The 66,689-nt window shown below is 58.0% G+C and overlaps 3 protein-coding genes across 4 annotated transcripts; 1 reads left to right on the top strand and 2 right to left on the bottom strand.

Moving 5' to 3' along the window:
* The first annotated feature begins 16,556 nt into the window (after positions 1-16,556).
* CRIP3 (cysteine rich protein 3) lies at positions 16,557-19,755 on the top strand. The gene is made up of 8 exons (XM_062187503.1): positions 16,557-16,774; positions 17,119-17,213; positions 17,533-17,590; positions 17,693-17,824; positions 18,723-18,794; positions 18,897-18,991; positions 19,090-19,147; positions 19,312-19,755. The coding sequence occupies exons 1-8, from the start codon at positions 16,732-16,734 to the stop codon at positions 19,371-19,373; spliced, it is 615 nt and encodes a 204-aa protein (XP_062043487.1). The 5' UTR covers positions 16,557-16,731; the 3' UTR covers positions 19,374-19,755.
* Positions 19,756-20,161: 406 nt separating this feature from the next.
* On the bottom strand, positions 20,162-25,736 carry SLC22A7 (solute carrier family 22 member 7). Of its 2 annotated transcripts, XM_062187501.1 has the most exons (11): positions 25,312-25,736; positions 24,630-24,733; positions 24,349-24,503; positions 24,057-24,225; positions 22,909-23,032; positions 22,503-22,612; positions 21,939-22,153; positions 21,625-21,733; positions 21,477-21,506; positions 20,806-21,012; positions 20,162-20,438 (listed from the first exon to the last, which is right to left on the bottom strand). In XM_062187501.1, exons 1-11 carry the CDS (start codon positions 25,702-25,704, stop codon positions 20,396-20,398), a joined length of 1,659 nt encoding a protein of 552 aa, XP_062043485.1. In that variant the 5' UTR covers positions 25,705-25,736; the 3' UTR covers positions 20,162-20,395. The 2 variants fall into 2 exon arrangements, with proteins under 2 accessions (XP_062043485.1, XP_062043486.1); XM_062187502.1 differs by lacking the exon at positions 21,477-21,506.
* A 7,590-nt stretch (positions 25,737-33,326) lies between these two features.
* Positions 33,327-65,404, bottom strand: TTBK1 (tau tubulin kinase 1). Its single transcript, XM_062187500.1, has 14 exons — positions 65,297-65,404; positions 59,445-59,592; positions 59,088-59,161; positions 58,748-58,888; positions 57,946-58,050; positions 57,546-57,611; positions 57,044-57,136; positions 56,823-56,948; positions 54,605-54,759; positions 52,541-52,772; positions 52,146-52,321; positions 50,397-50,958; positions 34,336-35,903; positions 33,327-33,723 (listed from the first exon to the last, which is right to left on the bottom strand). Exons 1-14 carry the CDS (start codon positions 65,402-65,404, stop codon positions 33,327-33,329), a joined length of 3,951 nt encoding a protein of 1,316 aa, XP_062043484.1.
* Positions 65,405-66,689: the final 1,285 nt, after the last annotated feature.

Here is a 66,689-nt window from a genome sequence, read left to right as displayed (position 1 = left end):
GCCTATTAGCAGACACTCCTGCTCCCAAGCCATCTCAGTTATCAGTCTACTTTCTGTCTTAATCACTGTACTAGTCTGAGTATTTCATGTAAGTGAAGTCATACAGTATGTGATCGTTTGTGTCTGACTTCTTTCACTTAGCATAATGTTCTCAAGGTTCATCTGTGTAGTACATCAGGTATCACTACTTCATTGTATTTTATGGCTAAATAATATACCATTGTGTGGGTGTATCATGTTTCGTTTATTCATTACTCGATAATGCTTGGGTTATTTCCACTTTGGGGGTTTTGTGAGCAATGCTTCTATGAATATTTATATAATATACAAATACATACATACATACACACATATGTGTATATACATGTGTATAAGTTTATATGTGTATGTGTATATATAAATATATAAAATACATATATGCATATAAATATTTACATGGACATGTGTTTTCAGCTGTCTTGGGTGTATACATAGGAATAGAACTGGGTCATATGATAACTGTTTAGCCTTTTAAAAATAAACTTTTATATTAAACTATAATGTTCATATGAAAAAAACACATCATAAATTTGATGTGCTCAGCTATTTTTAAAAAGTAAACACATGTGGGTAACCAGTATCTAAATCCAAAAATAGAATATGACCAACACTCCTAAACTCCCTCTTATGATCTATTATAGTCACTACTTTCCCAAAATGTAACCATTATTCTGACTACTGCATCAGGTACTTTAAAAAAATTGAGATGAAATTCACCATAAAATTTCCATCACTCCAAAATGGAACTGTTTTCCCTTAAGCTTTTAGTCCCAGTTCCCACCTGCCTATAATCCCTTGGACTCGCTAGTCTGCTTTCTGTCTATGGTTTTACTCCTTCCAGATCTTTCATTTAAACAAAATTATATAGTTTGTGACCTTTTGTGTCAATGTATTTTTACTTAACATAATGCTTTTGAGGTTCATCCATGTAGCACTTATCAATATTTAATTCTTTATTATGGTGGAACAGTATTTCATTTTACATATAAAACATATTTATCCATTTGTTAATGGGCATTTGAGTTGTTTCCACCATCTGGCTATTGTAAATAGTGCTGCTATGGAGGCCCATGTTGTGGCATAGGAGGTAAAGCCACTGCCTGTGATGCCGACATCCCTTATGGGCATCAGTTCAAGTCCTGGCTCTCTATTAGCAGAGAGCTGGATCATAAAAGGAGCAGCTTGGACACAAACCAGCACTCATATGGGATGCCAGCGCCACAGGTGAAGCTTGTACTACACCACAGCACTAGCCCCTCCTCCACTTCTTTTATTTTATTTTTTAAGATTTTAATTTATTTATTTGAGAGGTAGAATTATAGACAGTGAGAGAGAGAGGCAGAGATAGAGGTCTTCCTTCCTTTGGTTCACTCTTCAAATGGCTGCAACGACCAGAGCTATGCCGATCTGAAGCCAGGAGCCAGGTACTTCTTCCTGGTCTCCCATGAGGGTGCAGGGGCCCAAGGACTTGGGCCATCTTCCACTGCTTTCTCAGGCCATAGCAGAGAACTGGATTGGAAGAAGAGCAGCCAGGACTAGAACTGGCGCCCATATGGGATGCTGGCACCGCAGGCAGAGGATTAACCTACTGCGCCACAGCACCAGCCGCCCCCCTCCACTTCTTCTTCTTCTTTTTTTTTTTTCTTTTCTTTTTTTTGAAAGGCAGAGTGGACAGTGAGAGAGAGACAGGTCTTCCTTTACCGTTGGTTCACCCTCCAATGGCCACCGCGGCCGGCGCACTGCGCTGATTCAAAGGCAGGAGCCAGGTGCTTCTCCTGGTCTCCCATGGGGTGCAGGGCCCAAGCACTTGGGCCATCCTCCACTGCCTTCCTGGGCCATAGCAGAGAGCTGGCCTGGAAGAGGAGCAACCAGGACAGAATCCGGTGCCCCAACCGGGACTAGAACCCGGTGTGCCAGCGCCGCAAGGCGGAGGATTAGCCTGTTGAGCCACGGCGCTGCCCCCCCCCCCCCCTTCTGATCCAGCTCCCTGTTAATGTGCCTGGATAAGCAGCAGAGGATGGCCCAAGTGCTTATATATACCTGCACCCACGTGGGAGACCTGGAATGAGCTCCAGGCTCCTGGATTCAACCTGGCCATCTCTGGCCATTGCAACCATCTGGGAAGCAAGCCACCAGATGGAAGATATCTCTGTCTCTTCCTGTCTCTGTAACTCTGCCTTTAAGTAAATAAGTCTTTAAAAAAAAAAAAAAATAGTGGGGCCAGCGCTGTGGCGTAATGGATTAAGCTACCACCTGCTCTGCCAGCATCCCATATAGGCACTGGTTTGAGACTCGGCTGCTCCACTTCCGATCCAGCTCTCTGCTATGGCCTGAGAAAGCAGAAAATAGCCCAAGTCTTTAGGCCCCTGCACTCATGTGGGAAGAGGATCCTGGCTCCTGGCTTCCAATCGGCGCAGCTTCTGCCATTGCGGCCAGCTGGGGAGTGAACCATCAAATGGAAGACCTCTTTCTCTCTCTCTCTGCCACTCCTTCTCTCTCTGTGTAACTCTGAATTTCAGATAAATAAATCTTTTTGTTTTGTTTTGTTTTGACAGGCAGAGTGGACAGTGAGAGAGAGAGAGAGAGAGAGAGAGAAAGGTCTTCCTTTGCCGTTGGTTCACCCTCCAATGGCTGCTGCGGCTGGCGTGCTGTGGCCGGCGCACTGCGCTGGTCTGAAGGCAGGAGCCAGGTGCTTCTCCTGGTCTCCCATGGGGTGCAGGGCCCAAGCACTTGGGCCATCCTCCACTGCACTCCCGGGCCACAGCAGAGAGCTGGCCTGGAAGAGGGGCAACCAGGACAGAATCCGGTGCCCCGACCGGGACTAGAACCCAGTGTGCCGGCACCGCAAGGCAGAGGATTAGCCTATTGAGCCACGGTGCCGGCTTCAAATAAATAAATCTTTTTTAAAAAATAGTGCTGTCACACAGTTTTCTACAGCACCTAAATAATTTTACATGCCTACCAGCTATGTATAATGGTTTGATTTTCTACATAACACTTCTTATTTTCCTTTCTTAACATATTAGAGTTATCTCCATATCTCATTGTGGTTTTGATTTGCATCTTTCTAATACCCATGATATTAAACATATTTTCATGTGCTTATTGGCTACTTATGTATCTTCTTTGGAGGAATGTCTACTCAATTTCTTTTTAAAAATTTTTTTTAAAATTTATTTGAAAGGCAGAATTACAGAGAGAGAGAGCTAGCTCTTCCATCTGCTGATTCCCCAAATGGCTGAAACAGCTGGAGTTGTATGAATCCAAAGCCAGGAGCCAGGGTCTTTATCTGGGTCTCCCATGTGGGTGCAGGGGCCCAAGTACTTGGGCCATCTTCTGCTTTCCCAGGCCACAGCAGAGAGCTGGATCGGAAGTGGAGCAGCCGGGACTAGAACCGGTACCCATATGGGATGCCAGCGCTTCAGGCTAGGGTGTTAACCCACTGTGCCACAGAGCTGGCCCCTTATTTGTTTATTTGAAAGAATGATAGAGAGGAGGAGGGAGAGGAGGAAGGAGAGGAAGAAATTCATCTTCCATCTACAGGTCACTCCTCAAATGACCACAATGGTCAGGGCTGGGCAAGGCTGAAACCAATAGCATGAAACTCCATCCAGGTCTCTCACATGGTTAGCAGGGGCCCAAGTAGTTGGGCCATCTTATACTGCTTTTCCCAGGCACATTTTCAGGGAACTAGATCAGAAGCAGAGCAGTATGGACTCAAACTGGCACTCTAATACAGGATGCCAGCTTTGCAAGTGGATACTTAACCACTGTGCCCCATCCACTTTCTTCATAATATTCTTTGATACACAAAATGTTTTCAATTTTGATAAAGTCTAATTTATCCATTTTTTCATGTATCACTCATGGTTTTAGTATCATAAATCTAAGAATCTATTGCCAAATCCAAGATCATGAAGATTTACTTCTATCTTTTCTTCTGTGAGTTTTATAGTTCTAAGAAGCTCTTATATTTAGGTCATTGATTCATTTTGAGTTAATTTTTATATATGGTATGAAGTAGTATTCCAGATTTCTTTTTTTTAAAGATAATCTTTATTTATTAATTTGAAAGGCACAGTTACAGAGAGGCAGTGACAGAGAGAGAGAGACAGAGGTCTTCCATCCCCTGGTTAACTGCCCAAATGGTCACAATGGCTGTAGCTGGGCTGATTCAAAGCCAGGAGCCAGGAGCTTCTTCTGGGTCTTCCCATGTGTGTGCAGGGGCCCAAGGACTTGGGCCATCCTCTACTGCTTTCCCAGGCCATAGCAGAGAGTTGGATTGGAAGTGGAGCAGCCAGGACTCAAACTGGTGCCTATATGGGATGCCAGCACTGCAGGTAGCAGCTTTACCTGCTATGCCACAGTGCCAGCCCCTCAGCTTCTTTCTTTTGCATGTGGAAATCTAGTTGTCCCAGCACCATTTATTGAAGAGGTTGCTTTTTCCCACTTAATGATCTTGGTACCCTTTTCAAAATCAGTTGGCCACAGATATATGGGTTTATTTCTGGACATTCCATTTTTTAAAAAAAGAAATTTATTGTATTTGAAAGGCAGAGTGATAGGAGAGACAAAGGCCTTACATGTGCTAGTTCATCCCAATTATTGTAATGGCCAAGGCAGTGCAAGGCTGGATCCAGGAGCCTGGAACTACATCCAGGTCTCCCACATAGTTGGTGGGGGCCCCAGCACTTTGGGCCATCTTCTGCTGCCTTCCCAGGCTCATCAGCAGGGAGCTGGATTGGAAGCAGAGCAGCTGGGACTGGAATTATTACTCCTATATGGGGTGCTGGTGCCACTCTTACCATGTTGTGCCATAATGCCAGACCCTGAATATTTCATTCCATTCCACTGGTTTATATGCTTGTCCTTATGCCAGACCCATGCTGTTTTAATCACTGTAGCTTTGTAGTAAGTTTTGAAATTCAGAAGTATAAGTCCAACTTTGTTGTTCAAGATGTTTTTGGCTATTTGCGACCCATTGAGATTTCATACGATTTCAGGATTGCCTTTTCCATTTCTGCAAAAATACCTTGAAATTTTTGGCAGATTGCACTGAGTCTGTAGATTAGCTTGAATAATATTGCCATCTTAATATTATTCATATCCATGAATATAAGATGCCTTTCCATTTAATTAGATCTTCTTTGATGACTTATTTGGTAGTATATATGTCTTTCACTTCTTTCATTAAATTTAATTCTAGACATTCTTTTTATGCCATTATAATTTGAATTTTTTTTAGGATTTTATTAATTATTTAAGAGGTAGAGTTACAGAAAGAGAGAAAGAGACAAAAGAAAAAGGTCTTCCATCTCTGGTTCACTCCCCAAATGGCTGCAACAGCAGAGCTGAACTGATCCGGAGCCAGGAGCCAGGAGCCAGGAGCCTCCTCCAGGTCTCCCATGGTGGGTGCAGGGACCCAAGCACACGGGCCATCTTCTACTGCTTTCCCAGGCCATAGCAGAGAGCTGGATCAGAAGAGGAGCAGCTCGGACTTGAATGGGCACTCATATGGGACAACAGCACCACAGGCAGAGGCTTAGTCCACTATGCCACAGTACCAGCCCCTTGAATTGTTTTCTTAATTTCCTTTCAGATTATTTACTACTAACCTTTCAGAAATACAAAGGATTATCTTGTACTTTGCAACTTTGCTGAAGTCAAACAGGAGCTTCATAGGTTTTCAAATGATAGTCTTTTATAATCCTTTGTATTGCACAGGCAGTGATTTAACCCACTGTGCCACAATGCCAGGCCCCAAGTGTTCACATTCTTGTACTCATTGAGATGCTACTGCTTTTCAGGGTGTGTGGTAGGAGGTTAGAGATAGCAAATGAGGACCTTATAGCCTTCCTATTCCAAAAGCTCAAGAAAAGAGAAGAGAAAAAGTAATTATTTTGGAGTTGAGAAGAGACTAGAACTTGACTCCTGACTCTGTGACCCTGAGTTTCACAGAGGAAATTAAGACTCCTCTATGGAAAAGTAAGCATTTGCATTTTTTTTCTTTTTTCTTTGACAGGCAGAATTAGACAGTGAGAGAGGGAGAGACAGAGAAGAAGGTCTTCCTTTTTCCATTGGTTCCCCCCCAAAATGGCTGCTACAGCCAGCGCTGATCCAAAGCCAGGAGCCAGGTGCTTCCTCCTGGTCTCCCATGAGGGTGCAGGGCCCAAGCACTTGGGCCATCCTCCACTGCCTTCCCGGGCCACAACAGAGAGCTGGACTGGAAGACGAATAACCGGGACAGAATCCAGCGCCCCAAATGGGACTAGAACCAAGGGTGCCGGTGCTGCAGGCGGAGGATTAGTCTAGTGAGCCACAGTGCCTGGCCGAGCATTTGCATTTCTAAATTCATAAGATTAAACTGTTTTAGCAGGAAGTAGCTCCCCAAACTCATGCAGATGTTGGAAGTGTTATGCTAATGTTTGATGAGTTTAGGGTGGCCTATAAGAGGTGAGAGCCTGGTGGGAGTTCTTTGGATTATTGGGGGCTTGTCTTCAAAAGGTATTTCTCATGAGAAGGTTGATTATTTAAGCTGACTTTGGCTTTGCACCTCTCTTCTTCCTGGCTCACCATTTTGATCATTCCTCCCTACGCACTCCACCATGGCTTTCTTTCGCAGATGCCTGATCCTGAACTGGGACCCTGCAGACTGTAAGCAGAAGTATGCCTTTTCCTTCCCAAGAAGTTTCTCTTGGATATTTTAGTTAAAGTCATGAAAAGCTAACTAATACAAGACTATTTTTTTTTTTTTTTTTTTTTTTTTTTTTTTTTTTTTATTTATTTATTTATTTATTTTTTTGACAGGCAGAGTGGATAGTGAGAGAGAGACAGAGAGAAAGGTCTTCCTTTTGCCGTTGGTTCACCCTCCAATGGCCGCCGCGGTAGCGCGCTGCGGCCGGCGCACCGCGCTGTTCCGATGGCAGGAGCCAGGTGCTTCTCCTGGTCTCCCATGGGGTGCAGGGCCCAAGCACTTGGGCCATCCTCCACTGCACTCCCTGGCCACAGCAGAGAGCTGGCCTGGAAGAGGGGCAACCGGGACAGGATCGGTGCCCCGACCGGGACTAGAACCCGGTGTGCCGGCGCCGCAAGGCGGAGGATTAGCCTGTTGAGCCACGGCGCCGGCCTAATACAAGACTATTAACATATATTCATGACCTGGAAGGGCTATTCTTGTATATTATAAAAACTTACCTCTCAGAGGTGTGAAGATAAGGAAGTTTCTAGTACTTATGCCAACTCTAAGGAGCATTCCCACCAAGTTCCTCTCCTTTCCTGTTCACCTCAGTTTCCAGTGTATGCGTAAGTTGTCATGCTGTAAATTATTTGGAGGTGGTTATTTTTATATACTCTCAGATGAAACACACATTTCCAAATAATATTTGAGAAACCAAATCTGTCTTTGCATAGGAAAATCATACTTTAAAGCTATTATTGATTTCTTCACAAGCATAGATTCAAGGCAGACATGGCAGTCTTGATTCTGAATTAATCCAGCAGATGCCACTGAATCACGAAATGTAGCCCACTCAGTCCCAAGCATGTAGCCATAAGTAGCTATATAGAGTACTCTCAACAGGTTCAGATAACAGCAAGATGATTCTGGAAAACAAGGAGGAAAAAAAACAGACTTGCAAGGGCCATGAACGCTATATGACTATAGAGCAGCAATTCTCCGTCGGTAGGGGATTGATATCTTTTAAGAGAGAAGATTCAATCATCTTCTTTGTGTATATATTTAATTTTTTAAAAAAGATTTATTTTATTTGAAAGGCAGAGAGCACACTCTCCCAAACATCTACCTCCCTCCGCTCTATTTAAGTGATGTAAACTACAGAAAGTGAAGCTTCCTATTGTACAGACTATGCAGAAGATACAGTGAAAAAGCACAAGAGTTGTGGGTAATAAAGATCTTTAAAAACACAACTATTGGCCGGCGCTGCGGCTCAATAGGCTAATCCTCCGCCTTGCGGCGCCAGCACACAGGGTTCTAATCCCAGTCGGGGCACCGATTCTGTCCCGGTTGCCCCTCTTCCAGGCCAGCTCTCTGCTGTGGCCCGGGAGTGCAGTGGAGGATGGCCCAAGTGCTTGGGCTCTGCACCCCATGGGAGACCAGGAAAAGCACCTGGCTCCTGCCATCAGATCAGCGTGGTGCGCCGGTCGCAGTGCACCGGCCGCGGCGGCCATTGGAGGGTGAACCAATGGCAAAAAGGAAGACCTTTCTCTCTGTTTCTCACTGTCCACTCTGCCTGTCAAAAAAAAAAAAAAAAAAAAAAGCTATAAAGAAATAAGACTGATTTTTCCTCAACTTACCAGAACTGAATGATTTCTCTTTAAAAAAAAAAAAAAAGCCATCTAGGAAAGCATTCTGGATAATACTATAAAAGACACAAGCACATGACCGTGTGCTTGAGCAAGTCTATAAAGATAAATGGGTGGAGTTTATCGTTGTAGTCAAACTCCCTGCAAGGTTGGGGGCCATGTTTACAAAGTGCTTTATAGTTCATATAACACTTTCACACTTTCTCTCATTTGCCACATATTAAATGATAGCCATAATTGTGCTACATGCTAATTAAGCTTAATTAGTTCTTATAAATGACTTCTAATTAATGGGAATGGTTTGCTGCCAAAGCCAAGTTTCATTTCTCTTTTTACTTTATTAGTATTTAAAATCAGAATCAGTTTAAACTATACTCTGTGTTTTGCTTCATATATGTTGATTCTCATGTATGTTAAGAAACAATCTCCTGGGGCCGGCGCTGCAGCTCAGCATGTTAAAGCCCTGGCCTGAAGTGCTTGCATCCCATTTGGGTGCCAGTTCTAGTCCCTGCTGCTCCTCTTCCAATCCAGCTCTCTGCTATGGCCTGGGAAAGCAGGTGGAAGATGGCCCAATTCCTTGGCCCCTTGCACCCACGTGGGAGATGCAGAAGAAGCTCCTGGCTCCTGGCTTTGGATTGGCACAGCTCCAGCCGTTGCAGCCATCTGGGGAGTGAACCAGAGGATGGAAGACCTCTCTCTCTGTCTCTACCTCTCTCTGTGACTCTGTCTTTCAAATAAATAAAGTAAATATTTAAAAAAGTGGGGGGGGGGCGCGGGAGAGAGGAAAAGAATCTCCTGGGGTGGGCATTTAGCCTAGCAGGTAAGTGATCCGTGTCCTACATTGGAGTATCTGGGTGAGTCCCAGCTCTGTCTCCTAACTCTAGCTTCCTGCTAGTGCCAACAGTAGTGCAGACTGATAGCTGATGGCTCTCAAGTAATTGGGTTCCTGCCACCCTCCAGGGAGAGCCAAATTGAGTTCCCAGCTCCCAGCTTTGGCCCTAGCCTAACCCTAGCTTTTGTGGACATCTGGGAAGTGAACCAGAAAATAGTCTCTCTGTCTGTCTGTCTCTCTGCTTCTCAAACTAAAAAGAAAATGAAGAAAATGGGGTGGTGGGCACAGTTGCAGCCTTGTGGTGCAGTGAGTTAAGCTGAGGCCTGCAGTGCAGGCATTCCGTGAATGCCAGTCTGAGTCCTGGCTGCTCCACTTCTGATCCAGCTAATGCACGAGTGAAAGCAGTGGAAGATGGCCAAATTACGCGGGTGCCTGCCACCCACGTGGGTGGAGTTTCTGGCTCCTGGGTTCTGCCTGGCCTAGCTCCCAACTGTTGCAGGCATTTGGGGAGTGAACAAAGAGGTGGAAGATACCTGTATCTCTCTCTCTCTCCTCCCTGCCTCACCCCCACCCCTCCACTCTGTTTCAAATAAATAAATCATTAAAAAAAAAAAAATTCTGAGACCTTAGGCAGCTGAACTTTCCCTTCTCCAGGGCTTTCATTACTAGCAGCTCTCGAGCTCTGTCAGTCCCAGTTTATTCCACCAGCACTCATCTACGTACCTATGAAGGGGATTTGTGTCTAACATACAACATTGATTCACCAACAAGCATTTGTTGAGCAGTATGTGCTAGAAATTGAGCAAGGAAGACACTAGAAAGATACACAATAACTGGCAAGGTAGCCCTGGTTCCTGCCCTCATGGAGCTCACAAATCAAACAGCCAGACAGGCTAGCACTGTGGTGTAGTAGGTTAAACACCCGCCTATGGCACTGGCATCCCACATGGGCACCGGTTCAAGTTCTGGCTGCTCCACTTCTGATCCAGCTCCCTGCTAATGTGTCTGGGAAAGCAGTGGAATATGGCTCAACTCGTTGAGCCCCTGCAGCAGCGTGGGAGACCCGGAAGAAGCTCCTGGCTCTTGGCTTGGGAGCTGTTGCAGCCATTTGGGGAATGAACCAGCAGATGGAAGACCTCTCTCTCTAACTCTACCACTCAAATAAACACATCTTTAAAAAAAAAAAAAAAAGCCTAGGCTGTGGTAGAGGAGATGGGCAGGAAGACCTGTTTGATTGTCTCACTAATCTACAGCCCAGCCTTTATCAATGAGAAAGGTGATGCGTGGGCCTCTGTTTTTTCCCCCTCATTTGGATCAGCACTCAGGGAAAAGAAAGCTGTCACAGATTGTGTCCCCTCTGCCCATCAGCAGAGGATGATGCTATAGGAGAAAGTGCCTGGGGCCAGTAGCCTGGTATTGAGTAAATGAGGGGACCTGGGGTTAGGCAGGAACTGATAAGGTCAAGATATTGGGGAAATGGATTCTCAGAAAAGAGACAGCCTTTAAATATATATATATATATATATATATATATATATATATATATTATATATATATTTGAAAGGCAGAGAGAGAGGTCTTCTATCCTCTGGTTCACTCCCCAAATGGCTGTAACAGTTGGAGCTGGGCTAATCTGAGGCCAGGAGCCAGGAGCCTCTTCTGGGTCTCCCACACGGGTGCAGGGGCCAAAGGACTTGGGCCATCTTCTACTGCTTTCCTAGGCACATTATCAGGGAGCTGGATTGGAAGTGGAGCAGCTGGGACTCAAACCAGCACCCATATGAGTAAGAATGCTTGGATCTGTATGATGTTGAGCAAGCTTCTTAAACATTCCAAGCTGCTTCTCCGTACAGTTGGTGATGTAACATTTCTACCCCTTATCAGATTGCTGTATCAGAACAGGTACAGTGCCATGACTGGCACTCCATAGCTGGTGGCTGTGCTGTTTTAACAATGCTCTTTCGCTAACACAAGTTTCAAACTCCTCTTTGGGAATGGAGTCACAGAATCGTGTACTGTGAAGAGACTTTAAAATTCTGTCTGCATACAATGCTTGCATCCCTTCTGTAACACTGAGAATCAGTGGTCTGTTCGAGCATTGCTGATAACATATCTAGGGACAGGAAGTTCACTGCTGTCTTAAGTGGCCACTCCAATTTGGTCTCTGTATGTTAGAAGGTTCTTTCTTGAACTGAATCCAAATCTGCCTCCCTGTGACCTCTCTCCAGGGGTCTGGATAGGGCCTAGTGCCCTTCCTGCCTCTTCCTTGTGAGAGCCCTCGCAGGGCTTGAAGTCATTCTCCCACTGCCATTCACTCCCCTAGAGTTGGAAAGCTTGTATCTTCAGCCTTCCTGACAATAATCAAGAGATAAATTCATCAATCAAGTAACAATCTCAGCATATGTACCTCATAGCACAGCTTGACAACATGAAGTCAAAAGTGTTGCTGGGAGACTTGAATAACAGCAGGAGCTGTCATTTAGTGATTTGCTGACTGCATTCGGTGCTAGAGATACACAGGGTTGGGCAGGTCCAACCCTGTCCATGGGAGAAGGTCAAACAAGTAAACGAGCACACTCTTGTAGACACTGTGACAGGTCTGTGAAGGCCAGCGTGCAGGGGGCACCAAGGGAAGAGTCCTCTTTCTGAGACAGCGACTGCTTCCTATGGGAGATGAAACAGATTACACCTAGACAATTACACCTCACTCAGCTAGTCTTCTCCATTTGTGTGGGATTTGGTAAATTATCAGAGGCTTTAGTCAGGCCATCTATTCTTTAAAACAGCCCCCATCAGTGAATGCAAACGCATTCCTCCAAGAAGTGCTCATTTTCTCTGTTAGCATTCATCACAAAGGCTCTTTTATAGCACCAGAATAAAGGAAACCAGGCAAGGAAGAAAAGTAGAATGTTGTGATTTGTTGTGCCTGCAATTGGATTTGTTTATTTGTGCTGTACTCTGTGCTGTGTGCTGGGGGATGGAAGACCTGCCTAGTGAGATGAGGAAAGTACAAAGTGACCCAGAGCAGAAGGCACCAGGGATCCTTGGGAAAGGGTTATTTGGTGTGTCCTGGAAGTTCTGAGGGGATAGGACTGGGAAGGTGAAATCAGCCTTCCTATGGGCTGGCATTGTGGTGTGAGAGGCCAAGTGGCCACCTGCAATGCATCCCCAGCTGCTCTGCTTCCCATGCAGGTCCCTGCTAGTGCACCTGGGAAGGCAGCAGAAGCTGGCCCAAGTGCTTGGGCCCCTGCCACCCACCTGGAAGACCCAGATGGAGCTCCTGGCTCCTGGGTTCAGCCTGGCTCAGCAGTGGCTGTTGTGGCCATTTGAATGGTGAACCAGAGGATGGAGATCTCTTTCTCTGTCTCCCCCTTCTCTCTGCCTTTCAAATAAATATAAATCTTTTTTTAAAAAAGATAAAAATCCCTTTGAGAAAAAGTTCTAAAACTAATGATCTTGGGAGCAGGCATTTAACACAGCCCATGTTGGAGTGCTTGTGAAATCGAAGACCCCCTAAAATTCACACTGAAATGTGGCCCCTTAAAGTTCCCTAGAAATGCTATCTGGGGTGCCACATGTGCTACCAGAATTTGGGATGCCTTACGATTTCACCACGGGCTTATTACTAAATCCTCGACATTAATAAGCCCAAGAGGGTTCTTGCCTAATATTTAGAGAAGAATTCTAAATACTGGCACAGATAAACAAGGCAGCATGGTATGTTTTAAACTTTTATTTAGTGAGAAAGATGCATAGGAGAGTGAGAGCTTTATTTAAGAGACAGAGGTAAATAGGGGTTCATACTGAGCATCAGGAACCAGCCACGTGGAAGAGCATCTAAGCCAGGAAGCCTAGAGCACATGGCCTGAAGGCCATGGGCCCTGGAGGCGCAGGGCTACAGCAAGCCCCCTTCCTAGTAAGAGGCCAGGGAAAAAGAGCAGGCCGGGTCACACTGTGGCCCGGCTTTTAACCCATTTCCAAAGGGGAGTAGTTAATTAACCTGATTGGCTGGTGGGCACCTAGGTGTGGCCAGGTAAGGGAATGAGGCCACACAGGGGTGTGGCAAAGGCATCAGGTAGGGGCATGAGGCCACAAAGGGGCGTGGTGAAGGTGTGGTCTTCCAGTTCACAAATCTAACAATTTTAACCTGTATGCCTGCCTACTTCATTCCCCCCTCAGAGACTCCAGACCTTAATCTTAAGAGGATGTTGATGGGCGTCAAGTCACCATCTTCTGTAGCTACTTCCTGCTGATTAGGGGCGCAGACCCTGCCTGTTCTCGGTCTGGAAGTCTCTGCCTATCTCATCTAGTGAGTTCACGAGCTGGATCTCTTTCAGTCACCACCATCCTCAGTGTCTCCTGCATGGTCGTCATTATTCTCAGAAGCTGCTGGGTTCTGCTGGGTTCTTTTAGATAGAAATGAAGATCCATTGTCACTCTGGAGTGACCGTGGGAGTCCAAAGCATGGCACGATGTCTTTCTTTTTTTTTTTCTTTTTTTTCCTTTTTGACAGAGTGGATAGTGAGAGAGAGAGACAGAGAGAAAGGTCTTCCTTTTTGCTGTTGGTTCACCCTCCAATGGCCGCTGCGGCCGGCACATCGCACTGATCCAAAGCCAGGAGCCAGGTGCTTCTCCTGGTCTCCCGTGCGGGTGCAGGGCCCAAGCACTTGGGCCATCCTCCACTGCCTTCCGGGGCCATAGCAGAGAGCTGGCCTGGAAGAGGGGCAACCGGGATAGAATCCGGCACCCCAACTGGGACTAGAACCCGGTGTGCCGGTGCCGCAAGGCGGAAGATTAGCCTGTTAAGCCACAGCACCAGCCAACGATGTCTTTCAACATGGCTTTAAGCACCTTGTGTGCTTTCTCCGTTCGGGTCAAAAGGGCCTCTATCCATCCTGTAAAAGTAACAAAACTAGAAGGTACCTATAATTGCTTGTTGAGAGCATATTGGTAAAATCAGCCTGCCAATCTACATGTTCCCCTCCTCTGCACAGGAGTCAACAGGGGAGGTAGCCTTACGTGGTGAGGGTTATTCTGTAAACATAGTGGCCAAGAGCGAGTCATTTCCTTTATGACCATATTTGGTCCCTTTCCTCATTAAAAAAAAAAAAAAGATTTATCTATTTGACAGAGTAACAGAGAGAGAGTGTGTGTGTGCTTCCATTTGCAGGTTCACTCCCCAGATGTCTGCAACGCCCAGGGCTGGGCCAGGCCTTGGTCTCACATGTGGGTGGCAGGACCCAATCACTTGCTGCATCCCAGAATGGACATTAGCAGGAACCTGGACCAGAAGCAGAGGAGCCAGGCACTCCAACATGGGATGCAGGTGCCCTGAGCCACAGCTTGACCACTGTGCCAAAACGCCTGCTCCAGTCTGATGCCAGGAAACTAGACCTCCATCCAGGTCTCCCACATAGGTGGCAGGGACCCAATTGCTTCAGCCATCATCTGCTGCTTTCCCAGGCACATTAGCAGGTAGCTGGATCGGAAGCAGAGGAGCAGGAACTTGGGATGCTGGCGTTGCAGGCTATGGTTTAACCCACTGCACCATGAAGCCAGCCCCCACATGCATACATTTTTGTATGGACATGTTTTCATGTCTTTTTTTTTTTAACGAAATTGTTAACTTCCATCCTTTTAAAAAAAATTTTCGTTTTCATTTTATTTAAAAGACTAAGAGAGATCTTCAGTCTGCTGGTTCACTCCCCAAATGCCTGCAACGCCCAGGGCTGGGCCAGGCCTTGGTCTCACATGTGGGTGGCAAGACCCAATCACTTGCTGCATCCCAGAATGGACATTAGCAGGAACCTGGACCAGAAGCAGAGGAGCCAGGCACTCCAACATGGGATGCAGGTGCCCTGAGCCACAGCTTGACCACTGTGCCAAAACGCCTGCTCCGAGGTATGTATTCTGGTTACTAGATCCTTAGCAGGTCTATGATTATGAATTTCCAGTATTTTCTCTCACTCTGTGGGTTTAATTTCTTGACATGTCCTCCGTAGCACTGTGCACTACCTTTAACAAATATTTTTATATCTTGGGGGAGACATTTGGCCTAGTGTTTAAAATGCGTTAACATAATGGCTGGATTTAATACCTGGCTTCACTCCTGACCGTAGCTCCAACCCCGTTAATGCAGACCTCCAGAGGCAGTGGTGGTGGCTCAAGTCACTGGGCTCCTGCCACCCACGTGAGACCTGCACGGCCTTCTGCTCCCAGCTTCAGCCTTTTCCAGCGCTAGCTGTTGCAGGCATTTGGGGAGCGTGCTCTCACTATATCTCAAGTAGAAAATTAAAAATTTAAAAAAAAAAATCTTTAACTAAAATAGAAACGTGATTGGTATTTAAATCACACTTTCAAATTTAATAAGCATTACAACTTTAGGTGCAAACTGAGAGTCTTGAGGTCACTGAGGGGCCCACCAGAGCGACAGCCATCGCTTTGACAGCACTGATGTGCCAGGTGCTGTGTGGGCACTGCACATGTATCAGCTCATCTGATTCTCCTAGCAGTCCTGTGAGGTAGTGACTGGCTTCATGATAGCTACGGAAGCAGTGCCGTAGCTCCAGGCTCTTGTCCCTCCCTTCCTCTGTCCACCTTCGCCATCTTCCCCTGCTGCCAGAATGGTGCCCGTGAGTGTCCTGGCTGGCGCTCTCATGCGCATCAACAGTGCAGAAAAGAGAGACAACTGTCAGGTTCCTGTTACACCTGCTGTTACGTCCTTGTCAGGTTTCTAACTGTAAGGAGGCAGCGTGGGGACCTTGGCAAAGTTGAAATCATCAGTGATCACAGAGCTGGGAAAATCGTTGTGAACTTCGCAGGCACGGTAAACAAGTGTGGGGTGATCGGCTTGATGTGCAACCGAAAGATCTAGAAAAGTGGCAGAATAATCTGCCCCCATCCTGTCAGTTCAGTTCCATTGTACCGACAACCACAGCGGGCATCCTGGGCCACGAAGAAGCCGGATGAAAACACAACACGAGAGGGAAAACCCGGGGTCCCCCCACCCCTCCAGGGATGTAATACATACAAATAAAAGGCCTTGGTGCAGGAAGCAAAATAAAAATTCGCCTGGAGCCCGAGAGTCAGTAGCAGAGACAGGTTCCAGAATCCGCTGCTCTCAGCCGCTACCTAGCTAGGCCGAGGTGGAATCAAACCATTCCAAAGGCTGTCCCTTCGCTTTCCCGGCCGTCTGCACGGTGAGCGCCTGCTCTGTCCGCACCAACACAGAAACCAGTGCCACCCACCCCGGCGCCTGCGTCGCTCCCCGGCCACTCGGCTGCAGGACCCTGGCTCCTCCCCAGGGGTCGCCAGGCTTCAGAGTCCTGTGAAGGAGTTGTGGAGTCGCCTACGTGCCCCGCACCCTCTCCCCGGGGTGGGCAGGTTCTCAGAGTCCGGCGGCCAATGAGCGCCTTGGAGCCGCCGACTCAGCCCAGTGGGACTCCGAGGTGAGCGCTGGGCGGAACCAGCGGGACCGGCGGAACGGAGCCCCGCCGCGGTACCTGCTGTGTGCCGCGCCGGCCGCCCGGAGCGGAACCATGAGCTGGACTTGCCCGCGTTGCCAGCAACCTGTGTTCTTCGGTGAGGAATGAGCTGAGGAGGTGGGGAAGATGGGGCGAGCCTGCCGCCAGGTTCCCTGGGGAGAGGGCTGGCCTCGAGGTGACCCCACACACCCCTTTCCGCCTGTAGAGGGACGTGGTCACCGCACCCCTACCTGCTCCCACTCAGGTCCTGTCCTTGCTTCCCAGAGCTCTGGGAGCCGCATGGCACGGGGGTAGGATGCAGCCTCAGCTGCAGACAACCCTTAGTTGTCTCCAGGGAGCAAACCAGGCTGGTCTGGGTCCCCCAGAGGGCTGGGAGGGGGAAGAGGGCGCCCCCAGCCAAAACAGGCTCCTCACGGGCTGGTCCCACCTTGTCCCCTACAGCTGAGAAGGTGAGCTCCCTGGGCAAGAACTGGCACCGCTTCTGCCTGAAATGTGAGCGCTGCCACAGCGTCCTGTCCCCTGGCGGGCATGCAGAGGTGAGGCCTGGCCAGGGGACACAGTCGTGTGTGTCACCAGATCCCGGAATTTCTGCCTTGGGGTCTTGCCACAAGGCAACCCTCAGCAGCCAAGCCCATGGCCACCCAGCTGGTGGGATCTGGGGAGCCTGCGTAGTGCTGTGGCCCCCTGGCATGGGGGAGGGGGAGGGGGAGAGCAGCACAGCCTCCTGGCCGTCCTCGCCCTTCCTCCCGGGACCACCGAGGTAGCTCCAGCATGCCAGCCCAGCCAGCGGTGGACACTTGGCAGCCTGCCTCGGGGAAGGCTCTGAGCCACCTGCTTTCTTCTGCATGTGCCCAGCACAATGGGAGGCCATACTGTCACAAGCCATGCTACGGGGCTCTCTTCGGACCCAGGGGTGAGTACCAGCCGGGAAGGGGGGAAGGGGCCGGGGCAGCAGAACCCTCCAGGTGGGCTGGCAGGGGCGAGCTTCAGCCTGCCTTCCCTGTTCTCTCTGCAGGGGTGAACATTGGTGGTGTGGGCTCGTACCTCTACAACCCGCCCGCTCCCACCCCTGCCAGCGCCACACCCCTCAGCCCCAGCAGCTTCAGCCCTCCCAGGCCAAGGACAGGCCTCCCGCAAGGCAAGAAAAGTAAGGGGGCTGCGCCTCAGCTGCTGCTCCTCCTCTTCCCCCTCCTCCTCCTCCCCTCCCCTGGGCTGCAGTGGGGGTGGGGCCAGGTGGCAGTTTTCTGCCCCAGCCCCCTGCTGTGCGGTCCTACAACTTTATTCCTGGAAAACTCTTCTGTACCCCCGGCCCCTCGTGTTCTAATGTCGCCCCCTTGTCAGCTGCCGGGCTAAGACAGGTGGCATGTCACCCCCATTTTGCAGGTGAGGAAACTGAGGAACAGCAAGGACAAGTGGCCCTGTGCAGTCACACAGCCAGCGAGAGGCAAAGTGGGGCTAGAAGTCAGGCCTCTCCCAGGCCAGGGCCATGGAAGGAATGACTTGCGGGGGAGGGGTCATCAGGATGGGTTCAGCTTCTCTCTCCGGTCCTTTGGAGTGGGCAGTGACACCGTACTTCCCAACACCTGACACCCCTGCCCTGGCCAGCTCCTATATCAGCTCAGGTTTCCTGAGGATTGAGTTGCTGGTAGGGTTGGACCGGTGGGCACCTGAGTGCCTGGGAGAATAAGGAAGCAGGTGGTCCCTAGCACCAGGAGGGGTGGAACAGGAGGCAGGTGGTCCCTAGCACCAGTAGGGGTGGAACAGGAGGCAGGGGGTCCCCAGCACCAGGAGGGGTGGAACAGGAGGCAGGGGGTCCCCAGCACCAGAAGGGGTGGAACAGGAGGCAGGGGGTCCCCAGCACCAGGAGGGGTGGAACAGGAGGCAGCGGCCCAAGGAAGGCATACTTGGCTGGGTGGGGGGCCATGAGTGGAGCAGGGCTGTAGAAAGAGGCCGGTGCCGTGTGCAGCCAAGTGTGTGCGGCTGGTGGGCCCTGCCTAGGTGCTGGCCCCCACCCCAGCCCCAGCCAAGGCCTCTTCCCCTTAAAGGCCCTCCCCACATGAAGATGTTCACGGGGGAGACCTCGCTGTGCCCTGGCTGTGGGGAGCCCGTCTATTTTGGTAAGTGACAATGGACAGCCTGGGGGAGGGGAGGCTAGGCCAGGCGGGCCGGTCTCCCTGCTCTGCCCCTGGAACAGAACCACCGCTTCCCTCCACCGCCAGCTGAGAAGGTGATGTCTTTGGGCAGAAATTGGCACCGACCCTGTCTGCGGTGCCAGCGCTGCCGGAAGACCCTGACGGCCGGGAGTCACGCCGAGGTGAGCAGGACAGGGGTGGGCAGCTGTGCCGGCAGGTGGTGGGCTGCAGCTGGAGAGACCGCCAGGCCCAGACAGCTCTCTTTCTCTCCGTGTCCTAGCACGACGGCGTCCCCTACTGCCACATCCCCTGCTACGGCTACCTGTTTGGCCCCAAAGGTGAGCAGCCCCGCCCCAGACACTGGGCACGTGTACAGTCCGTGGGGACGCGTGGACAACTTCCTGGGTGGTCAGACATACCCCAGGCCCCTCCCAATTCCCCTCAGCACTCGACGCGATGCCCGGGGGCCCCAGGCCCTTGGTGACAGGGCTCTCTCCCTCAGGCGTGAACATCGGTGATGTGGGCTGCTACGTCTATGACCCTGTGGACGTAAAATCCAAATGAGACCCTCACCCTGCCTCGGCCTTCCCCCAACCCCTCAGTGGTCCCGTGGGAGCTACAGAGCTCTCCAGTGCCCCAGCCTTGGGGGAAGACGGACCCCGGAGGCCTGGGTGTGGGCTCCACCCCGGGGTAGACCAGGGAGTCCAGACTTTGTCTGCCAATTCTTCCCTTTCGTGTTCCTAGCTGGGCAGGGGACACAGGCCACCCCATCGTGGAGGGTGGCCTCCTGACCCTCCCAGTTCCTTTCTCAGTAAGTTCTGGAGCGTCAAGGCACTCATCCAACTATGTTTTCTTGAGCCTCGGCCTCTGTCTTCTGCAATAAAATCTCTGCTCCCACGCCTTCGCGTCTTCTTAGGGCCCAGAGGTTGGGGGTGCACTGCCTGCCTGGGAGCCAGCGGGGCCAATCATGGGAACAGAGGATTCTCTTCTCCTGGTCCCCTGGCCCTGGCAGCCGGCAGCCCCTAGCACCACCCAGTAAATAGCACGTCCGGCGGCCCCACTGGTTCCCAGAAGTCATCACAGTACAGCCCCTTCTTTACCATCTCCAGAAGTGCCCTGTTCAGCATCTCGTGTGGGCCTGACAGCAGACCCTGCGGTAAGGTCTGCAAAGAGGCCTTCTTATCCGTTTGGGAGATGAGCTACAGGAATCCCAGAGAGGGCAAGCCACCTTCCCAAGGTCACACAGCACATCACTGGCAAAGCTGGACTCGGAGCCCAGGGCACATTCGTTCAATGGCTTCCCACCCAGGGCCCGTCCCAAAGCTCCTCCCTGTTGCGCCAATCCAGGGGCTGCCTTTATTTCCAGAATCTGGCCCCCAGCCACGCGAGGGACACCCAGGAGCTCTCGGATGTTGCCTTGTGCTGGAGGCGAAATGGTCAAGGCTGGATGAGCATTGGGGAAGGCACCAGTGGCAACTCCGCCATGAGGCAGAGGGTTCGACACCTGTGGCCCTGGTCACAGGGCCTGCCCGCTGCTCTCCTGCCCCTGCTGCTGAGCTGCTGCGTGGGGCTGTCCCCAGTCCCACTCAGGTCTGCACCTGCTTCATGGCCATCTCTTCATCCTGAAGACTGGACAGGGCACCAGGGAAGAAGGCATCACGAGCAGCGGTGGGGTGTAGCCCTTGAACCTGCCACCCCAGCTTGCCCATCAGGCCTGGCCCAGGGCTCTCCCCAGCTTCTAGAATACCAATGTACTTGCACAAGTGACTCACATGCATGCATGCTGAGTGTGTGCACATACATCGCTCCCTGCACCTTGGGCATCTGTGCACTTGCACACTTATGCACGCACCTGGCACACTCCTGCACACTCACGTATGTGCACCAAGTACACGAGGGCAGTTGAGCCGTCTTCTCTGAACCCTAAGTGTGCCAGGCAGCCGGGCACCTGCACCCACACGCGTGTGCTCACACACACACAGTCCTGTGCACACACCTTTTTCTCTCCACATCCTGGATGGTCTCTGGCAGCTGTGCCCGCCTGGTCTCTGGCAGCAGGAGGGCGGTGCAGGCAGCCAGCAGGGCTATGCCCCCGTACGCAAGCTTGGGCAGCGGCAGCCACACTCCATCCAGCAAGGCTGCCAGTGGGGCCAGAGAGCCCCCCAGCCGGCCCACCAGCGCAGTCAGCCCCATTCCTGTCTGTCTGCTCAGAGAGAGGACGAGGGAGGCAGTTGGGGAGCATACCTACCTGGAGGCTTCTCGTCCCCAGACAGCAGAGAGCGCTAAGGCTGCCTTCAGTCCATCTTCCCACCCACTCCCAGCAGCCACCAGAGTCTGGGGCCCCCGTTCTGACGCAGTACCCATCAGTACCACTGAAAGAAAGGAACTGGGAAAGGGTGATGTGGAAGGGAGAGGGCCAGCAGCTGCTGCCGGCCCTCCCGTGCTGTTGGCGGGGACTCGAGTCCTTGGAACCATAACCAGCAACGCAGCAGGTGCCACCCCCCACCCACCAGCAGCTGACACCCCCCGCCAAGGCTGGTGGTCACTGGGATGCGGTGGGCAGCACCGGGCATCTTGGGACTATTTCCTTCCAAAGAGGGCCCAGAGAGGTCGTCCCCCTAGGCTCAGGGTCGCTCAGCAGAGATAAAATGCCCCACCTTCTCTTACCTGTGGGTAAACAGCAGGCCCTCATTCTCTCTGCAGCATGGTGTAAGTATGGGAGAGAAGCGGTGTGTATGCGCGCCGTTGTTGCTTAGGACACGTGATTAGCAAGCCCCGCCCCCAAGGTCGGTCGCCTGGAGACCCAGCCCCTCACCTGAGCACCGTGGGGTACAACTCCGAAGTGAACAGGTAGGCGGTAGTGAAAGCGGCTTCAGAGAAACCCTTGCCCATCACCGCTAGGGCGGTGCTCCAGGAGCTCCTCTCTGGAGGAAGAGGGGTTCGGGGAAGTGGGAGGGCCTTGAGCGAGAGCCGGAGCCCCCCCACCCCTGGATCGGAGGCGGGGTCCCCGGAATGGCCCGAACTCAGCGGCCGAGACCGGAGCTCCCCGGGCAAGGGCGGGGTCTCCGGGAGGGGGCGTGTTCCGGGGCCGGGCTCCCGGGTGGGCGGGGCCCTCGGGGCCGAGCTCACCGGAGGCCACCAGCAGTCTGATGCCCAGGGCCAGGGCCGCGCCCAGCAGCGTCCCGGCCTGCGTGAGGCGGCGTCCGGCGTGGCGCACTGACAGGTAGACCAGGAGCTTGGAGGGCAGCTCCACCGCCCCGAACAGCAGCTGCGTCTGATACACGTTCAGCCCCAGCCCCGACACAGCCAGACTCTGGCCGTAATAGGAGAAGTTCACGCCAAACCTGAAAGGCGTCGCAGTGCCACCAGGGAGCCCTCCTTCCCGCCCGGCTGTGTCCTCTCTTCCCAGGAAGACCTGACCTATCAGAGGGCGGACCCCCGCCCCACCACCGTAATCCCCTCTTGGGCCTGCCGCATGCGCACCGGTGACCACATGGCTCCTACCCAGACCCTCGAAGCAGCCTTGACACAGGGTATGGCTCCATTCTCTGGCCTCTCCCAGCCAAAGGTCCTCCTGCCCTCCACTGTCACATTCGTCCCTCGCCCTCCTCCCTCCCTGCCCAGCACCCTCTTGGAGTCTGCCCTTCCCCCGCCATCATCCCCAGGCCGCCAACCTAGGCCCGCCCTCCTTACCACACCACCATGCAGCACAGGGAGATGTGCCGGATCCTGGGCGTGCGGAACAGGTCAAAGTATGAGGGTCTGCGGACCACCCGTTCCCTAGCGGCCACTTCGCTCAGGGCCTGGTGGGGAGAGGGCATGGGGTTGTGACATCAGAGTAGGCTCCGTGGTCCCAGCAGGACAGACTGTGCCCTGTCTCTCTGTTCCTCGCCTCTTGTGCTAGCCGTGGACGTGCACACGGGCACGGAGAAGGGTGGCCCTGAGTGAAGGGTGTGGCCCACCAGAGCCAGGTGGGGGGGCACTGAAAGAGGGGAGCTTTTCCTGCCACCTATGATGGGCCCAAAGAGGAAGTAGTGCTGGACGAAGCTCCTTCAACCGTGACACACACGCGCACACACACACACGTGTCCTCCCTCACCTCTCTGCTCAGACCGTCCTGAGGCACGGGTCGGCCGTTGAGCCTGGCACAGCGGAGCAGGTACCGCTGAGCCTCCTCCACTCGGCCCTGGGTCAGAAGCCAGCGTGCAGACTCCGGCACCCACCTACGGGACAGGTGGAGGTGGGGGGCTTTCGGCTGGAGAGTCCGTGCCCCACACCGCACCCCCTCTCCCCCAGACACGCTGCACGCTGGCGACCTCCATGCTCCTGCTCCCACAGTCCCCTCAGCCCCCAGCACCATCCCCTCCCCAGGCCTGCATCCTCCCACACCCCCTTGCCCAGGTCCAAGCACCCCAGCGCCAGAGAGGCCCCTCACTCCTCAGCTGAATTGGTCACGCCCTGGAGACCTCAGCTCCCAGCACCAGCCCCAGGCCTCTCTGCAGGTGGGCGGCCTCTCTGCAGGTGGGCAGCAGGAGGGCGCAGAATGACAGAGGGACTGACTGCCATAGCCAGAGGGGCCATCCAAATGAGTTTGGGTTTGAGAGGCAATGAAACACCCAGCCAGCCAGCCGGGCCTCCCACCCCCTGCAGGTGGCCGGCTTCAGCCAGTGCTCGGTCTGTGTCTCCAGTCTCCCACTGTCTAGCCTCTCCTGCTGCACGCGGCTACCCCTCTCCCTCTGAATCTACCGTTCAGTTCTGTCTCTGTCTCTGCATCTCTTTATATCTTGTTCTCTGTGGTTTTTTTTTTTTTTCTTTAGTTTGTATTTGTTTGAAAGGTGGAGAACAGAAGCAGACAGACAGAAAGCTCCTATCCACTAGTTCACTTCCCAGAAGCCTCCGGTGGCCCGCGCTGGGCCAAGCTGCAGGAACTCAATCCAAGACTCCCACGTGGGTGGCAGGCACCTAAGTGCTTGGGCCATCACCTGCTGCTCCCCAGGGAGCCCACGCCTTGTTCTCTGTTTTTCAGTGGCCATGCCATCTTTTGTCTGTTCTTTTCCCTGCCAGTCTCTCCATCATCTGTCAGCATTTATCTGTTTCTCTACCTCTTTCCCCCTCTTGGCCACCGACTCTGTATCTCTTTCCCTTCTTCCCTCCGCCTGTGTCTCTGAATTCCAGCCTCCAGTGAATTCTCTCCCTGCCTTCTTGTGTCCCCCACTGCCCAGCTTCCCCCCCCACCCCAGCCCTCACCAGAGGCTGAGAATGCCTGGGGCTAAAGGCAGGGTGACAGCCAGCAGAAGCCATCGCCAGTCCCGGATCAGGTACCCGACCAGTGCCAGCAGCATCACGCCTCCTGTCCAGAAGGTGCTGCTAAGGACGCCTGCCACAATGCGGTGCTCCACGTCCAGCCACTCCAGCTCTGTGCCCAGGGCCGGGGTCAGAGACAGGAAGACAGGTAGTGAGGGACAGATGGGCTCAGTCTCACCCTGACCAGTGCCTCCCTCCAGGCCTCCCCGCCCTGCCTGCCCCTTGCCTGCCTCACCCAGGGGCATCACGATGATGGTGAAGCCAGCCAGGGCTGAGCCAGTGAGCGTGCGCGTGATGGCGAACATGACATAGCTGACGGAGGCTACAGAGGCCAGGCCCAGCACCAGGGCACTCACATAGGCCACCAGCAGCAGGCGCCGCCGCCCAAACCTGCAAAGAGCTCAACTCAGCTCAGCTCCCTGCGAAGTGGAGGTTCTAAAGCCCCGGGGCAGACCAGGCCCGATGGGAGGGGATCCCCCAAGCCTGCTCCCTGGTTGGCCCCACACCTCACTCCACCTGTCAGACAGGTATCCAAAGGCCACAGCCCCCACCAGCACGCCGACGAAGAAGAAGGTGGATGCAGCCCTGCTCAGACCTTTCTGCTCACACACGAGGTCCCACTGCAAGACAGGCGGGAAGGGGCTCCGTGGGCACCCGCCTCTCTCCCCCCGCCCCCAGCCCCTCCCCTCCAGTCTCTGGGGCCTTCTACACAGACTGTACCATTCCGCAATCTCCTTGTCTGGCAGTACATCCCCAAAGTCTTTGCCTTGGCTTGAGGGGTGTGAGATTTTGCCCCTCCTTGGTCCTGCAGCCTCAGCCTCTTCCCATGGACGGCCTTGACCGTGACCACAGGAGTCCCGCCGCGCCCCCCACCCCCATGTGGATTATGTAAACCACAGGCCTGGGGCCAGGAGAGAGGAAGAGAGGGCTCGGTTGTTTCTCCACCACCGCTTCGCTTCCCGGAGAGGCGCCCTTCGGAATTCTTGGCTCCAGCTCTCTGGGAGCCACTTCCCAATTAACAGGAAGAAGAACAACTCCTGTGTAAGGGCCTGGTGCTTTATATTCACACACGCCATCTACACGTGGGTGAGCTGAGGCCCTTAGAGGTGACAGATGGAGCTGACGCCCGCACAGAGACCACCCAAGGCAGTGAAGGCCCCGCCCCCACAGACGTCCCTCACCCGCGGAGCTCAAGTACCTCGGTTGCAATGGTGGAGGAGAACTCCGAGCGGTCGTACTCCCAGCCCTGGGTGCAGGGCACGCTGGAGCGGTTGCCCTGCAGGTCCCCAGGGCTGCGTCCCTCTCTCCCCAGGGTGATGTTGGGGACAGCCTGGGGGTGGGTGAAGCGGAGGCAGGAGCTGAACGTGCCGTCAGCCTCCCGGGGCAGATAGGCATCCAGCCACGCATCCTGGAAGCTGAGGTTGGCAGGTGTGCCAGGCAGGGCGCAGCGGTGGGCAGGCACAGCAGCCAGGAAGACGGGCAGGAGGAAGTGCAGGGGCAGCAGAATTCGGGGCAGGGCCAGCAGGGCCAGATTCCGCAGCTGGAAGGGCCCGAAGCCGCCCACTTGCTCCAGCAGCTCCTCAAAGCCCATGCTGCCCACCCACCAAACCGTGCCTGGCGCGGGCTCCTGCTACAGCGGCAAGCACTGCTCACCCTGCTCACCACGTGGACCCCTGGACTCTGGAAGTGCAAGCAGATGGACAGGTGCGTGGAGAGCCTGCAGCCAGAATCCAACCCCCTGGGAGCAGGCCCTCCCCAGCCCAGCCGCCCAGCTCTCCCTGGACAGCCTGTCTGGCTCAGTGCCTGGGGGAGGGGCTTCCCCCTGTTCAGAGGTCACTGACTCCTGCAGCTCTTACTGATTGGTACTCGGACCAAGTGGGGGAGCCCTGGACCACCACGATAGGGCAGCTGGGTATGTAGGTGAACCCCTAATCCCCTGGTCAGCAAAGCTCCCGGGGTCCCTAAGAAGAAAGGTCCCTGGAACGTGATGCCAGCTCTCCCTGGATGCCTTTTGCCCTGTGAGGCATTAGGTCAGCTCTGCTTGTCTGCAGCCATGGCCACAGCCTGGCCCCAAGTCTGAGGGCCGGACTCTAACCAGGTGAAAGGTTCCTCCCACTGACCACGAGGCCTCCTGCTCTCCCTAGCCGATGCCTGCAGCTGATGCCCTGGAATCGCACTGGGCAGCCTGTACCCAGACTCACTGTACCCCTGCTCTACCCAGGGGCTCTTGCCTTACACAAATCCCACCTGCCCCAGCCCACTCTTCCCAGGAGCTCCTGAGAGGACCCCTACGAAGAGAGGGGGCTGCCAAGGTCCTGTCTTATGGAAGCCGCAACGCCTGCGGCCAGTTCGCTTTGCTCACTCCGTTCCTCCCACTCATTTCATTCACGGCCCCCTTGTCAGAAGCGCGACAGAGAGACCGGCGCTGTGGTACAGCAGGTTGAGCCTCCACCTGCAACACTGGCAGCCCATATGGACGCCTGTTCAAGCCCCGGCTGCTCCACTTCTGATCCAGCTTCCTGCTGTGTAGATGCTGGCAGACCACAAACGGTTGGGTTCCCACCCTCCCCAGTGGAGACCTGGATGGAGTTCTGACTGTTGACTTTAGCCCAGTCAGTCCCAGCCACTGTGGCCTTTTGGGGAGTAAACTGGCAGATGGAGGGGCTCTCCCTCTCTCTCTGCCACTCTGCCTTCAAATAAATACAACAAATCTTACCTATATGTATACCTGTATTTATATCTCTACATATAGACATAGATAGATAGATGGGGCCAGCATTGTGTATGGCGGGTCAAGCTGCTGCCTGTGGGGCTGGCATCCCATATGAACGCCAGTTAGTGTCCTGGCTGCTCCACTTCTGATCCAGCTCCCTGATCATGACCCAGGAAAGCAGCAGAAGGTGGCCCAAGTCCTGGGCCCCAACACCTGTGTGGAAGACCTGAATGGAGTTCTTGGTTATTGGCTTCAGCCTGGCCTTTGGGGAGTGAATCAGCAGATAGAAAGTCTCTTTCTCTCTCTCTCCCTCTCTCTGTAACTCTGCCTCCCAAAGGAATGGGCAAAACTTAAGAAATAAAATAAAATTTCATCGATTCTGGAGACTTTTCCTATAATCAGATTTGCAGAATTAAGGAAAGGCTGTAGCCAAGGTGTTCGGCATTACTTATGGTCATGACAAGTTGAAAAAAGTCTACTAAAAAACCAGTGTGGAACTGGTTAAGCAGACCATAGTGCATTCCCGCCATGGTGTATTATGTGCCATGAAACGGAGCACGAGACTCCTCCCCTCATTGGAAAACAGGGTAGCCATCCTGGAAACATTTGGTGATTTCTCAAAATGTTACTTACGGGGCCGGTGCTGTGGCATAGAGGGTAAAGCAGCCGCCTGCAGTGTCAGCATCCCATATGGCCTCTGGTTCGAGTCCTGGCTGCTCCACTTCCCATCCAGTTCTCTACTGTGGCCTAGGAAAGCAGTAGAAAATGACCCAAGTGCTTGGGCCCCTGCGCCCGCGTGGGAGACCCAGAAGAAGCTCCTGGCTCCTGGCTTTGGATCTGTGCATCTCTGGCCATTGTGGCCATCTGCAAAGTGAACCAACAGATGAAAGATGACTCTCTCTCTCTCTCTCTCTCTCTCTAGCTCTGACTTTCAAATAGATGAATAAATCTTAAAAAAAAAAAAAAAGGTTACCCATTGCTACCATATGATGCAATAAGCCCACACCTGGGATGGGATAGCTCCAAGAGCAATGAAAACTAACATCCAGACAAAAACTGGCACAGGAATCCTGCCAGCAGCACCATCTGTAATGGCCTGGACTGGGAGCAGACGGACTTCCTCAGCTGGTGGACAGATGAAGGAAATGCGCTCTATCCATGCTGTTACTAGAATATTACGTGGCAACAGAAAGGAAGGAAGTTGTGATGAGGGCCACAATACGGAAGTGCCTTGAAAACATGTGTCAAGGGAAAGAAGGCAGTCACACAAGGACCACAGGCTACATGACTTCACGTACAGGAAATGGGGCAAAGGGATCTACAGACAGTACATGGTGGGGCCAGAGCCGAGTCCCAGTGAGCCAAGCTGCCGCCTGTGACGCTGGCGCCCTCTACAGGAGCACCAGTGCAAGTCTAGGCTGCTCTGCCTTGATCCCGCTCCCTTGCTGTTGCACCTGGGATGGTGCACCCACGTGGGAGACCTAGACAGAGTTCCTGGCTTGAGCCTGGCCCATCCTCAGCTGTTGCTGCTGTTTCTGGAGTGAACCAGCAGATAGAAGATCTCTCTCTCTCTCTCTCTCTCCTCATTGTATTTCAAATCAGTAAATAGATCTTTTTAAAAAAATGAAGGAAAGTAGATTAGTGATTGCCTCGGGTTGGGGGAAATCAGAAGTGACTGCTAATTGGTAGTTTTGGAAGATGAGGAAAAAAAGTTTTTAAAGATTTATTTATTTATTTATTTGAGAGGCAGTAACACAGAGAGAAAGATCTTCTATCCACTGGTTCACTCCCCAGATGGCCTCAACGGCTGGAGCTGGACGGATCCAAAGCCAGGAGCTTCTTCCAGGTCTCCCTTGCAGGTTCAGGAGCCCACGCACTTGGGCCATCTTCTACTGCTGTCTCAGGCTATAGCAGGGAGCTGGATCGGAAGAGGGGCAGCTGGGACTCAAACTAGTGCCCATATGGGATGGTGGTGCTGCAAATGGAGACTTAACCTCCTACGCCACAGTGCAGGCCCCATAGCTATTATTATTATTATTATTTTGGCAGGCAGAATTGACAGTGAGAAAGAGAGACAGAGAGAAAGGTCTTCCTTTTTCCGTTGGTTCACCCCACAATGGCCACTGCTGCCGGTGCACCGCACTGATCAAAAGCCAAGAGCCAGGTGCCTCTCCTGGTCTCCCATGCGGGTACAGGGCCCAAGCACTTGGGCCATCCTCCACTGCCTTCCCGGGCCACAGCAAAGAGCTGGACAGGAAGAGGAGCTACCGGGACAGAATCTGGCACCCTGACTGGGACTAGAACCCAGGGTGCCAGCGCCGCAGGCGGAGGATTAGCCTAGTGAGCCACGGCACCGGCCTTATTTCATGTACTTTCAACATTTGCATTTTTTTTAAAGATTTTATTTATTTATTTGAGAGGTTGAGTTACAGACAGTGAGAGGGAGAGACAGAGAGAAAGGTCTTCCTTCCATTGGTTCACTCCCCAGATGGCCACAACAGCTGGAGCTGTGCCAATCCGAAGCCAGGAGCCAGCAGCTTCTTCCAGGTCTCCCATGCGAGTGAAGGGGCCCAAGGACTTGGGCCATCTTCCACTGCTTTCCAAGCCATAGCAGAGAGCTGGGTCAGAAGAGGAGCAGCCGGGACTCGAACCGACCTCCATATGGGATGCTTAGCCTACTATGCCACGGCGCTGGCCCCAGAATTTGTCTTTTTACTGCCACGGTGTCCTGCTTTCAGTTAGAAGGAAGGTGAGTGCATACAGGGCCACATCAAAGGCTGGTGAGCCGGGTGGGGGGAGGGCGCTCCAGGAGGACATGGCAGCGAGCGGCCTTCTCGGCCTTCTCGGCAGGAGAGCAGGACTTCGGAGTCTGGACTTTCCAACCCCGCTCCCAGGGTGGCCTAGGGCCTGGCCTGGGCAGAAATTGTTTATGTATTGACCAAGTAAAGGATTCACTCCTAGCGATCCTGGAGTTCAAAATGCAAAAGGAACAGACAGCACCGCGGCACACCAAGGCTCCTGGTCAGCCAGCACCTCCCCACCCCCTCCTGCAGGGGCCAGACCCAGATCTGACGCAGACAAGCCCACCTTCCCACACAGAGCTGTGCCTAGAGCTTCGCACCTGCAGAGCAGCCCACAAGTCCATACAAGCAGCCACCTCCCTGTCAGTCTCACCGTTCCCCACACCAGAGTCCCCATGGGGTAGTGGGCCACGCTCCCCGCACCAGCTCTAGGTGGTGGCATTTAGATGCTTTCTCAACTCTTGCATGTGTAGATCTGAACTTTTAGCTCTGAGGGTCCACGGTCTCCCAGCCAAACCCTTGGGCTCAGATGACACACACACACAACACAGAAAGTTCGCAGGGAAGGCGGGGATGTATGGACCATGTGCAACAACCACATGCCTGGGTTGGATCCCTGCTCTGCTTCCGATCCTGCTTCCTACTCATGTGCACTCTGGGAGGCAGCAGGTGATGGCTCAAGCACTTGGGTCCCAGCCACCCCTTCGTGGGAGACCTGGAGTGAGTTCTGGGCTCTTGGCTGTGGCCTGGCCCAGCCCTGGCTGTAGCATTTGGCACTTGGGGAGTAAACCAGTGGATGGAAGAATCTGTCTCTCTGCCTTTCAAATAAATAACTAAACACATTTTTTTTTAAAGTATGTGCAGAAATGGAATTTTAAAATGTTCATTTTGGCACAAAAATTGTGAAGCTGTATATATGTGGAATTTTCAAAAAAAGATCATGGAAAATGCATACCAATGAAAAAAACTATGCCTCCCTCCCAGCGGCCCCCTGGCAGGGCTGAGAGTGCAGCCATCAGAGGACAGTCCTCCTCCACCTGTGTCACCCTCAGCAAGTCACCTGTGTCCGTCTCTCCTCTCCTGCCCACCGCAGCCCTTCTCTGCCCCGCCCCTCCAAAGGAAGAAGAGTCCAGGCCGGCAGGGAGGAAGGTCCACAGGCTTTTTAATGATGTGATGGCTACTTCCCTTCCAAGACCCGATCTAATCACGAAGGCGGCTTCCAGGGGTCGGGGTGGGGGCGGACAGGCGCGGGATGGGCAGAGGCCATGCAGTGACTGGGCGGGCTGGGGGAGGGCTGTTACATTCTGTTTGGCATGTAAACATTCTGCAGTGGCTTCCCCCCCCAGCCCCCTGCGGCTGGTCCCCAGGGGTTAAGAAGACTGAGCAAGCCAGTCCCCCCACCCCCACCCCCCGCTGCGAAGAGCTGGGAAGAGGGAGCCCCTTACCGGGGGTGGGGGGCACAGCTCCTCTCCAGCACCCCCTTCGTGCATGGTGGAGCTGGGGGAAGGGAGGCTTGGTGGGGTGCGCGGCCCCTGCGTCTGAGCCAGTGACATAGGCGGTGTGATGGGGGAGTGCTGGGCGGTACACGGGGCGTGTGTGTGTGCGGGGGGGGGGGGGGGTGACACTCAGAGAGGAGGGGCTCAGGACCTGGAGGTGCACGGGGAGGACAAAGCTGCAGCTGGAGGTGGCACTGGGAGGGACGTGTCCTCTGCCCTGGGTCATCCTGGGGAGAGAAGCAGAGTCTGTCCCCTAGCCGCTTCGCCCAACACACACTGTACCCCTGCCTCTCTCCCCTCCCCTCCCTGGTGACATTCAATGACTCAGAGGCCTGAGGTCAGTTGGAAGACCCTGGGGAGTTCTGGAATCCCAAGGACAGACTGGGTTTTGCATCTCTGCCAGCTCTGGTGCTGGGTGAGGCCGGAGGAGGGGTGGGCCGGGAGCTCTCTCGGACCCTCCTCTTCCTCCCAGCTCCAACCCCGGCCGTTGTAGGTCCTGGGGCAGAGATGAGGCTGGCGGCCCTACATTCACGGTTCGGTTGGTGGCAAGGAGCAGGCCCAGGGCCTGGGCACCAGGGGCCATGCCTGGTCCCCGCCTGGCACGAGCTGATTGTCATTCAGAGGAGCTCTAGGGGAGAGCGAGTGGTCCCCCTCCGCCCCCTCTGCTGGACCCAGAGGGCAGTAGCAGGCCTTGGGAGGGCCTCGGGTTGACAAGGAGGGCTGTGGCCAGAGAGGTTTCCTGAGTGTTCCGCGTCAGCGTGGCCCGGGCCCCTGAGCCGCTCCGCAGCTGCCCAAGCCTGCTGATCTCCGTGAGGGGCGCAGCCGGCACCACCAGCCTGTTCCCCGGCTCGTCTCTGCAGGCATCCTCTGGGTGGCATGCGGGGACCTGTCCTCCTCTTCCTCGGTGTCGTGCTGCTCTCTGTGGCTCAGGAAAGGACACAGGGGCCAGGCCAGGGGCCAGAGGCTGAGGGTGGAGGAGGCCTGTCCCACTGAGGCAGGGCCAGCTGTCCCTTCTGCAGCCAGTGTGCCTCTTGCCCCAGATGTCGGCAGTTGGAGCCTCTGATGAGGTGCAGTGAGCTCTACGGGAGCCAGGACCCGAGCGGAGGCCCCACATCCACTCACAGGGCAGCACAGCCATATGGGCTGGGGTTAGGGCAAGAGGGGCCGGGGGCTTAGGCTGGGCACCATCACACTGCACACAATCTGCTGTTGGTCGGTCTGTCTGCTCCTGCTCGGCGTGCCCACCACGGGACAGGACCGACGGGAGGACCCAGGCAGAACCCAGTCCCAGACTTTTTAAAGAGCCAGCGCAGAGAGAATGACAAGCAGCCACTCCCCACCCGCACTGAACTCAGGCGAGAGAGAACTGGGCTGAAACCGCGTGCGCAGGATCGAGGTTAGATGGCAGGAAGGACTTCCTGAGGGTGAGGGGCCCTGCGCACTAGATCTGGGGACCAAGGGAGGGAGTGAAACCTTTCTGAAAGACCCCGTCCAACTCCTCCCCACTGCGCAGGAAGGCAGCCCGCACACTCCCACAGCTCCACTGAGACCCCAGCTCCCGGCGCAAGGAAGCTCCCCCTTCCACCCTTCCCTCAATAATCACCTGTCCACGACCTCCCACCGCGTGCCGAGGATGGAGCTGGCTGCGGGGCGGGTCAGAGCTGCCCCCTCACACCTGAGTAGGCCCGTGGCCCCAGCCCCACCTCCCCAGAGAGCCCCACCACCACCACCAGGGACCGCGGGGACCCAGAGCGGGAGCCTCTGCTTCCGTGGTTGGAAGCTGCTTTTCTGGGAAGAGGGGGCTTTGGCTGGAAGAGGGTGCGGGGGAGGGGGGGCAAGGTGCCGCGGCGGGTGGAAGCAGAGGTCCCGGGAGGGTGGGGGGCGTGGAGAGCAGCGAGGCCTGGTGGGTGCAGCGGAGTCCGCGGTGCGAAGTGGGCCTTCCCCGGGGCGGGGCGGAGGGAGCCGGCTGAGCCTGCCCCGCCCGAGGGGCGGCCCGAGGGGCGGAGGGCGCGGCGGGGCCGGGAGGCGGCCCCTCCCCACGGCGCGGCCGCGCGCGCGCGCGCGCGTCCTCGCGGAGCGGGCGGGAAGCGGGGGCCGCGGGTGGCGCACGTTGGGCGCGTAAGGCTGTGCTGGGAGCGCTTCCAGTGTGGCCGGCTGCGGGCGGGGGCCGGGGCGAGGGGGCCGCCGAGGGTCGCGGGCGTCATTATCTGGCCCCGGCCCGGCCCTCCGCCACCCCCGCCCGGCCTTTGGTTGTTGCGCGCTGAGTCTGCAGTTTCCCTCTGGGTCCCTTCTTGGGGCCCCCCGGGGAGGGGGTGCTGTCAGGCGGGGCTCGGGCCTGCAGGATGCCCCGGGTCGGGGCGACCCCGGGCCGGGCCTGGTGCGAGGGGGAAGGGCTCTCTTTGCGGGACAGGGACTGGCTCCGAGGGGACGCGCTGGGGTGGCGCGGGGCGGAGGCGGGAAGGCCGGGGCTGCGGGGAGCTGAAGGCCTGGCGCCGGCCTGGGCTCTTCCTGGGCCGGGGCTGCGGCCGCCGCCGGCGGGGTGCTGTTTGGGGCGGATGTCAGCAGTAGCGGTCGACCCTGGGGGCTTCTGCGGCTGGAGCCTGCTTGAGGGGGGAGGGGGGGTGCAGGGGGCGGGAAGCAGGAGGAAAGAAGAGGCCAGAGAAACACAAAGGACAGACATCTTCAGAATCCTCCTGGGCCCTGGGCCTCAGGCCTCCCATCCTCAGAGCGGCCGGGACCAAGGAGCCGGGGCACAGATGGGTAAACTGAGGCCTGGTGCCCACCCCTAAGGCAGGACCTCCTGGGGCCGCCCTCTCCCAGGCGGAAGAGGCTGGAAGAGCCTGTTCCAGGCTTGCTTTGAGGACGCTGCCTCCTTGCAAAGCGATTTTGCGTTGTAATCCATAATACACCTGTGTCTCTATCAACATGAGATGGCGTTTCCTTGGAACTCTTCAGAGCTCTGGATTTTATGCTTTGGCTTGGGAGGCCTCATGGCATCCCAGAGGCCATGTGGGGACCCCACTTCCCCAAGCCTGGTGTCCCCAGTGCCCTCCCCCACCCCCAGCCCCCACATGCTTATGATAGCAGCCCCTGGAGCCCAGTGACAGGACTGGGACCTGAGTCACGTGGGAGAGAGCAGAGTTGGGCCTTGCGGTCTGGTGGAAGCCTCTGGTCACCCCCTGCCCACCCTGGGGGCGGCCATGGTTTCTCACCTGCTGGTGATGGCTGTGTCAGACGCTGGGGCCGTGCCGTGGGGTCTGCTGGGGGTCTGCTGGGCTGTGGCGGGCACGGGCATGCGGGTGTTGATGGGGCGGGGAATCCGGCTCCGGGTGGCAGCTGCCCGCCCGGCCTTCCTGGGCAGGGCGGCGGTGGGCTCCGAGGCCGGCGTGTCCTCCTCGGAGCCCGTGCCCGAGAGTGTCTCAGAGGCACGGCGCTGCTCCTCGCTGGAGGAGGACGAGGCCCCCGAGGCCAGCCGCAGCAGCAGGTGGCCCTGCCTCTTCTCCATCACCAGCCGCGCCAGGTCCTGCTGCGGCCGGGCCCTCTTGCTCCACCGCTCTTTGGCCGACAGCGAGCCCGAAGGCTCCGAGCCCGTGTCCTCCTCAGACAGCAGGACAGGGATTCGGCTCCTGGGGCGAGGGCCCGGCACGGCGTGGCGGCTGGGAGAGACGGTGGCCACTCTCTCCAGGCCTGGCTCCAGCGGGGACACGGGAGCTGGCCCTTCGACAGGGGCCGGGCCATTGGGCAGTGAGTCTGTGGCCACCTCTGAGCGGGTTTCCCCAGGCGGGCCAGACAGGGGGCAGCTCTGCACCTCAGCCCCGTGCAGCCCTGGCCCCGCGATGCCATTCTCCAGGGGCACTGGGGGCCCCTCCTCCACAGCGCCCCCACCCGCAGGCACCTCCACACCCAGCTCCCCCCCAGCGCTGAACTCCTCGGGCCGAGGGCTCTGTCCACCGGAGCACATGACGTTGAGGTGGGTTTTCTCTGCAATGTGCACGAAAGTCCTCTCGACTTTGGTGAAGGGTGAGGAGGTGACTGCCACGCCCCCTGTCCCTGCAGTCACCGCCCCAGCCCCAAGCCCTGCCCCGGGCCCGGGGGGCTTGGCCTCAGACTTGAGGACAGAGGACAGAGTGCCCGGCTCAGACACGTCCAGCTGGCTGCCGGTGGGCAGGGGCCGCTCGTGCTGAGGCGTGAGGGCAGCCAGGGTGCCCAGGTCAGGGTCCGGGGCCAGCTCGGCCGTGACGGGCGACTTCTTCAAGTCACCAGGGGAGACGAGCACCAGCGTTTTGGAGCCCTCCTCTGGCTCCAGGTCCCCGTCAGCCATGGAGGCCCGGCCTCTGGACTCCCTCTGATCGTCGGCCAGCAGCGTGGACGGGGCACCCTCCTGGCTGCGGTCCGTGCTCCTCTCGCTACCCTCACTGCTGGAGCCACTGCGCGGCCCCAGCTCCTCCCCCAGGCCCACCGCCTCTTCCTCCTCCTCCTCTTCCTCCTCTTCCTCCTCCTCCTCTTCTTCCTCTTCTTCCTCCTCCTCCTCCTCTTCTTCCTCTTCCTCCTCCTCCTCTTCCTCCTCTTCCTCCTCCCCGTTGGCCTGAGGCTGATCAGGGGCCAGCGGGACCTGGGGGGCAGTGAGCAGCATGTGCGAGAAGCCCACCCTCCGGACCCTGTTGAGCAACCGTGCCCGTTCTCGGTAGTCGGAGAGGTCTCTCTTGAAATCCTGGTAGGGCAGGCTCAGAGGCACAGCTCGGGGGAGGCCGTTCACCTCGAACGGGGGCGCCACGAACACCTGCAAGGGCACACACAGGGACCGCTGAGGCCACCCACGCTCTGGGGCCTGAGAAGACCCCCGCCACTCCCTCAGCTGGGGGCCCACACACGGCCCGGGAATGCCTCGGGCCTCGTGCTCAGAGAACCCCTGATGCACCACGGTGGCCACCCCAAGGTCCCAGGCCAGGACTCGGGAGGCTTCTCTGTCTCCCTGCTCTTTCGGGTTAAGCTTCTCCTCCCCTCACCGTGTGTATCCTGAGCCCAGAGTCAGCCGAGAGCAGGACATGGAAACTGGGAGCCCGCGCGGCCCCCATCGAGGTCAGCTCTGCCCTCTACAGAGGGCAGCCAGTGTCCTGCGGTGGGCTGGCCCACAGGTGGCCCGCCCTTGCTGCCACCTCCCAGGGTACCACAGTAGGGCTGTCCTGCATCCTCTGGACGTGCAGGCTGGGCCCCTGCAACTCCAACACCCTTCCTTCCTGCCCAGCGGCCACCTGCCAGCCAGGAAGCTGTCCAGCCCCACACACGTTACTTAAGGTTAAGCTTTCCTCCTCGACAGTGTGATGGCCACGCCCATTCTTGCTTTTCCCAACCCCTTAGCCTCCTTCACCTGGCCGGACCACCTGACCAGGGCCTCAGGTGCTGAATCCCCTTCACCGTCTTGGTCCCTTCTCCGGCTCTGCCCTATTCGATCCACAAACACCCCTAGGCACCCACAATGCACGGCCCATCGGGGCTGAGGGGGCCGCATGCCTCAGCGGGATGGGGCCAACCGTGTCTAGCACTTTGTTAGCCTTTGGGGCACACCTGCCAGGGACACCCTGGAACCTCCACCCTCGCCCATGCTCTCCGCCAAGCATTCCAGGGCTACTAAGCGGTTCCCGCATTCATCACGGATCTCACTGTGGGCCAGAGCTGCCTGGGGGCTCCCTCATCCCCACTGCTCACATGATAAATTCCTACGCTTCCTGCAAGACAAGCTGCTCTTCGCCAAGTTCTGCTTCTCCACCTGGTTCTCTCTTCTGTGAACAGAACCCCCAGAGTGCCTTTTCATTCGCTTGTCTTTTGTTCTTTCACTCACTCAAGCAAGAAGTAGTCCTTGCACGCTGTTATCCTGGCTACGATGTGATTGGCCAGGAATCTGGAGAGTGCTGAACCAGGCGGACAGGTCTTTTGTCTCTGAGGGAGTGCAGCGGAGCCAGGCATGCCCCACCAAGGCCAGGAGGGGCCTGCACATGGCTCCCGCCACCCTCACCTCCTACTCCCTGCTCACTCACCCTGGCTTGGAGATCATCACCCGCCACCTCCCCACCCACCCACCCACACCACAGAAAAGCCTGATGCCACTCCAGGGGGCCACAGGGTAGGGGACAGAGAGGGGCTCCATGGGCTCAGGCTGGCCAGGGCAAGGCAAGACTAGCTCATCAGAGCCCAGGGGAGGACCTGGTGGGGATGGCTATGAGGCAGGTAGGCCCTCAGCGGATCCCAGCTGCCCTGTTGGAACCATGCAGGGAATTCCTTAGACCTCTGTCCCTCTGCATCCAGGTGGGCTTCCTCTTCTCCTATGCCGTCCATTCATTGAGGTTCATCTGCTCCTGCCTGTAGCAGACTCTAGGCAGGGCCAAAGTGTGTGCCAGGCCTTGCCGAGTCCAATTACTAAGGCTGAAGGCTGGAGACAGTGGCTGGGCAGAGACAGAACTGTGAGCCCTGGGTGAGTGCGGACCAGGGAGCAGGTGCTGGCTCTGAGAGCCAGGGCCAGGCAGGCAGAGGGCCTGGAGCACACCTCTCCTGTCCAGCTCAGCACTCACCTCCCCAGCACGGGGCACATCTCTCACGGGGAGAGACTGCCTCTGACAGCACCAGGTCACCTTCCCCCTGGAGAACCTCTACCCAGCTCTCCTGTCCGCCTCCCCGCACCTTGAGCATTCCTGCCAGAACCAGCCTTTCTTCCGCCATCCGGCCAGACTCTAGATCCCTGTCCCACAGTGCCCGCCATGGATGATGGGAGCTGGGACCCTCTCCCCGGCCGTCTCAGAGCCCTCCATCCCTAGCGCCCAGACAGGGAGAGAGAATGGGAGCTGAGCTCTTAGTCGTGAGAACAGACTGAGAAGCAAGGCCTGGGGAGAGGCACAGCCTTGGCCCCTGGCCCTGGGCTGCCCGGTTTCCTCACCAGCCCCCCAAGCTGTGTTCCCTTGTGGGCAACCTCGGACCCTCTGCCCTTCGGGAGGGCTCTAAATCACAGAGTGGGGACAGCTCTGTCCTCAGGGGTGCTGCGACCCCCACACCAGCCTTGGCAGGCTGGGCTTTCAAAGTCCCTCGGCCCCTCTCCCATCTGGGTCTGAGTCCAGGAGAGGCAAGGGGGAGGAGTTCCTCCCGCTTCAGACCACAGCCTGAGCCTTACCCTGCATCTCTTGGATGCCCAGTGGCTGCCCAGTGGGTCATCCATCCACCCACCCATTGGATCAGTCGTCAGTAGCCCTGCATGCTTCCCTCTGAGGCCTGAGAGTACACCGTGGCCCAGTGCTGCCTCTGAGGCTCGCCGGATGCCAGCAGGGGGCTGCAGTGGCCTGGCAAGCTCCCAACCGTGCCACCTTTTAAGTTCCCAGCAGCAGCTGGGGTGCTTCTTGAAAGGGCAGAGCCCTGGCTCTCATCTCCCAGCTCCCAGAAACCTGGCAGCTTTAAAGCTCCCTCATTATAAAGACAAAACGGAGGCGATAGCCCAGGGATTTTAAACGGGAGTGTGCAAAAGGCAGAAGGGTAAGGGCTGGAGCACAGGGGGAGCAGAGAGAGTGCCCAGCGCAGCACCCACCCCCCACCCCTGCCCCTCCACTGAGCCCAGGCCAGAGGCAGAAGTGAAGGGAGGGGACAGAGCAGACTCTGACTGTCCCCTGATGCTACCAACACTGGGCTCTCAGCCTTGGGACCAGGTTGCTCCGTGTCCCCAGCCCGGGTGCCCACACAGGGTACACACACCAACTCTTGTCTGGACCCTGGCCAAGCCTAGACACTGGGCACTGCGCAGCCACCCACAGTCCCAAGGTCCGGACAGGGAGGCTGAGAGACAAAAGCTGGAGGGTGGGGCCTGGCACTGCCCCTCCCTCACGGGCAGGAGGGAGCTCTGTGCCTCCCCAGCAGTGCCCCTCTTCCTCCTCCTCTTCCCCCTCCCCTTCCCTCAGAAACTGCCTGGTGCACACGTCCCCAGCCTCACCCCCAGCCACGTGCTCGCTCACTACCTATGCGGGCTGTGGGGCTGTGGACTGGAGCCTCCATCAGCACTTCTGCCCCCAGCGCCCTTGCCCAAGCCGTTACCTGTCTTGGTCTGCCTGGTCTCCAGGCTCACACATCCCTGCTTCTCAGCCCACACCCCCGAGGGCTGCCTGTTGCCACCCTGGGTCCTCGCAGCCCTCACACTTCACCCCAGAGTCCCAGTGTTCCTGACTATCCATGCCGCAAGCCCCAGGGCGGGGCTCAGATGGTAGGGAGCAGGTCTTCTAACCACCCCCGCGTGGGGTGGGGTAGGGGTTGACCGCCTGCCCTTCTTTTCCCCTATACTTGCTTTAGGCCCAAAGGGAAAAGTCCTCCCCCTTTGGCAGAGCCTGTGTGGTGGGCCGGGGACACACAGAGCCCTCCCTCCCGCCATGCCTACTGAGATGTTGCTACAATTCCTTCCTTCTTCACCTGCCACTCACTCTTCCTCTGTCTTCACCCGGCTATGCATCCCCGGGTCCTGCACAGCCCAGGAGCTGGCTCACGGCCTCCAACCTGGGCTTTCCTCCCCTCTCAAACTCCGGCTTCCAGAGTCTGACTCCATAGAAAGAGATCCCCCACCCCTAACCCTCCACTCCCCGCCACAGGCAATCTGGAATCTGGTCCCAGAGACCCCAGTGCACACTTGGAGGTCTTCCCCCCACCAAAGTCCAAGCAGGCCCAAGCCTTCTGGGGTCTGGCGGAGCTGATCTGTTCACCTGGAATGCCACTCCCCTCCAGCCCCGAGTCAGCAGCAGGATGGCCCCTGCCCTCCGTCCAGCCAGGCCACCACGCAGCTCGGGTTGGGGAGGGTGAAAGAAAGCAGGCGGAGGCGCGCGTTCCTGGAAGGCGTCTTTAATCAGGATTTGGTAGTACACAAGCTCTCCGGATTGTCTGCATTAACATACAGGGACTTAAAAAGGCACAAGATCCCTGGCACAGCGACGCGTGACGGCGGGGCGCCCCGCCCCTGCCCGAGCGCGGCCGTGTGCGCGCGGGTGCGTGTCCGTGTCCCACCCCCGTGGCGGCGCCGCGCGTGTGCGTGTCGGTTTCAAGTGTTGGATTTGTACAGTACTCGCAGTCTAGGGGCGGGGGGCTCAGTGCATGCTCTTCTACCCGTCCCGGGGGCCCCCATCGCCGCTATGTACACTAAGGAGGACGCACCCCGGAGAAAGAGAGAGACAGAGAGAGAGAGAGAGAGAGGAAGAAACGAAAAGCGTCCCATCTTCCTGTGTGTGGTTTTGAGTTTTCCGTGCATGCTGAGGCTGGCGGGGTCGGGGGATAGTGCAAGCATATGATACAGTATTATTGCAGTACAAAAGGGGCGCGGGGGTCCACGCGGCAGGGGCGGCTCAGGAATACACCGGGAGGGTCCCCCTTCCCCTCCCTAGCGCTCCCCCACTCCGGTTAGGGAGGAAACACCAGGGTCTCTGGAGGGAGGGCTCAGCCGGGCCCGCGTTCGAGGGGCAGGGGCCAGCCCCTCTCCTCGTTCAATACTGCCGACTCTGAGCGCCCGGAGCCCCGCCCCCCGCCGCGGAAACCCCTCCCAGTGGGGGGCAGAGGTCGACGGAGCAAGTGCAAAGGAAGCAGATGTTGGTCCCTGAGTTTTATTTTCGGGGGTGGGGGTGGGAGGAGAGAGTTGGGAGTAAGGGCATGTTTGGGGACCCCCAGGGCCCTTAGTGATGGAGCGGGACGGGGACGCAGACGGGGCACGGGCTAAAAGGGGGTGTTGGGTGGCTCTGAGGCCCGGGCTCAAAGCCTCGCTCCCCCTCCGCTCTGGGCTCTTTGGCATCCAATTGCAAGGCCAATTATAGGGGGAGGGGGCAGCCCCGTGGGCGGCGAGGTAACAGGAACCGGGGGTACGGGAGTGGGGCCTGCGAGCCTGGAGCATCCGCCAGCTGCCCCACCCCGCGGCCCCATCCGCACCCCGGCCCTGGAAGCACTGCAGGTCCCGCCCCCCACCTGGGGGCCAGGGACCCCGTCCAGGGGCCAGCGACTGCGCGGCTGGAGCCCGCAGGCGGGAAAGCAAACGAAAGGGAGCGCGAAGCGGGGCGGCAGGGGCGACCCGGGCTGGGTCCTCTAGCAGCAGGGGGCGGCGCGGGCGCCGCGGAGCAGCTCCTTACATGGACGGGACGTACGTACATTCGTGGGGGCGCTGGAGGTGGCGGCAGGGGGCCCGCTAGAGTTGTACACCTGCGAGGGGCCGCGGGCTGCCCCGCTGGCTGTCCGGAGAGCGGATGAGGTGTGCGTGCGTGTGAGGGCCGGTGGGTGGGAGCCCAGTGGCGGGCCAAGTTGCGGACGGGCCCCTGCTGCCTGGACTCGCAGCGAAGGCTCAGGAGCCTACTGGCTGCGGACCGCACTGGGCGGTGGTGGGGGGTAGGGGTTTGGGGCTATCTGGGGGGGTGGCCCTCAGGCCGGGCCTCTCCCTTGGGGAGAAGACTGTGGTTAGTGCGGCAAGACGGACTACGGGACTACTGGAGTGGGGCTGGTTCCTGCCTTTTGGCAAGGGAGTGTCCCACTCCCACATGGAGTTGGGGGGTGCGGTGGGTGTTCAGGCCGTGCTCAGAGGTCTCCCCTTCCCTCTCTCCAGGTACCAACTAATCCAAGGGCCGCAGAGGATACAGTGCTTGCTGTGTCCCCACAGCTGGAGGCGCCTCTAACGGTCAGGGCGAATCAGAGCCCCCCACACATACACACTTCATGAGATCCGCCGACATGGCTCTTTCTGCCACCCACCACCACTGCCTGAGCACACAGCACCTGGGCAAGGCAGAGGAGACAGGCAGCGTGGCTCGGAGCTGCCACGACCCTCCCACCCACTGGGCAGCGCCATGTCTCACCCTCCCCCCCTCCGCACCCCTCCACCAAATTGCTAACCACAAAGGGAGACGCTCAGGTTCAGGATATCAGTGGCCGGGATGAGAGTGCCGAGTGGCTATTGCTGTGACCCAAGCTGCCTTGGGTGTAAGTGGGAAGTCTATCAGTTAGTTACAAAGAATAACAGAGCCATTTTCACTACCCCGGGGGGGTCTCAGGACGAAGCCTCTCCTAGCTCTACCAGGAGGACCCCACTCACCATGCAAGAGTTCACGCAGGCATGCACACGCACACACACAGAGAGCACACACCATCCATTCCCACTGGCTGAGAGCTGCCTCTTTGAAGAAGCCCACCTGGGTTGAGACACTGCCCCCCTTGGAGAGCTGCAGCCCTGGGCAGAGTGGGTTGTGGAGGGTCCTCAGGCTCACAGAGCTCGCAAAATGAGTTTGGGTCACCTCTACCTGCAAACTGGTTTTGTTTGGCTCACATGGTAATTTTTCTTTAAAAAAAATTTTAATTAGATGCCAACAATTAAAAATTAGGAGATTTTGCATAAAAACTGGAAGATAGTGGCAACCATCAATGGAGCTGAGGATGGGGGTGGGATTCCCCTGTTGGCCACAGTCTCCAACCTGCCAGGTCCCCGAAGCTGCTTGGCTCCTGTTGATGTGTGAGTTGGTGACACCCACAGGTGCTCAGCGATTTCGCTATCTGCCCTGTGTGGGTGAGCCTGACCCCCGGGATCCCCCCCCCAGCACCACCACAGTCACGGTTTCCAGCACCTGCTTTCTTCCTCTAACCCTCACTCCACCCACCTAACCCTGGAGCTGCCGTGGGCTGCGTGGGCCATGTGCGGTGAGAGGCTGCGTGTCTCTGCAGAGACAGAGTAGTCATTTCAACCGACCCAAGGGGCTCCCAGCGGCCGCCATGGCACGGCAGTATTTCTAAGTGACATATTCTCATTAGTCGTTAATGTACGTAATACTGGGCTTTCCCTCACAGGCCGGCGTGAGGCTGAGATGAGTTAATAGTTGTAAAGTGCATGGATCCCAGCCTGGCACATAAGAAGCGCTGTGTGCCAGTGTCTGTGAAATAAAACAAAAAGTGAATCCCTACAAGCCGCCACCACGTGCAACCTGTGGCGATAAAGCACAAAAAAACAGTTTTCAAAATGCAACAAGAGGTGCAGGCTCTTGGCGGGGCTGGCCTTGGGGAGGCAGGGGGCCGTGCACTGTCTCCACACAGGGTGACGCTCCTTGCAAGATTCTGGCCCCATCTTTGGGGAAATCCTTCTGATACCATCCCTCTCTAGCCCGGGGGACAGAGCCACAGGAACTCGACCCACACACGTGGCCCCAAAAGCCAGAGGCACCCTAAAGGCATACTGATGCTTTCAAGGCTGCCTCCTATTAGCTCGGCGCTTTATGGCTTACAGAACACTCTCTCCTCCAGCGCGGAGGATGTGCAAAAGGGTGCGGTCCAAAGGACTTCGGCCCAAAGGTACTGCAGGTCATGCCCTGTCCCTTGGGTGCCGCTGCCGGGCCCCTTCAGAAGGCTTGGCGACTTGTGTGTCCTACAAGGCTGACCCCAGCGCCACCACCTGGACAAGTCACAAGGCACTTTGGGATCTGACACCACAGATGGCCCTGTGCTCAGGCGCAGGGAGCGAACCCTCTGGAAGAGAGTGCGAGACAACGGAGGGCTTGGTCTCATCTAACCTCAGATGGGAGGGGCTCTGCCCCCATGGCTCACAGGAGCAGGTGTGTCCAGGGCACCGCCTCTACCTGGGGAGCACTGGGAGGGGGCCAGAGGGGAGAGGGGGGCAGTGCCGGGCAGAGAGGAGTGGGGCCACTGTCCGCCCCCACTCCCTCTCCCGTGTGCTTTGTTTCCCGTCCCTACTGGAAAGGTCTTCTGCCTTCTGCCTGGGCAGGGTGTGGTGGATGTGAGGCAGCCCGGAGAGCCATGGAAGCTTGTGTTTGGGGAGCATGGAAAGTGAGCAATCGGGATGGGACACAAGCGTTAGCATAGGAGTCTGCCTTGGAGAAGAAACTTTTGGTCCAGACATCCTCAAAAGAAAAAGGAAAAAGCTTTTGCACAAAGAAGTGGTGTGGCGTGGGGAGCAGCTTGTGTGGACAAGCAGGTCCACAGTGAGAGCCACCCACCAGGAGAGTCTGGCTCCTGGGCCCCACCCACACCCTTACAGCACCCCCATGCTGGGACAGGGACCTTGGGCCCTCTGCTCTACCCGGGACACCTGGGGAGTTGACAGGAGCTGGAACTGGAAGGAAGCAGAGGAGAGAGGAGCCGGGTGAGGGCAGATACACAAGAAACTGCCAAGGACTGCACACACTTGTTCCTGGCTCTCTAACACACACACACGCACACACACATACGTTCATACACACACATGCACAGGGCTGTAGCACTGTGCAACTTCAGTAGGCACCGGTCACAGCGGGGTCTTACACAAATGGCACTCTGAAATTGTGCAGTGCACAACCTGAGTATCCATCCATCCACGGTAGCCCTGTCATGGGCACCGGTCCATGCACTCAAGCACCTGCAGACAGAGAGACACATTCTCACTGAACCAAACCCTCTGCAAATCTTCGCCCCTCCTTTCTTCCTTACAGAGGCACTGCCTTTTCTGGCACCCCCTTCACCACTGCCCTCCTCCCTACGGGGAACGGAAGTGCTAGCTGGCATGGGCAGGTCCCCATGGGAGCTGAGAGTGGGCAGGAATCTGGTGTGCGGCCCCTCCCCTGGCGCCAGCACCCTGGCTGACTTGCCTGCTCTCTGCTCTGGCTTCACGGCCGCCCCTGGGGGCCTGCTGGCTGGGCTGAGCACCCTGCGAGGGCAGGGGCGGGCCCCATCCTTAACAACCACTCTCTCCGTTACTGCTTCCAGACTGGGTCCCTCACTGCCTGCTCTGGGGGCCAGGGGCCGGGCACCTCCACCCGCCCTCGGCTCAGTGGGTGATGGCCCATGATCTTGGGGTTGAGCCCCAGGCCTCCTAGGGTAAGACATGGGAAGGACTCTGTCCCCTCTCCCTCCCCCACCATGACAGCCTGGAGGAGGCTCACGCATGCACACACCCACCCACCCACACACACACACACACGAGGACAGACACTCCACCACTGGCCAGGCCTCCAGCCAGTGCACGAGGCCACATGCCCTGGCTCGCACCAGTTACACCCATGCACACCAAGTGCCGCCCCTCTAGGGTGGATGGGGCCCAGCCAGGCCCAGAGCCCACAGATCCAGCAGAACCAACCCCATGCCAGCGCGCCCCACCCACTGCGCCTCCTCGCCCCCACGCCGGCACAGCGGCTTCCTCTGGATTCTGGACACGGTGGGGTAGGGGGGTGGGGGTGGGGGCTGCAGCCCAGCATCCCCAGAAGTGCACCACCAGCCCAGCCCTCCTTGCACCATTGGGCCGGCACCTAGCAAAGGGCTTCGGTGGGGCGGGCGGGGATTACAGTACCTTGGGCCGACGTGCGGGGGCGGGCGGGGGCCTGTATTGCGTGACGGGGGCGGGCGGGGTGTGAGTGTGCGGTTATTGCGTCCTGGGAAGGACCCCGTGGTCTCTTGCCTGCTCCCCGCCCCCCCGCCCTGCCCCCTCCAGGAGGGGGGGCGGCCCCGCCTAGGTCTTGTGGGTGAAGCGCGCCCACACCTGCTGCAGCTGGGACCGCGAGATGCGGAGCACCGAGGGCACGAGTCTGTGGTTGCCGGCGGCCAGGGGCGCGTGGCGCCGGTGGGGCGCGCGCACCGGGCTGCTCTCGGCCGAGCGGCTGCGCTGAATGAGGGAACCGGAGGAGCCGCCGCCGCCGGGGTGCGGGTAATGCTCCGTCTCCAGCGTGGAGGAGGAGAACACGGAGGACGCCAGTCGTCGCAGGGGGCTGTACCGCGGGAGGGAGTGCCCCGAGAGTCTGTCCTCCTCCAACTGAAAGAGACCAAGAGAGTGGAGGGAAAAGAGGCGTCAGGCACAGACTGGACAGCTCCGTCTCGGGGGCCACCCACCGCGCACAGCCCCTGCGGCGCCGGCGTCCCACTGAGGTCCTGCCTCCGACCCTGGGCGCCGCTGCGGCGCCCCTCCCCCTCCTCCTCCTCCTGCTGGGCACTTCTCACACCGAGGTCTCCTGGAGGAGACCTTGGCCACTCACCTCCTCAGGGAAGCCTTCCCGGCTTACTCCCACCTCAGGCTCACTCCGGGCTACAGGACACCCGCCCCCACCCCAGGAAGGCGGCTCTGCCACCGCGCAGTCGCCAAGTGTGGGCAGCTGAGTGCCGCCTGTCTCTCCAGGTAGGCGCCAGGATCCTCTTGAGGCCTCCTGAACACTTCCTGCATACTCTGGCCATGGCAGCCGGTGACCACGGTCAGACTCTGGAGCCTGACTCTTGCTTGAATCCCAGCTCCACCACTTGTTGCCTGGAGAACTCAAGTGCCTGCCTCCCTGCCTCGGTCTTTCGTTCTGTAAAATGTGGTCATGACATTGCAGTGCCAGGAGGCACAGAGCGCTGGGGACAGTGCCTGCGGGGGAGAGGCAATGCTGCGCTGCTGTGAGCTGTTTTAGCCGCCTGTGCATCCCTCTTCCAGATGGGGGAAAGGGGGAGGGTGGGACTAAGTCACTTATCCAAAGTGGCTCTCCTTTGGCAGGGCTGGGCGTCAGGAGACCTTCCGCACCCTGACCTCTGGGTCAGGGGCCAGGTGCTTAGTGTGGCAGTGAGGACCGGCAGGACCAGCTCTTGGATGGGCCTGGGATGCTGAGCTCCAGCGTCTCGTGCTGATGTCACACGGCGGGTGCAAAGGACTGGGCACGGAGCCTCCAGGGGAGTGCGGGGAGAGAACATTCTAACCTTCTAACATTCCCACCTCGCTTTCCCTTTCCACTTGGTTCTGGCCAAGTCTAGGAGCATGCCTAGCAGTCTGCTCTGCCCCAAGGGGTCTGGGGCCACCTGGAGAGACAGAGGTGCCCAGAGCTGCCCAGAGCCCCCACTCACAGCACACGTGGGAGGCCAGAGTTTGATGCCCCAGCCAGAGTCTGGTCAGCAGCCGGGGGCGGCTCCAGGCTGGCACTAAACCCCTGCAGGCAGGCAGGCGCCACTTGCGGTCACCCCCTTGTCCTCAAGCCCACCCCTGCTCCCCCCGTGGGCTCCCAGCTCCCGGCTGGCCTAGAGCAGACAGCCAGTACCACAGCCTTGTCTCCCCACTGCAGCCGTCTCGGCTGGACAGGCAGGACTGTGAATGAAGCCTTAGTCATCTTTGTCCCCAGCCCCTAGCACGCTGCCCAGCACGTGGCAGGGAGATGGCCCGGTGGCAGCCAGGCCAATGGCTGTGGCCCCCAGAGACTGCTGACCTGCTGTGCTGTCAGCCAGGGACACCCGCGCAGGATGGCGAGCAGCCCTCCCCCGAACGGCACGCCCTTGCCTGCCCACCCCTCTGCACGGGCTTTCTCAGCCCTTAGGTCCCCTGGAGAAGAAAGCAGCTGTGTGTAGGGGAGACACTTTGAAGTGTCACACTGTGCACATGGAAGAACAGATGCTCAAACGCCAGGCCTGCTCCCCGAGGTGGAGGTGACAGAATGGCAGGTGCCTACGTTTAATGACTGCTGTCGCAAGGAAGTTCACACATCAGACACGGAGCAGATTGAGCCGGGTCTGGGAGGGATTCCTCGCAAAAGGGAGGCAAGGGGGTGCCCTTCCAGGCTTCCCCTCAATCCCACAAACAGAGGGCACCGCGCAGCCGGGTCTTGGAGCTCCCACCTCCACCCAGGCTGCTCTTGGTTCTGCCTTCGGGCCAGTCCCAAAAAAGACAGGGGGAAATATGCCAGTCCACCTCGCCCTCCTTCTCCCCTGCCCCTGAGGAAGGAAGGGCTTCAGCTGCTGTCTTGAAATACCCAGCAGAACGCGGCACGCCCACATGTTCCCCTGCACGACGCACGCATGCCGACACGACCAGGGTCATCCCTGCTGACACAGGCCAGCCAGCAGGTGTGCCGGGGCATCTGCATGAGCTCCAGGCTCCCACTGACCCTGCACAAGCCATCCGCTCCTGGTAAACACACAGGCCTCGGACTGAGTGTTCCAGACCCTGGAACCAGCTGCCTGGGTTCAAGTCCCGGCTCTACCACTTAGCAGCCAGCTGGGCTCCCTGGGCTGGAAACTGAGCCTCTCTGAGCCTTTGTTCTTCACCTTCTACATCAGGACTGCCTGGGGATCGCGGTGTTGTGAGGAACACACACGGAGAATATGAGCGTGCTTAGGAAAGTGGTACGGACCAAAGGCCGGAAGGGCTAGCTCTGAGATTGCGGCCATTAGGATTCTAACTCTCGTTATCACTCTTCCAGCGTGAGCGTCCTAGGCTTCTGTGGTGCCCCGCGCACGTGCACTCCCACTGCACACCAGATGGACGCAGTGACGGTGCACCTGTGCGCACGTGGGCACAACTGTAGCCACGCCAGAGCTCCTGCGAGGCACACAGCCATCAAATACTGATGGCCTCGCTGTCGTCCACGGGGGAGCGGAGGCCCCAGGCACATGGGATTCACCTGCCCTGTGCACGTTCCTGACAGCACCTGAGCCCGTGGAGGCTGAGGTGCCTGTGCCCGCCCGCACCTCCCCCAGCCTCGCTCCGCGGCAGAATTCCCCAGTGTGAGCACAGCTGTGGGACACAGGGAGGAACCACAAGGAAAACCCCAGGCACCGCTCAGATCCCGCCCTCTCGGCCCGGTCACCGGAAGGGGCGGGCAGAGCTGGGTCCGGAACCTAGGCCTCTGCAGTGAATGGAGGAGAGGAACGCCAGGCACCCACACAGACACGGCACCTCCTCCTGTTTCTCAGGGGCCCGTGGCAGTGGGAGCCGCGACCAGGTCACAGCACAGTCCGGCCAGCGCCCCACTCCCAGGCCTGAGCCACCAGTTCCGGTCAGCAAGGACCTCGTTGGGGGAGCTTTGGAGCCCCCATGTTTTGAGCCCCCCAATTTCTAGTGTCAGGACAAAGCCAAGGTGTACGCTCGTCGGGGCCACAGCCTAGCAGTCCCTTCTGGAGGACTTCCTGCAGGACGGGACCTCGATACCCTCCTGCCCAGGCCAGCGCGGCCTCCCAGGCCGGCCTGCCGGTCCGAGCCAGCAGCGCCACCGCCCTCCAGCCCTGCGCCTGGGCACCTCCCAGGTGCCCCACCAGGAGGAATGCGGCACAGCCCTGGACCCCTCCCCACGTCGCCCCTGAGGCCCTCCCCAGCCCCTCTGAGGGATCGTGGGTCCCATTGAGCACATGGTGCAAGAGTGAACATCCACTTCCCAGGTCAAAGGTCGGCCTCCACCCCACAGAGAGACGCCCAGCTGTGCCAGTGGCTCTCTGCCTGTCCTTGTCAGAGGAAAGTAACCAAAACACCAGGAGCTGTGCCCCCAGCCCCTCAGCCTGATGTGTGAGACCCAGCCACCCTCGGGGCCCCTCCCGCCCTTGCAGCCTCGTCCCCAGGGACCCCCACGTGAACGCATGCCACTGCAGCCCAGCTGGCCCCACGCCATCCCTGGGCCCACTCGCAGCTCCACCCGGGCTCTCATAGCTCCCACCCTCCATAGAGCCAGCCCTGATGCTCGGAACCACTTCCGGTTCAGCCCTCTCCTTCCCTGATGTCTCCACCGGCTCCCAGCTTCTGCCCTCCTCTGGGGCCTCCTCACCCTGCAGTCCTTCTCCATGACACTGCCCAATCCCATGATTTCCAAAACCCCCAGATTCGCATCTCCAGCCAAGAGCTCTCTCGTGAGCCTTGGAGGCTCCTTGCGGGTCTCTACCAGGTACCCTGAGGTCCTGGTTTGCAAATCAGAATGCATGTTCCGTTCCCTTCGGAGCCGCTCAGGACGGTGTCACTGCCAGACCAGAGCATGGGCAGCAGTGACACCCCCCGCCCCCACCCCTACTGCCGCACAGCCCTCCCAGCCTCTCCCCGACACCTCTTGTCCCGTGTCCACAGGCCCCTCCCCGGCCTAAGCCACCGCCTGCTTCTAGGTCACTCCATTTCCCACAAGGCAACCCAAGGGACCATTCAAAAGTACCAGTGTCATCATGTCGCAGCCCTTTTTAAGTCACCAAGCCTTCAGCAACAAGCCCCAAGCCCTCGGCACAGCCTCAAGGCCCTCGGTGATGGGGCCCGGGGACCTTCCCCACGGGCTGCCTCGAGCCCTGCTTTCGGCCTGCCACTCTGTGCCCTTGCACACCCGATCCCCCTGGCACTGGAGGCCTGCCTCATGTTTTGTCACCTGGCTGCACAGCTCAGCTCCGCCCTTGGAGCGCACTTCCTCAGGAGGCGTGGCCTGCCCCTGGGCGTGGCTTGGATCCCTCAGCCTGTCCTCCGCCGGCACGTGGGCACGCACGGGGCGCTCCAGGCTACTTGCCAGGACTCTGGGTGTCTGGGATGGGGAGTGGGGTGCGAGCCCACGCTTACCTGTCTCTGAGGGCCTGTGGGGTCCGACTCTCTCCGGCGAGGGCGGGGTCCCGAGTGCAGGGGCGAGTGGGAAGGGCTGCCGGGCGTGGGGGGCTGTGAGGTCTCCGACCGGCCTTCGGCCTGGCTCAGCTGGGGCGGCGGGGGCTGGGGCGGCATGTGCCGCAGGTCCTCCTGGGCCAGCGTCTGCACGCCGCGTCCCCGGGGCCGGCCGGCGGACTCTGTCCCCGGCCGCCGCCGCTCCTCGCCCTCCTCCGGCAGGGGCCGCAGCTCCTCGGGCTCCTCGTCCGTGGTGCCGGACGTGCTGGGCTCGGCGCCCGGCGGGAAGTCCTTGAGCTCGGTCTCCTTGTCAATGATGACCCACTCCTTGCTGTCGAAGTCCTCCTCCTCAGCCAGTGGCACCGAACGGAAGGCGTTGCTCAGAGCTTCCTGCTCCACGGAGGCCGACACGTCCACGCGGCCGCTGGCCTGCCGGTCGGCGTGGCCCGTGTCCACCGACAGCATCTGGGCCGGCTGCGAGGAGCAGGCCTGGCGCGAGGGCGAGCCGGGCAGATCCATCCGCGACCTGCAAGGCCAGCCCCAGGCGGTGCTCAGCGCTGGTGGCAGGTGGAGGGTACCTCCCGCAGCCTCCTGACCAGGGCACCCCCTCCCTGGGCCTGGCTGTCACCCTCCAACCTCATTTCCTGGGAACACTTCCTTCCCTCTCTCATTCACTCTACAAATGCTCCTGAAAGTTTACTGGCTTCCGGAAAACAAACACGCAGAGCCTAAACTCCAGGCCCTGTGCCCTGGGGCCGACCAGGGAGCCTGGTTTTCCTTAAACCAACTCTGTCCTCACTCCTCCCGTGCTCACCCTGGTCAGCGGCTCCCTCCAGCTGTCTTAGGAGTCCTGGGGTTTGCAGCTGGCTCTCCAGCCGCTTGTATGGCCACCCTCCTGGCAGGGCTTCCTGGCAGGGCTCTCTCCCCGGGGATGGCCTGCGTTGGCACCAGCTAACAAACTCCAGCGGCTCCTCAGCCCAAGCATAGTTTCTTGGTCTGGCACCGAAGGCTTGGGCCGGCTTTTCTGCTCACCTTCACAGACCCATCACCCACTCACTCACTCACTTTCCCCCAATTGCCAACACTGCCACATCTCTGTGCCACCCCATGTGCTGGCCTCTGCACACGGGCCGTCCCCCAACACACCCCCCTCCACCCAGCCGCAGATGCCACCTGCCTGTCCTGCCTGGGGGGTAATGCAGCCTCCCCCAGGGCTCACTAGGCCCCTCCCCCTAGGTCAGTGTCCGTATCTGTCTCCCAGAGACTGAGCTGTGCCCGGCAGGGACTACCCCCTCTCTCCTTTTGGCTCCAGAGCACTGACATGATACAGGACACCTCATTCGTCATCACCTTGAGCTTCCAGAGCTCCTCACCTGGGGTGGTCCCAGCCCCGAGGCAGGGTGTGCGGAGGGCGGGGGCTGCTACCAGGGAGATGTGTCTTCTCCCCAATGCCAGGGCAACCCCCGTGGGAGCCACAGAGGCCTGACTCCTGCTCCGTTGTGGCTGCACGGACCCAGAAGCCCTCTCCTCCAACTTGCCCCTCAGTCCCGACCATTTCCGGCTTGATCTGGAGCTCCAACTGAGGCTGGCCCTAGGCCAAGCACTGCCCTCTGCCCCCACCTTCGCCTCCCACCTGGCCTTTCCTTCAGACCGGCCACGTGAAGGCAGAAGGGACCACAGGGTCTCTGGTCCCGCCCCAGCCCAAGAAACTACCTTCTCTCGTGTAGCTCCGCCCTGCCATCCGCTGTAGACAGTCGCTCTGACTCGGGGCTGTTGACTCTCCGGTAGCGCAGGGAGCGGACTGGGGTTGTTGGGGATTCCGGGGGGGCACGCACCGGGGAGCTGGGGACCCCCACACCTCGGCTCTGCTCCTCCTCCACACAGGGGGTCTGCAGAAGAGGGGAGCCCCATGAGCTGGAGCCCACATGGCAGAGGTGGGTGGGGGGACACGGGGACAAGCATGATCTGAGCTTGGGGCAAAGCCGGGGTGCTGGAGGGGACCCGAAACGCAGGCAGAGCAGGTACACAGACAGCAGGGAGCCGGCACCTCGGAGAAGTGGGTGGGGCCTGAGGACAGGGGTGGGAGGGGGGAGGGGGCGGGGCCCTACTTTGCCGATGTTGATCCGGAGTTTGTTCCGGTTGACATCTGTCTCCTCCCAGACTTCAGCCTCAGGACCCCCGGGGTGGGGGACAAGGTGGGGGCTGGGGCCCAGCCCCTCAGGGGCCCTCCCCGGCAGGATCGGGGGTGCGTTCTCCTGGTCACTCAGGTGCTCGCCCTGCAGCACGTCCTCCGTGTTCTCCCGCAGCAGGTCTCCAGGCACTGGCGTCACGTTGACCACCCTGGAGAGGCCAGGCGGGGGCGTGAACCAGACTGGCAGAGGTGTTCTCTCCTCCTGCCACACGGGCCTGGGGACCACCCACAGGAGTAGGCACCAAGGTGGCCCTGGCAGGGGTGGGGGTGTCCCTGGGTCCATCAAAGCCTCTGAAGCCAGACCACCCCCCAGCTGTGAGAAGAGGTGGCTGCTGGGCCGAGCACCCACCCAGCTCTATTTAGATAGGAAATGCTACTGGTTTTCAAAGTCCTGGCAGATTTCCATTGGCGTCCACTGCCGGGCTTCCCTCAGACCCAGGGGTGGATCTAGAAGGGGCTGCTCTGGCATTTCCTGAGCATCGCCAGCACAATGAAGTGTGGGATCTCCCTGCTAACTGCACTGGAGGGGCCGGCGCTGTGGCGCACCGGGCTAAGCCACCGCCTGCAGCACCAGCATCCCCTACCAGTGCAGGTTCAAGTCCCAGCTGCTCCACTTGTGATCCAGCTCCCTCCTAATGTGCCTGGGAAAGCAGTGGAGGTTGGCCCCAGTACTTGGGCACCTGCACACAGGAGGCAGAGTTCCGGGCTCCTGGCTTCAGCCTGGAACAACTGTTGAGGCATCTGGGGAGTGCACCACGGATGGACGATCTCCCCCTTTCTGTTCCTCTGTCTCTCCCTCACCCTCTGTCAAAAAATGTGTTCTGGGGCCGGCGCTGTGGTGTAGCGGGTAAAGCCACCGCCTGCAGTACTGGCATCCCACAGGGGGACCGGTACGAGTCCTGACTGCTCCACTTCCAATCCAGTTCTCTGCTAATGCACCTGGGAAAGCAGTAGAAGATGGCCCAAGTCCTTGGGGCCCTGCACCTGCGTGAGACCTGGAAGAAGCTCCTGGCTCCTGACTTTAGATTTGCCCAGCTCAGGCCATTGAGGCCATTTGTGGAGTGAACCAGCAGATGGAAGCCCTCTCTCTCTCTCTCTCTCTCTCTACGTCTCTCTCTCTCTCCCTCTGCATCTCTAACTCTGCCTTTCAAATAAATAACTCTTTTAAAAAAAAAAAGTGTCCTGGAGCCCCCGCCCACTTCTCTGCTTGGCTGGCTCCTGGTGTTGGGGGTGGGCAGCTTCTCTCATTCCAGCCCCTCCCTGGGCCACTTCCATCTCTGTGCCCATCAAGTGGTTTTGCAATTGCTGACCCATTGATTGGCACGTGCAGAGAGCACTTCGAGGGCAGAGCCTCAAGACATGCCCATTCCACTCCTGTACATAAGCAATGAGCACCAGATCAACCGTGGGCTCGGGTGATACCGCCACTTAGGATTCCCTAGGATCAAAAACTCCTGGGGCTGGTGCTGTGGTGCTGCGGGTTAAAGCCCTGGCCTGTGGCGCCGGCATCCCATATGGGTGCCGGTTCTAGTCCCGGCTGCTCCTCTTCCAATCCAGCCCTCTGCTGTGGCCTGAGAAAGCAGAAGATGGCCCAAGTCCTTGGGCTCCTGCACCCACGTGAGAGACCTGGAAGAAGCTCCTGGCTCCTGGCTCCAGATCGGCTCGGTTCCAGCATTGCGGCCATTTGAGGAGTGAACCAGCAGATGGAAGACCTCTCTCTCTGTCTCTCCCTCTCACTGTATGTAACTCTACTTTTCAAATAAATAAAATCTTTAAAAAAGAAAGAAAGAAAATTCCTCCAAATGAGGATGCCTCCTGTGTACTCAGACTGAGGGTGCACATGGCAGTGTTGTCCCAAGTTCCAGAACTCCACTGTTGAGCACCGAGAGCAGGAGAGAAGCGTGGTGTGTCCAGGAAGAGATGGTGACAGCTCCAGGCAGGGGCCACCGGCTGTCCACCCCCCACCACCCCCTTGACTCACCCAAACATGGCGGCCGTCTGCCGGGTGTTCTGCTGGGGCGGGGTGGAGGTGCTTGTGGAGAGGAGGGCGTCGGTGCCTGCCTTCTCCCAGTCAAAGGCCTCGTTCTCAGCGATGCCCCGCTCCTTCATGCTGTTCTCGAACACCGACATGATCAGCTGCAGGGGGCGGGGTGGTGGGAGCACAGAGAGGTGACCCCGGGGCTAGCCAGGAGGAAGGAGGAGTGGCGGGGATGACAGGGGCAAGAGAGGGCTTTCTAGGAAGGGAGGAGTCTAGAGGGGGCATTGGAAGGAGAAGGGCACATTGATTTGAAATGAAAACATGCACATGGTATGCAAATCAGCATGCAAATGATCATCTTGGTTTGCAGGGGGGAGGGGCAGGACTCTCTGAGATGTGTCTCCTGATTACCCTGCCTGCCACCATCTGGGCGGGAGCATCAGCTGCCTGAACCGCGGGGAGTCCCCCACACCCCCAGCGTGGGGCCCTGCTCTGCACAGGCTGCCTCCTCTTCAGGCCCCCCCCCCGTGCCGCCCACGTGTCTCCCCTTCTCCCCGCTGGTCACTGGGCACAGGCACTGCTGTGAGCTACTCACACGCCTACCTGCCAACCCTGTGTCCCTAGCAGCCTGCACACAGCCCAGCACGGGCCTCAGGGAGCCCATGGGGCCGAGCCAGGAGCAGGGGCCACCTCTGCCAGCAATGAGGGGTCTGAGTACAGGGGGTGCTAAGCAGCTACTGATCCCCTGAAGGCCCCCAGACGAGGCCACTTCCAGCTTGGCCCTCTCCAGCGTGCACAGTAGGTTTTCTGCTGACAGAATCCACTTAACTGGGTGCCTACTGTGTGCTCCCCATGCCCGGCACATAGTGGGTCCCTAGGATGCAGTGATGGTGCCTTTGAAAGAGTACTGAGGGCCAACACTGTGGCGTGGCAGATAAAGCCACCACCTGCAATGCCGGCATCCCACTGGGGGACCAGTTCGAGTCCCGGCTGCTCCACTTTCAATCCAGCTCTCTACTAATGCACCTGGGAAGGCAGCAGAAGATGGCCCAAGTGCTTGGGCCTCTGTGCCCACATGGGAGACCCAAATAAGCTCCTTGCTTCTGGCTTCAGCCTTGCCCAACTCCAGCCATTGTGGCCATCTGGGAAGTGAACCAGCGGATGGAACATCTCTTTCTCTCTCTGTCTCTCCCTCTCTCTCCCTGTAACTGTGCCTTTCAAATAAATAAAATAAATCTTTAAAAATAGAAGAAAAACAAAGAAAGAGAACTGGACTTGGTTTTGGTCCGCGACAGGCTGCACAGACATTCCGCTGTGGTCCCCTAAGATTCTAATGGGGCTGCATCATTCCGATCACCTCGTGATGTCAAAGCCACCCCAGCACAGCCGGGCACGTCACTCCCAGGTTGGTGTTAAGCTGGTGTAAAGGAACCTCCCCACCGTGTGCAAGCACAGCAATGCGGTTATATGCACCAGACAGAGTGCCCAGCAGTGCCCGGAAGTGCGGAGGTTCCAGGCTTATGCAGTTGGTATACCACACTCCCCTCATTGTTTACAGCCCACTCCTGCTTAATAAAAAAGACAGAAGCGCTCCCTGCCCAACAGCAGCCTCCACGGCTCGTGCTGACCACACCTTGTGATCGCATCATTTTCCCCGAGCCTGAACCAACCAGGAGTAACAGCTTGTCCCATACTCGTAGGTTGCAGCTTAGGCGTGCAGTGGGCCACGCCAGGCAGGCTTGCGTAGCTACACTCTGTGATGGCCAACACCAAGGAAGTCGCCTAATGCCCCATTTATCAGACTGTGTCCCCGCTGTCCAGTGACACAAGACTGCACCCGGACCCACCCCTGCTCCCATCCAGGATACGGAACTTCATTTTCCACATCTATGAAATGGGAACAGTCACCACCACCACCCCCTTGCGCCTCCTGCAGGGTTTTGGGGTAAAGTACTGGAAAGCCCTTGGCTTTGTCAAGCGCTAGGTCCTTGGAGGCTTTGATGAGTTAATGCATGGAAACCTCTGAGCACAGGGCCGGCTCTTGTTGAGGTTCAGCTGTGACCACTGTTGACACGAGCACAGAGCTATGAGAGGACCAGGGGGAGATGCTCAGGGCAGGGCAGCAGGGCCCTGGGGCCTGGGGCATGAGTGGGCACTGCCAGAGGCCGCGGGCTCACAGCGGTGTCCAGGGAGCAGGGGCGGCAGGGGCGGCGGCTGGCACCTGGTAGTCGGGCTTGGTGAAGTAGTCCAGGCTGGCGATGTGGTCAAGGAAGAGGTGGAACTCGGAGGGCATGTGCTTGAGCAGCATCCGGTGCTCGTACTTCTCCTTGATCATCCCCACCTGCTCCTGCAGGCAGGAGGGCGAGGGAGACGGAGCCCAGCTGCCTTTATGTCCCCCCAGCCACCCCCCACACACACACACACCGGCTGGGTGGGGCTCACCTTGTCCTTGATCTTCCGCCAGGGCAGCTGGCCCACTGCAAACTCCACCAGCATGTAGAAGAGGGACCACAGGTCATCGTGGCGGCCCATCTCCTGGGGGCAGGCAGGGAGTCAGCCGCGCTCTCAGGTCCTTCCCTGGGCATGGAGGGCTGCCCATCTCCCACGGTCACTTGTCAGGGAGGCCCCTCCAGACAGAGCTGGGGTCTCCCTGGGGGTGCCACAGCTCCGCCCCTCACCCTCCAACACACTTGGGATCCTGTGTGTCTACCGTTTCTCACCCCACAGTGACAACAGAAAGGACAAGGACCCAGAAGAAAAGGAAGAGTCGAGCTGAAGACCCCGGAGGCAGCGCCTTCTTCCATCCCAGCTGGCGGGTTCCAGCCTCTGCCCTGTCTCTCCCCTCCTTGACCCCAGCTGCCCATGTACCCCCTCCCCTGCAGCATGCACCACCCTGACCTCGTCCACGCAGCCCCCACACACCTCAGCCCAGGTCTCCACTCACCCGGTTCTTGTGCGCGTTGACTGAGGCGTAGCGCACGGTCCCCCGAAACCCCGCCACATTCCGAGGCTGCAAAGGAGAGAGCGTTGCCAGGAGCCTCACCCCTCCTCCTTGGCCACTGCCAAGCCCAGCTCTGCCTGCCTTGACCCTGCCTCGACTCTCAGGATGATCTGCCCGGGAGCAGACCCAGGACCCACGCTCTGACTCCCCCTATCCCCAACCCCCGTCCCATACCTGCCTCTGGCATGGAGCCTGCTGGCTGTGGCTAAGGCACCCCCCACCCCCACCCCACCCAGAGCCCAGGCTGAGGGAGGGGCCGAGCTGAGTGTGGATGCTAGAGTTGGGGGCCCAGGGGAGGGGAGGCGGCGCGGACTCTGGGTCTCCGGGGTGTGGTGGCACTCACGGGCCGGACGTCCCCCGTGGTGTTGGTATACTGCCGGGCCAGCCCGAAGTCCAGCATGTAGCACTTCCTGTAGGTGGAGGGCAGCCTGCCCATGGCAAAGTTCGACTGTGGAGACAGCAGCCGTGAACCCCAGGGGCTCCAACCCCCTGGCCCACCTCGAGGAGAGGGCCCCTCGGCTCACACAGCCTCACACACAGGAAGACACCACACCCACACCCACACCCACACCCCCACCCACACGGACGTGACAGGCACTGTCTCTGCAGCTCTCTCACTTCACCGTTAGGAAAGCAGAGGGCAAAAGTGGGAAGGGGTTCTGAGAGACTGCACAGCCAGGGAACGGTGAGCCAGCTGGGGCCTGAACCTAGACCCTCCCCACGGGCCAGCGGGGTCTGGTGTGCTACAAGGCGGCAGATCTGCCCTGTTCCCGCCGCTCTGCTAACCTTTCTGGCCTTCAGCTCTTATCTCTGTAAGTGGGAACTTTTTCTCCCAGCACCAAGATCCAAGAGGCCACAAACTCAGCTCCTTGGAGCTCCCTGCCAAGCCCTGGCCCTCCGCCTCTTTCCCTCAACCTGTCCATCCCTCTCCCAAGCCCTTCACCTGCGAGGGTCAAGGGCTACTGGGGTCAGAGGTTGAGGGTTGCAGAAAAGAACGGAGGCAGGGCGAGCATCAGGGGCGTGCGCTCCCTGGAGGCGGGGCGAGGAGGAGGCGGGGCTTGGGGCGAGGAGGAGGCGTGGCTCCGAGAGAGGGGCTGTCCGCTCGCAACCGCTGCGGGGAGAGGAAGAGAGGAGGCGATGCTCACCGGCTTGATGTCCCGGTGCAGGAAGCCCACGGAGTGGATGGCCTCGATGGACTCCAGGATCTGCTTGCCCAGCCGCAGCGTGGTGCTCAGGGTGAAGGTGCCTCTCGGCTGGCTGCGGCGCAGGTCGGCCAGGTTCCGGCCCTGGGGCGGGGGGCACAGTCCGGCCTCGGCTGCCATCCTAGCCTCCTTCACCGTGATGCTCCGCCCAGCCTCGTCCCCAAACGGTTGTGCCCACGCTCCACTCGTCCCGGGAACCGCAGTCTCCCTTCCCCACTCCCCTCCCCAGTCACAGCCCATGCTCTTGGGGGTGAGGGCGGAGAGTGTGGGTCAGGCGGCTCACCTGAAGCTGCATCACTACGTAGTTAAACTTCTCGTTCCTGCCACAGCCAATGAACCTGCACACGTGGTCCTTCCCTGAGGGGTACAGAGAGGGGTCTCCCAAACCAACCCCAACATGGGCTCCTGGGGAGCCTTGATTCCTGGGGCCCCAGTCCTGGCCCCCAGGTGCCTCGCCCATCACCTCCTCCTGCCCTTGGCCCCATCATATCTGTCAGACTCTGGCTCCCTCATTCCCCACGACCCGCCCCCTCAGCAGCTGGCTCTGTCACCTCCTCCCCCAGCTCCATCTCTCATCAGCCCTCCTAGCCCCCGGCTCCAGCATCTCTCCCACCCTCCTTGCCCTAGCCCAGGCCCACACCTTGCAGCTTTTTGAGCACAGCCACCTCCATCTTGAGGACCTGTTTGGGCTGCTGGGCAGACTCCACCTTGAGGGCCACGTTCTCCCTGGTCAGCAGGTCCATGGCCTCGTAGATCTCGCCAAAGCCCCCGCCCCCGATCTTTTTCAGCTGTGGAGATGGAGGGGAGGGGCTGCTCAGAGCCGGGGCTGGACAGCTCCTCCTGCCAGCCTGCTGGGGCTCTTCCTTCCTGGACGGGAACGGAGGCCCTGGCGGGGAGGACTGCAGGGGTCCTTTCCTTGCCCCCACCCCATCAGTGCCCTGAGACACACAGCTCAGCCACCTGCACGCACACACATGCGCTCGGGAAGATTTCAGAGCGAGTGGCAGGGAAGGAGCAGAGACCCGCGACTCAAGGCAGACACGGGGACGACCCGGTGCCAGATTCTGAAGAGCTAATGGACTGTCCCAGGCATTTTCTTCTCTCGAACGACAACACGTGCACTCATCCCACCCCGTGGTTACACTGAGCCACCTCCATCCAGAAGGAAAACCAGTTCCAGGGCCTCGCAGGCTCAGGGCGGGCTGACCCCCAGCACATCTGGGGACTGCTTTGTCCTGAGGGGTGACAGCAGCGGGAGAGACTATTCCAGAAAGGGAGCCGAGCAGTGGGCGTCCCAGCTCACGCCCACTGCTGAGGCTCACGTGGCTGTCTAGGTCTCTGGTCAGATGCTTAAAGTCAGGCTGAGCCTCTCCTGCTTTGGGGCCCGGTGCTGGGAAGGAGCTTTGGGGAAGATTGGAGTGGCGATCTGAACGCAGGCACCCTCAGCCTGTGGGAACGGGCAGGGAGAGAGGTGTGGAGGAGCCCTCGACTGCACAGGAGGAGCAAAGCTGAGTTATGGCCAGGGATTAAAAGTCTTTGCAACCTGGAGGGTGAGGGGGCTGCTGGCTCCATCAGAGGGGCAGGGAGATGGTGCTGAGTTGTAAGCGGGGACTTGTTTGGTTTCAGAAAGAGGACAGGGCCAGCATTGTGGCATAGCGGGTAAAGCCTCTGCCTGCAGCGTTGACATCCCAAATGAGGCCCATTCATGTCCCGGCTGCTCCACTTCCAGTCCAGCTCCCTGCTAATGCACCTGGGAAAGCAGTGGCAGATGGTTCAAGTGCTTGGGCCCCTGCACTCATATGGGTGACCCAGAAGAAGCTCCTGGCTCCTGGCTCCTGGCTTTGGTCTGGCCCAGCCCTGGCCTTTGAGGCCATTTGGGGAGTAATCAGCAGATGGAAGATATCTCTCTCTCTCTCTCTCTCTCTCTCTCTCCCCCTCCTGTTCCTCCTCCTTTTCTCCCTGCCTTTTAAATAAATAAGAAATAAATCTTAAGAAAAGAGGGGCCAGCACTACAGTGTAGTAGGTTAAGCCTCTGTCTGCAGTGCCGGCATCCCATATGGGCACCAGTTCAAGTCCTGGCTGCTCCACTTCTGATCCAGCTCCCTGCTAATGCACCTGGGAAAGCAGTAGAAGATGGTCCAAGTCCTTGGGCCCCTGCAACCATGGGAGACTCGGAAGAAGCTCCGGGCTCTTGGCTTTGGATTGGTGCAGCTCCAGCCATTTCGGACATCTGGGGAGTGAACCAGCGGGTGGAAGACCTCTCTCTCTGATTCTCCCTCTCTCTGTAACTCGGCCTCTCAAATAAATAAAATAAATATATATATTTTTTTGACAGGCAGAGTGGATAGTGAGAGAGAGAGAGACAGAGAGAAGGGTCTTCCTTTTTGCCGCTGGTTCACCCTCCAATGGCCGCTGCAGCCGGCACATCGTGCTGATCCGAAGCCAGGAGCCAGGTGCTTATCCTGGTCTCCCATGGGGTGCAGGGCCCAAGCACTTGGGCCATCCTCCACTGCCTTCCCGGGCCATAGCAGAGAGCTGGGCTGGAAGAGGAGCAACCGGGATAGAATCCGGTGCCCCAACCGGGACTAGAACCCGGTGTGCCGGCGCCACAAGGCGGAGGATTAGCCTGTTAAGCCACGGCACCGGCCTAAAATAAATCTTTAAAAAATAAATTAATTTCTCTCTCTTTCTCTGTCTCTCTCTCTCTCTCACTGTCTAACTCTGCCTGTCAAAAAAATAAATTAATTAAAAAAGAAAAGAAAGAGGACGGCTCGATCCCACCTCTCAGGAGCTGCTTTCAGGGCTGCCTGCCTCTGCGCATCTCCCTGAGCCCTGATTGTTTCCCAGGGGCCTGGACCCAGCAGCAGCAGATGAACTCGGGGCCCAGATGAACCAAGGGCTCAGATGAACTTGGAGCCTGTGCCTCCTGCATTTCTGAGCCCTCCCCTTCACATCTACGCAGCACTTGACCCCACAGTCATTTAACTGTGGTTGAAACCCCGCATGGAGCTGGGGGACTGGGGTTTCACACAGGCTATAGCCGAAGCCTCTCCAGAAAGAGAGGGGAAGGAAGGAAAGCAGAAAGTTGGTGGCAGCGCGAGGTTCCCGCGTCCAGAAAGGAGGGCGACAGGGAGAAACCAGGAGGGGACACACTCGGACCACAGGCAAGCAATGCGGCACCATCTTTGGGATGAGAGATGGAATCTCAGAATCTCGGGTGGATGCTGAGTGTAATCGCACAGAAGGGGGCAAGGGGGCAGGAACAGGGGCTGTTGTGGTTCTCAGAGGTCATGTCAGCCAAGCCCCAGGCTCCGCGCAGCTCAGGAGAGGGAGCTCGGGTGAGCCTCCGTTTCCCCAGGGCGCACAAAGAGGCCCCGGGCGCAGTATGTCGCTCCAGGTCACGCTGCCGGTGAAACAGAAAAGCCATTTCCTTTAAACCCAGGCAATCGCACACAGAGCCCATACGGCCACAGCATCCACAATGTAAGAGGAGCCTTGGACCACACTGGCATTACAAGTGTGAGTGCTGAGATCCAAGCTCAGATCTGCCAGGCTCCAAAATGCTGGCACCCAGGGAGGCAGGCTGGAGCAGCCAAGGCATGTGTGACAGTTATTCCCAGCTCCCCAGGTGCCTGAGGGTGTGTCTCTGCCATCTTCATTCCCAGAGCCCAATTCTCCTGCCCTGGTCCTTTTCTTGTCATCACTTCCCCCTCCCCCAACAGAGAACTTCCCCCGGGTAGGAGCTGGGTGTCTGCACCCATCCATTCCACCAACACCTCTCCTGCCTGCATGCTACCACCAGGGCCGACTAGGCCCCTGAAAACTTTCGGGGTTCATGTAATGTTTTAATTTCTTTTACAATGAGAAGGAAATAGAGCAGGTGTTTGGCGTAGCAGTTAAGACACCTGCATCCCACATCAAAATGCCTGGTTTGGAGTCCTGGCTCTGCTTCTGATTCCGGCTTCCTGCCGGTGCACACCCCGGTGACAGCTCAAATGCTTGGATCTCTGCCACCCACGTGGAGAGACTCAGGTGGAGTTCTCAGCTCTGGCCTTTGGCCTGGACCGGCCCCAGCTGTCGCAAGCATTTGGGAAGTGTACCAGTAAATGGAAGAACTTTATTTCTCTCTCTGTCCTTCAAATAATATATTTTTAGAAATATAAAGAAAGATAGAAAATAAAAATTATGAAATACAACTCAATGAGAGCTTAAGAAAATCAGAAAAGAAAAAAATTAACTTTTAGGTCAAAGAGAAAAACTTGCAAACCACAGCCTTCAGTCCTTTATTACAGAGGAGGAGGCCCATGAAGGCCACGATGCAATGCAGCCCAGAGCCCAGGAACAGCAATGGTCTCTCCATCTCCCTGCCCAGCCCCCATTCCTCCCCTCTCCTAAGTTCTTTCATGACCCCAAGCCCTGCTGAAGGACTTTCTGAAGTTGGAGGGGACATCACCACCCCAGGACAGCATGGGAAGCAGCAGCCCTGGACTCTGGGCTCAGCTTGGATGCCCTGGGGTGAGCTGCTTAAGCTCTGTGTTTCTACAAAAGCAAAAGCTCCTGGGAAATGCAGAGTTGGTCTCACAAGGATTCCTTCCGCCCTATGATCCAGATTTTCGGAGGGGGTGACTCTTGGCGACTGTGCTGACCCTCAGACAGACCTGGTGCATCTACCAACCATGGGAACTGGGCGGTACCTCACCCCTGCGCCTGTCTCCACACCTGTAAAACGGGGTGATGCGGTATTTACCCCTTACGTTGTTGAGATGCTACACCTGGCAACAGTGACTGCTCAAACCAAATGCGGACTTCGTATGAGTGTTGGTTCCTGTTCTCACTCATTCTGAGAAGCACTTCTCAGGGGTAACACGTTACGGTTTTTAAATACCCGACCTAGTGCCACAGCCTCACTTTCTGGCAGCCACAGGCCAGGTCTGGGCAGCTTGTTCTTGGTTCCCAAGCCCCACGCCTCCCTGGGCACAGGCTGAAGGAAGGCGTCTGGTGCCTCTCTGGCTGCCCCGGGGAGGGGGGGGCGGTGTGGGTAAGGAGCAGGTAGGGCCTGGCAGAGGCTGCACACCTGCCCTCCAACAGCGCCTACTGGCCATTTCTCCCCCGCGCATCTCCCACTCCCTCCCTCAGAAAGCACAAGAAAGTTCTAGCCTAAACTCAGTGTGTGTGTGAACACTGTTTTCTCACTTTTCCAGTGCAAATGTCATGCTGCTTCCAATCTTTCAGCATCTAAGCCCTCGTTCCCAGAGCCGGCGGGGACGGGGCGGGGGGTGTTGGGGGAACTCTCCTCCCTGTGCCAGACCCTTCTTTTATCACTGCCCTGGCTCCTCCCCCAGCTCCTCGCCCCTGACTCTGCCTCTCAGGAAGCCCCCCTCTGGCACACGCACAGCTGCTCCCCTCTGAGTGTCCTCTTCTCCACCCCGATCCGCTGCCGGCCCCCCAGCCCATCTGAAAACGCCACCACCTCTGCCTCTCTCCCTGTACCTCTAGGGGACCTGCGCGGCCCGGAGGCAGTTGCCATGGAGACCCGCCTGCACCCAGGCCCCACCCTCCCCCATCCCCGCACCACTCCACCCCACCCCCTCGCCCCAGCACGCGGGAGCGCGCAGGCGCCACCACACACCACACACACAGACACACACGCACGCACGCACGCACAGTGTAGACCCGGTCTCTGCCGTCCTCCCTCCCGCCCTCTGGGCTCCCCGCAGGCTCTCGCTCTGCTTCTCCCCACGCTGCCGCCCCACATCGTCCTGCCCCCGTACTGATAAGAGGACACCGGAGCGCCCTTAGGAGACGAAGAGAAAGCGGGGGGGGGGGGGCGCTGACAGAGCAGATCCTGCTCGCCAGACGCAGCCGTTCCCCAGACCCTTACGCTCCCCCTCCCTGCCAGGGCCAAATCCCCTCCCCTCCCCGAGGAGGCGGACTACGGCTCCCGGCAGGCTGAGCAGCCCGAAGTCCTGGGCTGGAGGAGCAGGGCACGCTGGGAGATGGAGTCTCGGCGTGGTGCACCTGCCGCAGGAACCAGTGAGGGGAGGAGGGTGCGCGCAGAAGACGGAGCGCGGCTGCGGTGGGAGCCGCCTGCAGGGCCTCTTTCCCCAAAAGCAAGCCTTCGCGTCCTCTGCGGAAGCGGAGGGACACACGCTCATTCCCTGCTCTTCTCCAAGGTCCGGCAGAGAAACCGCCCCCTCCCCCACCCGCCCTCCTCCCCACGCGGGGCTCTGCAGCTCTGCCCAGACATCCAACCAGGAGTTGTTCCAGGCTGGGCCGGACCAACGCGACCTAGCGGGGAGACGAAGCGAGAGGGCGGAGTTGGAGAGAGGGCGATCGTCCACACGTGCAGGCAAAAATAATGACCTAGGAGCGCTATGCAAAGGAGTTCAGTCACCTCCCTCCTAGGCAGGGTCGCTGAGGGCACTCACCGCTCTGAGGTCTCCAGGTAGCCTCCTCCCCCTCCCCCCCCTCCCCGCCGGGTCACTCACTCACCACCTTCCAGCGATCCTTGACCACGTAGTTGGCCGGCAGAATGTCGGCTTGCTCCCCTCCCCCACTCATGTTGGTTTCGTCCTTAAGAACAGCCGCTAGGCACTGCATCCGCAGGCAGGACGGAGGGGTGTCCGCAGGGCCTGCCCTGGGGGGGCCATCTACCTGGGGGGGGTGGAGAGGGACCATGAGTGGGGACCTGGAGGCCTGGGGTGCCACTCTCGTGTCCTGCATCCTCTCTGGGTCCATGCTCTGGGGACTACTGTGGGAACACCCCGCTGGAGGTCAGTGCACAAACCGGAGATGTGAAATCGGCAGCAAGGCACACATGTTGATGAAGAGGATGGGGAACAGTGGATGCCCAGGCTGTGGGGATGGTATTTGCCAAAGAGACACGTGCCAGCTAATGTGGGGAGAACGCGCAGACCAGGAGGGCATCCTGGCACAGGGACCTCGCCTCAGTGTAGGAGGCCTGGGCCTGTAGGGACCAGTCTGAATGAGCTGGGGCCCGTGGCTCCACACTTTGCTTTTGCCAAGAAATGTCCGTGGAGCTGCGCTTCGGAGGCACTGAGAAAAGGGACCAGCGGCTGATGCTGGGGAGACCCGCAGCAGAGTGGCCTGGTCATCGAGCACGGGAGAAAGTGGGAGGCTACACCTCAGTCCCCAGGACCGCGCTGAGGGAGGAGGGGCAGCCGGCCAGCCGTGAGCTTGGGAAGTGAGGATGAGCACGGTGGGGTGAGCCCAAGGTGATGGGCTGAAGACACGGATTCCGGATGACCACCGAAGCAGGCTGCGCTGGCAAGAGCAGGAAAGTGGGAGCAGCCCAGTAGAAGGCAGGGAGCTCCAGGTCCGGGTGGACACAGGGCGACACAGCCTTGGGCCATACCCCTCCGGGTCTGCTCAGGAGCCCACAGGGCACACAGCTCTGGTCGCCTTAGGAGGGGTAGAAGTTGGCTACCAGAAAGAGTGTCCCAGCTGTGAGGATTGGGAAAACCAGGCACTTGTTACACAGGGCAAAGCAAGTGTGCGATTCTCTGCCTGCGCCTCCCTGGGTGAGCGTGTGTCTTTGTGCCTGGGTCTGAGATGTGCACGTGTGTGGGACAGAGGCAAGAGGCAATGACTCTCCAAGCTCTCTGCCAACCCAAGACAGGCTTGCGAACCAGGATCTTTCCCCCAACGTTTTTGACACGCACAGCGACCCTGGTGGGTCACAGCCAGAAGGGACTTGGGACTGGGGCTTGGGGAGGGGAGGGAAGCAGGAGAGGAGCAAAGTGACTAATGCCATCTATGGATGGGGCGGGAACAAGCTACACTTGTCTTTCCTTGGGATGGGCTCCTTTCCCAGGGCTCCTGTGTGGAGACCTTCTCAGCCAGGGGCAGTGAGGGGTGTGAAGGT

Source organism: Lepus europaeus, chromosome 3 (genome assembly GCF_033115175.1).
Source record: "Lepus europaeus isolate LE1 chromosome 3, mLepTim1.pri, whole genome shotgun sequence".
In the NCBI taxonomy this organism is placed as follows: Eukaryota; Metazoa; Chordata; class Mammalia; order Lagomorpha; family Leporidae; genus Lepus; species Lepus europaeus.
Note: the sequence above shows the minus strand (reverse complement) of the source record. Positions and strands in the feature narration are given on the sequence as shown.

Bases quoted from the DNA above. Each gene is read 5' to 3' on its own strand.
- CRIP3 (XM_062187503.1), top strand. From the start codon at position 16,732: ATGAGCTGGACTTGCCCGCGTTGCCAGCAACCTGTGTTCTTCG. The intron at 16,775-17,118 runs GTGAGGAATGAG...TGTCCCCTACAG, and splicing joins CCAGCAACCTGTGTTCTTCG to CTGAGAAGGTGAGCTCCCTG. The intron at 17,591-17,692 runs GTGAGTACCAGC...TTCTCTCTGCAG, and splicing joins GGCTCTCTTCGGACCCAGGG to GGGTGAACATTGGTGGTGTG.
- SLC22A7 (XM_062187501.1), bottom strand. From the start codon at position 25,704: ATGGGCTTTGAGGAGCTGCTGGAGCAAGTGGGCGGCTTCGGGCCCTTC. The intron at 24,226-24,348 runs GTGAGGCAGGCA...CCCTGGGCACAG, and splicing joins CATCATCGTGATGCCCCTGG to AGCTGGAGTGGCTGGACGTG. The intron at 23,033-24,056 runs GTGAGGGCTGGG...CCTGTCCCGTAG, and splicing joins CCAGGCATTCTCAGCCTCTG to GTGGGTGCCGGAGTCTGCAC.
- TTBK1 (XM_062187500.1), bottom strand. From the start codon at position 65,404: ATGCAGTGCCTAGCGGCTGTTCTTAAGGACGAAACCAACATGAGTGGG. The intron at 57,137-57,545 runs GTGAGTGGAGAC...GCCTGCCCCCAG, and splicing joins TCAACGCGCACAAGAACCGG to GAGATGGGCCGCCACGATGA. The intron at 50,959-52,145 runs GTAGTTTCTTGG...CTGGCCTTGCAG, and splicing joins GCGGAGCTACACGAGAGAAG to GTCGCGGATGGATCTGCCCG.